Raw genomic sequence first — 72,089 nt, forward strand, 5'->3', positions numbered from 1 at the left:
GCGTATTGCAGCCGGCTGTAGCAACACAAACATAGCCGGTGTTTCTTTGTATGGAACAGAGCGGTCAAGCAAACATGGTTCTCTACCACATGTCAACCGGCAGGTTTTGGTGAGAAAATTGTGGTAATAAGTCGGCTCTTACCATGAACATGAGCGGAGCTTGTGTCGTTCCTCTTGCAGCTGTCAAAGAGGCAGCTGCGACTTTCTTGGCTCCTCCATAGCTTCCCTCAGAGACACTGGCGGTCAACACACCCCTCCGACTTTCAGGTATGACTATATAATCTCACTAAAACACTAGTAACAGAATAAGCAGATAAGGGATTTTCCAGAATTATCCTAGTAAATGTGTCTAATATCTGAATTGCTCCCACTGCCCTCGTTTTTTTTTTTTAACTCTAGTCCTTCACTCTCACTATCCTCATGCACAAATCTTTCATCCTCGCTCAAATTAATGGGGAAATTGTTGCTTTCTCAGTCCGAATCACTTTAGCTGCTGGTGGCCATGATTGTAAACAATGTGAGGATGTGAGGAGCTCTACAACCCGTGACGTCACGCGCACATTGTCTGCTACTTCCGGCAAAGGCACGGCTTTTTTATTAGCGACAAAAAGTTGCAAACTTTTATCGTCAATGTTCTCTACTAAATCCTTTCAGCAAAAATACGGCAATATCGCGAAATGATCAAGTATGACACATAGAATGGACCTTCTATCCCGGTTTAAATAAGAAAATATCATTTCAGTAGGCTTTTAAATATATGGAACAATCATAAAAACACAAAAAGAAAAATAATGACCAAAAGTATTTGGCCCACCTGCCTCGAGTCACATATGAACTTGAAGTGCCGTCCCGTTCCTAACCCGGAGGGCTCAATATGATGCCGGTTCACCTTTTGCAGCTACTACAGCTTTTAACTCTTCCGGGAAGGCTGTCCACAAGGTCGCAGAGTGTGTGTTTATAGGGATTTTCCACCCTTCTGTCAGGTTCAAACACTGATGACTTCTATTAAACAAGACAAGAAGCAAAGAATTAAACAGAGAGAGAATTCAATTTGGCTCTTTTTGAGGAGAGACGCTTGGACACTGTACCCTTGCACAGTGTCTCAGCACGCTCCGGCGAAAGATTGCACGCCACCTCTTTTATTTGGACTTTCCCCTGATTACACGGCAACAGGTGTTTCTAAGGGACATGGGTCATAAACAGTCATCGCCTTTGGTTACAGAACAGTTCAAAAGAAAAGGTTGTAAAACAGTTCAAAGAATTGGTGCCTGGAGGGGAGTCTGGTTGTGCTTTCCCTTCGCTTTTGTAGTTCTTGGGTCAAGACAATATATTTCTGATGATTGCAATACATGAAAGAAACAGAACAGAACTTCCTTGACCCTAGGAAGAATAGTCTCCACTACGGTGTAGACTAATGGGGATCCTTAAAAAAATTAAACTAAACTCATCTAAACACCTTCATGTTGCTTCCCCTCCTACACAGTGGAGTTTTACAAGCTTTCTTCTTGGATGGTTTAAGACAGCTTTTGTCTTCTCGACGGGATCTCATTTCAACACAAAGTATTGTGATAACTTAGATACAATTATTCTAACAATTCTTCCAAAAGCACATTGGTGAGGTCACACACTGATGTTGGTGGAAAAGGCCTGGCTCTCAGTTTTTGTTCAAATTCATCCGCAAGGGTGTTCTATCGGGTTCAGGTCAGGACTCTGTGCAGGCCAGTCAAGTTGATCCACACCAGACTCTGTCATCCATGTCTTTACGGACCTTGCTGTGTGCACAGTCATGTTGGAAGAGGAAGGGGCCCGCTCTAAACTGTTCCCACAAGGTTGGGGGGATGGAATTGTCCAAAATGTTTTGGTATCCTGGAGCATGCAAAGTTTCTTTAAATATACAAGTAGAATAATAATTCAATTGATTTGTTTATTTACTGTTAATATCACTTCTGTTGAAAATGTAATAATCTCTTATTCTTCTGTTGTTTGATACTTTCCGTTAGTTTTGGATGATACCGCACATTTAGGTATCGATCCGATACCAAGTAGTTACAGGATCATACATTGGTCATATTCAAAGTCCTCATGTATCCAGGGACGTTTTTCCTGAGTTTATGAACAATAAAAAAAGGACCAGAGATTTTTTGGAGATAATAAAAAATATCAATCTAACCATTCTAGTATCGACTCTTTACGGTTTTTGTCATTGGTATTGGTACCGTCGATGTCTGTAAACAGGCTAATTGGGAACAGGTGAGGGCCATGATTGGGTATAAAAGCAGCTTCCATTAAATGGTCAGTTATTCACAAACAAGGACGGGCGAGGATCACCACGTTGTCAACAAATGCGTGAGCAAATAGTCCAACAGTTTAAGAACATTTCTCAACCAGCTATTGCAAGGAATTTAGGGGTTTCACCATCTATGGTCCGTAATATCATGAAAAAGGTTCAGACAATCTGGAGAAATCACTGCACGTATGCGATGATATCACAGACCTTCTATCCCTCAAGCAATACTGCATCGAAAAAAGGACATCAATGTGTAAAGGATATCACCACATGGGCTCAGAAGCATTTCAGAAAAACACTGTCAGTAACTACAGTCGGTCGCTACATCTGTGAGTGCATGTTAAAACTCTACTGTGCAAAGGGAAAGCCATTCATCAACAACACCCAGAAACGCCGCCGGCTTTGCTGGGCCCCGCGCTCATCTAAGATAGACATTTCTAATAGTTTTTTGGGAAACTATGGATGTCGTGTCCTCCGGAACAAAGAGGAAGAGAATCATCCGGATTGTTCTAAGAGCAAAGTGTAAAAGCCAGCATGTGTGATGGTATGGGGGTGTATTACTGCCCAAGGCATGGTTAACCTACGCATCTGTGAAGGCACCATTAATGCTGAAAGGTACATACAGGTTTTGGAGCAACATATGTTGCCATGCAAGCAACGTTATCCTGGACGCCACTGCTTATTTCAGCAAGACAATGCCAAGCCATGTGTTACAACAGCGTGGCTTTACAGTAAAAGAGTGCGGGTACTAGACTGGCCTGCCTGTAGTCCAGACCTGTCTGCCATTGAAAATATGTGATGCATTATGAAGCCTAAAATACCACAACGGAGACCCCGGACTGTTGAACAACTTAAGCTGTACATCAAGCAAGAACGGGAAAGAATTCCACCTGAAAAGCTTCAAAAATGGGTCTCCTCAGTTCCCAAAAATTTGGGAACTGAGGAGTGTTGTTAAAAGGAAATGCCATGTAACAGTGGTGGAAATGCCCCTGTGACAACTTTTTTGCGATGTTTTGCTGCCATTAAATTATAAGGTAATGATTATTTGCAAAACAATTTTGGAGCATTAGCTTGTCTTTGCAGTCAATTCAATTGAATATAAATTTAAAAGGATTTGCAAATCATTGTATTCTGTTTTTATTTGCCATTTACACAACGTGACAACTTCACTGATTTTGGGTTTTGTACCTTTGACTTTGTATCAGTGAAGTCTTTTTTTACGTTGGGCCTTCACATGACAGGAGTGTGGTGCTCTGGCTCCCTCTAGCGTGGAAAAAGTTAAACAACAATGAATGAAGATCACAGACGGAATCAGCAATATTGGTAAAACCTTTTTTTAATTATTAATTTATATTAAATGTAGACTTTTTTAGGCAGAATAAACTATACATATAAGGTTCTAATCCCAATTTAAACAGTATTTGACTTTTGGTGAGAATGGCAGCACTTCCTTAATGTCAAACTGTCATGTCACTTGTCGCCATCTTTGCCCGCCTTGTGGTCGCTCTTGTCTCGCGGTACACGCCCCATGTTGTAAAACTCCATGTTGGGCCGCATGTCAGTGAGGTGGGCGAGCCGGTTCGACATGGCGAAGAAGGCGGCGATGGCGGCGATGTCCCAGGCGTCCTCATGGTCGAAGCCCGCGTCCTCCAAGGGCTTAAAGTGCTGCTCGGTGATGGTGTCGGCGCGGCACACGGCCAGGGCGAAGTCCAGCATGGCGCGCTCTCTTGGTCCCAGGGCCGCGTTCTCGTAGTTGATGGCCACCTGGGTGAGGGTGATCCAGGCTTAGCTCATCGTGGAAAAATTGTTATCTCTAGAAATAAGCGTGTCACGCGACAACTGCTGAAAGGTATCAAACTGAACAGACAAGTTTTACGTTCGAATTCCAAGAGAGGATTAAGTTGTGGGAGAGTCAGACAGGAAGTAGACACCTTAGCACAATGCTCACATTCCAGCAACCCCTTTTATTGTAATTATCTTCCTAACAATGCTGAAGTAGAACTGAAATGCTGACAGAATGTAGTATGAATGTTGGAATGGCTTCAATGTTGAAGAGTTTGTATTTCCAGGAAAAACGGAATTTGGTTTGGAACTTTGTAAAGTGTTAGTTTGAATGCCTTGGATGAGTTGAAGGTGGAATGGTTTGAATCGGTTGAAAAATGTGGAAGTTTGAAAAATGGCCAATTAATTTTAAATGCGGAAAATAAAAAAATAATAAAAAAGGAATTATGGAAAATACGGGAATTTTTTGAATTGTTGAAGTAGGGCACAGAATTCCTGAATGGTTTGAATAAGATGAACATTCTGGGAATTGTGGAACTTTTAAGAATTTCTCATTGATTTCAATGGGAATTTCCAAAAAAATGGGGCATTTTGGGAAAAGCGGGAATTTTTTGGAAAATGATAAAAAAAAAAAAAAACCTTCAGGGTTTCCCTCACATTCATCCATTTGTGGCGGCCCGCCACGAAAGAATTACGGCCGCCACAAATAAAAAAAATAGAAAATATATTTTTTTTAATTTTTTTTTAGGCTTTTGACTCGCTCAACCGCTCATAAAAGCAATGGGACTCTGTCTGTGAATGGAACTTGTAGTTACATATTATATAAATGTGTAAATATTATAATAATATGTGCATAAAGTTTTGTAATTATATTCCAACTGCGCATTCTTCTTGGTCATCGCCGCCACCGCCGCTGCCCCTAACCACCCCCGCTGCCCCTAACCACCCCCGCTGCCCGACCACACCAGCACAAATAGATGCCTGACCTGTGGGAAACACAGCACTTATATGTCTGAATGAGTTGAAGTGGTTGGTTTTGACATTTTTTTGTATCGGTCAATAAATGTTGAAGTCGTAACACGTTGAATTGAGAAATGGTATTATGGAATTCCTGGAACTTCAGGAAAACAAGGAATCTTTCCAGTTGAAAAACAATTTTGTTTTTTGTCCTGATTAAAAGGAATGTTTTGATGGTGGAACGGTTGAAGTTGGGTTGAAAAATGTGGGAGGAGTAGTCGCTACAAAAAAGGGTGGAAATACGTCTTTGGAAAACCAGGAATTCTGGAAAATCCTGGATTGTTTTTTAACTTGGAAATAGGGTAGTTTGAATTTCCAGGATGGTGGAATGGTTTGAATTGATTGAAAAATGTGGGAAATGTGGAAGTTTGAAAAATGGCCAATTCATTTTGAATGGGGACAATGAAAAAACACATTTTTATTTGAAAGGAATAATGGGAAATCCGGGAATTTTTTTTAGAATTGTTGAACTAGAGCACAGAATTTCTGAATGGTTTGAATAAGATGAACATTGTGGGGATTATGGAACTTTTAAGAATTTCTCATTGATTTCAATGGAAATTTCCCAAAAAATGGGGCATTTTGGGAAAAGCGGGAATTTTTTGGAAAATGGTAAAAAAAACACTTAAATGTCTGAATGAGTTGAAGTGGTTGGTTTTGACATTTTTCGTAGCGGTCAATAAATGTTGAAGTCATAACACGTTGAATTGAGAAATGGTATTACGGAATTCCTGGAACTTCGGGAAAACCGGGAATCTTTCCAGTTGAAAAACAATTTTGTTTTTTGTCCTGATTAAGAGGAATGTTTTGATGGTGGAACGGTTGAAGTTGGGTTGAAAAATGTGGGAGGAGTAGTCGCCACAAAAAAGGGTGGAAATACGTCTTTGGAAAACCAGGATTTCTGGAAAATCCTGGATTGTTTTTTAACTTGGAAATAGGATAGTTTGAATTTCCAGGATGGTGGAATGGTTTAAATTGATTGAAAAATGTGGGAATTGTGGAAGTTTGAAAAATGGCCAAATCATTTTGAATGGGGAAAATGAAAAACATTTTTTTTTTTTTTTTTTTTTTAAAAAGGATTAATGAAAAATCCTGGAATTTTTTTTAGAATTGTTGAAGTAGAGCACAGAATTCCTGAATGGTTTGAATAAGATGAAAAATGTGGAACTTTGAAGAATTTCCCATTAATTTCAATGGGAATTTAAAAAAATTTGGTCAATTTTGGGAAAAGTGGGAATTTTTTTGAAAATGGTAAAAAACTTGAATGGTCTGAATGAGTTGAAATGGTTGGTGTAAGATGTTAAGTAAGTAGTAACATGTTGGATTGAGAAATGGTATTACGGAATTCCTGGAATTTCGGGAAACACGGGAATTCTTCCAGTTCAAAAAACAACTTTGTTATTTTGTCCTGATTAAGAGGAACGATTTGACGATGGAACGGTTGAAGTGGGTTGAAAAACGTGGGAGGGGTAGTTGCCAGAAAAATGGGTGGAAATACGGCTTTGGAAAACCAGGAATTCTGGAAAATCCTGGATTGATTTTTAACTTGGAAATAGGGTAGTTTGAATTTCCAGAATGGTGGAATGTGTTGAAAGCTGAATGGTTTGAATCGATTGAAAAATGTGGGAATTGTGGAAGTTGGAAAAATTGCCAATTCATTTTGAATGGTAAAAAATGAAAAAAATAAAATAAAAATAAAAATAAAATAATTATGGGAAATCCGGGAATTTTTTGGGGAATTGTTGAAGTAGAGCACTAAATTCCTGAATGGTTTGAATAAGTTGAAATGTGTGAATTGTGGAACTTTGAATAATTTCCCATTGATTTCAATGACAATTTCCCAAAAATTGAGGAATTTCGGGAAAAGCTGGAATTTTTTTGAAAATGGTAAAAAACTTGAATGGTCTGAATGAGTTGAAATGGTTGGTGTTGGAATTTTTCCAATCGGTCGAGAAATGTTGAAGTAGTAACATGTTGAATTGAGAAATGGTATTTTATGGAACTTCGGGAAGACCGTGAATTTTTCCAGTTCAAAAAACAACTTTGTTTTTTTGTCCTGATTGAGAAAATGATTTGACGGTGGAAGATTTTAAGTGGGTTGAAAAATGTGGGCGAAGTAGTCGCCAGAAAAAAAGGTGGAAATACGGCTTTGGAAACCAGGAATTCTGGATAATCCTGGAATTTTTTTCGATCTTGTAAAAAGGGTAGTTTGAATTTCCAGGATGGTGGAACGTGTTGAAGGTAGAATGGTTTGAGTAAGTTGAAAAATGTGGAAATGGTGAAAGTTTGAAAAATGGCCAATTCATTTTGAATAGAGAAAAATGTCCCGGAAAACCTCTAATTCTGGGAAATCTGGGAATTTGTCAAGGGAAAGCCCGCGATACCCGAATAGGCTGAAAAGTTTGAAGTAGAAACGGTTTGAATCGGATGAAAAATGTGGAAGGAAGAGGGCGAAAAAATCTGGAGAAGAAGAAGAAGAAATGTGAATATGTGTGAATTCTTCAAAGCATTCCCACAATTATTAGCTTCATAAGCACTTTTCTCGACACACAGAGCACTTTGCAGTGAGAACTGACAACCCATCAACGAGGATGGCAGAAGCTGGATTCATACCAGGGACCCTCGACTGTCTGGACGGCCGCTCTACCGCCATTCTGAGGAGATAATACCGTAGACACAGAACCTGACGTCATCCTGTGATTTGTAACGACTAATAAGTCTACTAAAAGGGCTAAAACAATAGTATCTATATTTTTTAAGTAGGGTTGTACAGTTTACCGGTACTAGTTTAGTATCGCGGTACTAAAGAATCAAAAAGTTACCAACGGGCATGACGGCGCGTCTTTAATTCGTGACATTGCCGGTTTTGCGAGCAGAGGAGCATGTTCGGCAGCGCGCGCACACACACCCACACACACACACACAGAGTACTTACAAGCAGACACGGTGTGTAGACAGAAAAAGGAGAACGGACGTATTTTGGTCTAAAAACTAAAGATTATGGCAAAGTTATAACACTGAAACGCCCTCAGGAAGAGGTGCTTTAAACATGTCTAGCTAGTGTGGAGAATGCATATATTTTTAAGAGTTCTTTCTTTATTCATAGTCATGTTTAAAGCAGCTAATATTTTCCCATGTGCACTCTTTTTGCTTGTATCTTATGTCCGCAAGTAAACTCTGTGCTTTACCTTGAAGGGTTGGAATGTGGGAGTAGAGCATACTCCCTTTTTACCTTATCAGTATTAGAACAAAAAGGCTGTATTTGTATTCAATAGGTTGTCTCTCTCAGACCGCTTCTAGATGCCGCTATTAACGGACTGTGGGACTGGTCTCCTAAAGCTTTAGTGAAACTTGACAATATTCCTTCTCTGTCTTGGTGGTCCTTCTTACTCATGCATACTGCATACATGTCATCTAAAAGAATTTGGGATTGACCAGTGACTTGTATTCCCTGAGAGGAAGACTGGCAACTAACATCCATCCGCAGTCGTTAGTGTTTTAGCTACTTCTAAATCACTAATCCTCGCCTCCATGGCAACAAATAGTGAGTTTCTTACAAGTATCACTGGATGACGAGGCATAGCTAAACATGCTTCACTACACACCATAGCTCACCGGCATCAAAATGTAAAAAAACGCCATGGGTGGATCTACACCTGACATCCACTGTAATGATACCAACTACAATAGCGTATCTAGTTGATACTACCTTTTTTTTTTTTTTTTTTTTTTTTTTAAACGATACACATCCCTAGTTCCGATTTGAGAACCACTGCTGTAGATCTGCAGATGAACACACAACTGGATCTAACTAAGCAAGACACGGAACGAAAGCCAAGTTCATGTTACCTGGTCTGAAAGTGTGGGGTTCTTGGAGTAGATGCGGTGCAATGCACTGTGGGAAACCACGCAGTAAAGACACTTGTTGTGCACGCTGGTCGCCACCACAATCAGCTCGCGATCGGCCTTCGTTAATCTGCCTGCAAACAGGTGTTGAGTTCAGGTTGCGCGGTAAATTCCTAATCCATAGCAGGAAAATATACTCAATGATTTCGTACAAACCCCAAAACCAGTGAAGTGTGTAAATGGTAAATAAAAACAGAATACAATAATTTGCAAATCATTTTCAACTTATATTCAATTGAATGGACTGCAAAGACAAGATATTTAATGTTCGCACTAAAAAACGTGATTATTTTTTGCAAATACAAACCCCGTTGTATGAGTTGGGAAATTGTGTTGGATGTAAATATAAACGAAATACAATGATTTGCAAATCCTTTTCAACCCATATTCAATTGAATGCACTACAAAGACAATATATTTTATGTTCCAACCAAACTTTTTTCTTTATTGCAAATAATAATTAACGTAGAATTTCATGGCTGCAACACATGCCAAAGTAGTTGGGAAAGGGCATGTTCACCACTGTGTTACATCACATTTTCTTTTAACAACAGTCAATAAACTTTTGGGAACTGAGGAAACTAATTGTTGAAGCTTTGAAAGTGGAATTATTTCCCATTCTTGTTTTATGTAGAGCTTTAGTCGTTCAAAGGTCCGGGGTCTCCGCTGTCGTATTTTACGCTTTATAATGCGCCACACATTTGAGGGGAGACATGTCTAGACTGCAGGCGGGCCAGGAAAGTACTCGCACTCTTTTATTACGAAGCCACGCTGTTGTAAGACGTGCTGAATGTGGCTTGGCATTGCCTTGCTGAAATAAGCAGGGGCGTCCATGAAAAAGACGGCGCTTAGATGGCAGCATATGTTGTTCCAAAACCTGTATGTACCTTTCAGCATTACCGGTGCCTTCACAGATGTGTAAGTTAGCCATGCCTTGGGCACTAATGTACCCCCATACCATCACAGATGCTGGCTTTTGAAATTTTCGTCGATAACAGTCTGGATGGTTCGCTTCGCCTTTGGTCCGGATGACAAAACGTTGAATATTTCCAAAAACAATTTGAAATGTGGACTCGTCAGACCACAGAACCCTTTTCCACTTTGCATCAGTCCATCTTAGATGATCTCGGGCCCAGAGTAGCCGGTAGCGTTTCTGGATATTGTTGAAAATTGGCTTTCGCTTTGCCCATGTGGTGATATCCTTTAGAGATTGATGTCGTTTTTGGATACAGTGTCATCTGAGGGATCGAAGGTCACGGTAATTCAATGTTGGTTCCCGGCCATGCCACTTACGTGGAGGGATTTCTCCAGATTCTCTGAAACTTTTGATGATATTATGGACCGTAGATGTTGAAATCCCTAAATTTCTTGCAATTGCACTTTGTGAAACGTTGTTCTTAAACTGTTTGACTATTTGCTCACACAGTTCTGGACAAAAGGGATGTACCTCGCCCCATCCTTTCTTGTGAAAGACTGAGCATTTTTTGACAAGCTGTTTTTATACCCAATCATGGCACCCACCTCTTCCCAATTAGCATGCACACATGTGGGATATGTTCCAGATAAGTGTTTGATGAGCATTCCTCAACTTTATCAGTATTTATTGCCACCTTTCCCAACTTCTTTGTCATGTGTTGCTGGCATCAAATTCTAAAGTTAATGATTATTTGCAAAAAAATACTTTTTTTTTATCAGTTTGAACATCAAATATGTTGTCTTTGTAGCATATTCAACTGAATATGGGTTGAAAATGATTTGCAAATCATTGTATTCTGTTTATATTTACATCTAACAAAATTTCCCAACTCATATGGAAACGGGGTTTGTATAAAAAAAAAGGTCAGTAAATGATTCTATATAATTTGTAAACGCTCTGAAGTGGGAAAGGGGTAGGATTAAATAATGTTTACTTCTTCCTACTCCTTTTCGGCAGAGGTGGGTAGAGTAGCCAGAAATTGTGTTCAAGTAAGAGTACAGTTACTTTAGAGATTTATTACTCAAGTAAAAGTAAGGAGTAGTCACCCAAATATTTACTTGAGTAAAAGTAAAAAGTATGTTGTGAAAAAACTACTCAAGTACTGAGTAACTGATGAGTAACCGGATTACGGCAACAAATAATGCACAAAAACATAAAAATAGCAATGAGCAAATCCAGAGCCAGGAATATCTCTTAAGCAACTAAAACAATAATATATATTAAATAACAGTACATTAAATTAAAATAAAAAAATGGCACATTGAGCCACAATAGCTTAACAGCACCATAGCCTCAGTAGGCATTCATTGATTTGATTGATTGATTGATTAAAACATGTATTAGTAGATTGCACAGTACAGTACATATTCGGTACAATTGACCACTAAATGGTAACACCCCAATAAGTTTTTCAACGTTTAGCAATTACTTAATAAATGACCAAGTCGAGGTGATCTACCTCATATATACATATACACACATACATACATACATACATACATACACACACACATATATATATATATATATATATATATATATATATATATATATATATATATATATATATATATATATATATATACATACATACATACATACATACATACATACATACATACATACATACATACATACATACATACATACATACATACATACATACATACATACATACATACATACATACATACATACATACATACATACATACATACATACATACATACATACATACATACATACATACATACATACATACATACATACATACATACATACATACATACATATATGGGGACGGCGTGGCGCAGTGGGGAGAGAGGCCGTGCGCAACCCGAGCGTCCCTGGTTCAATTCCCACCTAGTACCAATCTCGTCACGTCCGTTGTGTCCTGAGCAAGACACTTCACCCTTGCTCCTGATGGGTGCTGGTTGGCGACTTGCATGGCAGCTCCCTCCATCAGTGTGTGAATGTGTGTGTGAATGGGTAAATGTGGAAGTAGTGTCAAAGCGCTTTGAGTACCTTGAAGGTAGAAAAGCGCTATACAAGTACAACCCATTTATTTATATATATATATATATATATATATATACATACACATTTATATATACAGTATATAATTTATATTTATTTATTTTGCCGTTTTTGTTCACATGTTGAAGGTGTTTTAATGAATATACATGCATGTTTAACATATAGATTCCTATCTTTCATGAAGACAAGAATATAAGTTGGTGTATTACCTGATTCTGATGACTTGCATTGATTGGAATCAGACGCCCACGTTTTCAAATGGAGAAGAAAAAAAGTTCCTCTTTTCTGTCCAATACCACATGAAAGTCGTTGGTTTTTGGCATCTTATCTGTCCAGCTTCCATATTCGTTTTTATAGACTTTACAAGAAATACATTGGCGGCAAACTCCGTGGCTTGCTAGCTTGTTTGCGGTGGCTTTCGGAGACTCTTATTGTGTTAGAGCGGGCGCGATGGAGTGGCACTTTTATTGTGAAGACAGGAACTGTGCGATCAGTCTTTAGGCTTTTGACGGGAAGTACGGTTGAAATGAAAAGTGTATTTTTTCCTTTACACTTTTGATTGATTGAAACTTGTATTAGTAGATTGCACAGTACAGTACATAATCCGTACAATTGACCACTAAATGGTAACACCCGAATAAGTTTTTTAACTTGTTTAAGTCGGGTCATGTGACCGCCTGGCTCTGTGTGATTGGTCCAACGTCACCAGTGACTGCATGTGATTGGTGAAACGCAGGCATGTGTAGATTCTACTTTGAAGCTCTGTCATTAACCAAAACAAACATTAATAGATCGATAAAAAAAAGTAACGAGTAGCGAGCTTGATGTAGATAAATGGAACGGAGTAAAAGTAGCGTTTCTTCTCTATAAATATACTTAAATAAAAGTAAAAGTATGTTGCATAAAAACTACTCGTAGAAGTACAATTTATCCCAAAAGTTACTCAAGTAAATGTAACGGAGTAAATGTAGCGCGTTACTACCCACCTCTGCTTTTCGGACATGATGTAAAGTGAAATGATACCAAAGTGTGTGGTGTATTATACTGTAAGTGTGTTCATGTTTGAAATAAACTAAAGAAAGAAATAACTAATGCTGCTGTATTTATTGTGCACGCTCAAATGGAGATGAAACACACACCTGTCTCCTTGTTCATGAGTTCATTGTAGTAGGAGAAGAAGGCTCTAAACTCAGCAGGTCTATGAGACAGGACTTTGAAGACATTGGGTAGGAAACCTCCCTGTAAACACATATGTTTAGAGCATTCAAAAAAAATAAAAACACGCTTGTTTTGTTGCTACCTTGGACTCCACTTCCTCCATTAGCTCCACTATGTCATAAGGCAGTTCTTTCTTGTAAGGCACCGGATAGCGGCTGATGGTCTCCGGGGGCTCACTGGAGAAAGGTCGGACCCTGGCCGTCCCCTCGGCCGGGAGCAGGCGACCCCAACGCGGGGACGTCTGCACGGGGAACAAACGTTAAGGAACGGACACGTAAACGCACCACGACTTGTTGGGGACAACTCACAAGGTGACTGGACGCCAAAAACAACCTCCGAACATAGACGCTCGCCATTAGAATTGATTTTGTATCAGAATGAGGAAGTTAGCTATTTGTTTTAAATCACTCAGAACATGAAGTTTTTATTGTCATTATCCAATCACCGTGTCGTGTTGTGGGTACCGCCTGTGGAGACGTAGCACGATCGGTCCACGCATGCGTGAAGACGACGTAATTTCCCGTCAACTTGTTTTACGGTAACTCTCTTTTCGAGAAATTGGGCCGCCATCTTGAAGCGGTGATGAGGAGCCTAAACTTGACAGTTGACAGGTAGAAAACAAAGATGGTGTTCAGCATTTTCCTGTTCAAACGAGCAGGACTGTTGACAATAAGAATCGTGGAATTACTTTTCACAAGTAAGATTTGACATTTTTCAATGATGTGGCCCCTATGGCTTCATCTTCAGTTCTCTCTGGATCGGTTCGCAGCCGAGTGTGAAGCGACCGGGATGAGAATCAGCACCTCCGAGTCCGAGTCTGTGGTTCTCGCCCGGAAAAGGGTGGAGTGCCATCTCCAGGTTGGGGAGGAGACCATGCCCCAAGTGGAGGAGTTCAAGTACCTCAGAGTCTTGTTCACGAGTGAAGGAAGAGTGGATCGTGAGATCGACAGGCGGATCGGTGCTGCGTCTTCAGTAATGCGGACGCTGTATCGATTCGTTGTGGTGAAGAAGGAGCTGAGCCGGAAGGCAGAGCTCTCAATTTACCGGTCGATCTACGTTCCTATCCTCACCTATGGTCATGAGCTTTGGGTTATGACAAGATCACGGCCGAATTGAGTTTCGTCCGCCGGGTGGCGGGTTTCTCCCTTAGAGATAGGGTGAGAAGCTCTGCCATTCGGGAGGACCTCAAAGTAAAGCCGCTGCTCCTCCACATGGAGAGGAGCCAGATGAGGTGGTTCAGGCATCTGGTCAGGATGCCACCCGAACGTCTCCCTAGGGAGGTGTTTAGGGCACGTCCGACCGGTAGGAGGCCACGGGGAAGACCCAGGACACGTTGGGAAGAGTATGTCTCCTGGCTGGCCTGGGAACGCCTCGGGATTCCCCAGGAGGAGCTGGACGAAGTGGCTGGGGAGAGGAGAGTCTGGGCTTATCCCAACCTCGGATAAGCGGAAGAAGACGGATGGATGGATGGATTTAACATTGACGTACAATTGTTTGTATTTTGTGAAAATAATATTACCACAGAGTTGAAAAGGAGCGTCCATCCATCCATCCATTCATTACCCACCGCTTGTCCCTTTTGGGGTGGCAGAGGGTGCTGGAGCCTATCACAGCTGCACATGGGCATAAGGCAGGGTACACCCTGGGCAAGATCTTCAATATTTGTATGTGAAAATCACAAAAAAATCTGCAATTCTGGATGTTGTTGATAAATGGCTTTCGCTTTGCATAGTAAATCATTAACTTGCACTTACAGAACTGTATTTAGTGACAGTGGTTTTCTGAAGTGTTCCTGAGCCCATGTGGTGATATCCTTTAGAGATTGATGTCGGTTTCTGACACAGTTCCGTCTGAGGGATCGAAGGTCACGGTCATTCAATGTTGGTTTCCGGCCATGCTGCTTACTCGGAGCGATTTCTCCAGATTCTCTGAACCTTTTGATGATATTATGGACCGTAGATCTTGAAATCCCTATATTTCTTGTATTTGCACTTTGAGGATGCTGGAGCCTATCTCAGCTGCACATGGGCGTAAGGCTGGGTAGACCCTAAACAAGATCTTCAATATTTGTATGTGAAAATCACAAATAAATCTTCTGGGGGAGGATGACACCACTACAGGGGTTTAGTTTACAAACTTTCAGCCCCACCTGAAACAAAATTCACCGCTGATTATCATGCATTCTCATTTTAGGCAAAGTACAAGACAATACTTTCTTAACAGTATAATTGTAAACAGGAATAAGTCTTCAATTAACAATATTCAAATACAAACATTGTTGGGTAAGACAGAATTTGGTTTTATTCTGAATCCAGTGAAACAGATTGGTGGTATTAGCTAATATAAAGACTTTCAGGTGTTTATATATGTCCATCTTGAAGTATTTAGCAGACGCTTTTATCCAAAGCGACAGACATAAAAAATACATATAAAATAATCACTGTAACATTTTCATTTAAAGGCCTACTAAATGAGATTTTCTTATTTAAACGGGGATAGCAGGTCCATTATATGTGTCATACATGATCATTTTGCGATATTGCCATATTTTTGCTGAAAGGATTTAGTGGAGAGCATCGATGATAAAGTTAGCAACTTTTGGTCGCTGATAAAAAAGCCTTGCCTTTACCGAAAGTAGCAGACGATGTGCGCGTGACGTCACGGGTTGTAGAGCTCCTCACATCCTCACATTGTTTACAATCACAGCAACCAGCAGATAGAGCGATTCGGACCGAGAAAGCGACAATTTCCCCATTAATATGAGCGAGGATGAAAGATTTGTAGATGAGGATAGTGAGAGTGAAGGACTAGAAAAAAAAAGGCGAGGGCTGTGAGAGCGATTCAGATGTTATTAGACACATTTACTATGATAATTCTGGAAAATCCCTTATCTGCTTATTGTACCTGAAAGTCGGAGGGGTGTGGCCACCGGTATGGTGACCGCCAGTGTCTCCGTTGGGAGGAGGTAATAGTCCACAGCTGCAGGAGGACGCAAGCTCCGCTCATAACTACGGTAAGAGCAGACTTATCACCACAATTTTTTCACCGAAACCTGCCGGTTGACATGTGGTCGGGAACCTTGTTCGCTTGACTGCTCTGTTCCACAGTAAAGCATCACCTTCGGGAATTTTAAACAAGGAAACACCGGCTGTGTTTGTGTTACTAAAGGCAGCAGCAATACACCGCTTCCTAGCTCCATCTTTCTACTTTGACTTCTCCATTATTAATTGAAAAAAATTGCAAAAGATTCAGCAACACAGATGTCCAGAATACTGTGTAATTATGCGATTAAAGCAGACTACTTATAGGTTGGATCGGGCTGGAAAAAAATGTCCGCTACTTTTGGTGACGTCAAACGCACGCATCATCATACTGCAACGTTTTCAACAGGATACTTCGCGGGAAATTTAAAATTGCAATTTAGTAAACTAAAAATGCCGTATTTGCATGTGTTGCAATGTTAATATTTCATCATTGATATATAAACTATCAGACTGTGTGGTCGGTAGTAGTGGGTTTCAGTAGGCCTTTAAGTAAAATGTCGTAACGCCGGTTCGGCATCGTGGTACCGGGTTCGATTCCCTCGAGGATGCGTCAAACGAAGAACACAACAAAGGTAGGATCTAACAAATTTATTAACAAAAAGTGAGCTCTGAACAAAAACACTGGAGCTAATAAAAAGGAAAACAAAAGACGCTAGCATGAAAGCTAGGAAATATAAGGAACTAAGACTTGGCACGATGGGACAAAAAGTAAAAACAAAGATGATTAGCATGTGAGCAAAAGATGACAATAAGGTGGCTTAACTAATGAGCTAGCGAGAAAAACATACCTGACGTTACTTGTTGCATGTGAGCAAATTAGAGTCCCAGGCAGAAGAATGAAAAGAGGAAGGCTTATAAAGGGAAGGTGATTAATAGAAAAGGTGTGCAGGAACCGGGAGTAACAGCTGAAACTAATAAGTAACCATGGTGATGGACTAAACGGGAAATAAACGCAACAAACGGAGAATGAGAAAAAAGATGGAAAAATAAACAATAATATGTGAAGATCCGAGTCACGGATCGCAACAAATGTAATACAAAATATCAATACAAAGTGTCAAGACTCTCATCTCATAGGTCCCTAATGTATTCATGCATTGTTTATGTAGGATATACACATGTATATATAACCTAATCAGATTGTTTCTTCAACTTAAAAATAGTTGACTGTTTTGTTCTCCCTTCTCTGGGATTTTATTCCCAGTTTTGATCTTGGACGTCTGGTCACTTATAGCATATAAAAATATTCTATTACTGTTAAGCAAACTATGAATAATAAAACATGCCAAAACATGTGTCCTTTATCATAGCTACACGTATGACGAAAGAAATGTGTGAAAATCAGTGGTATTTAGTGAGGTAAGATGAATTAAATTTGCGGACAGTTCATTGCTCCTCCCAAATGAGTTGCACTAAGTGGAGAGGATCACCACTCCAAAATGGCGGCCCCGCGTCTCGTCAGCGCCAGTAAGCGGTAGCGCTCCATGCTGCGTCTACTTATAAGATGTCTATGTGGTTTAATTTCTCTTCGGGCTTATAGAAGAGATCAAATTTGGTATTTTTGTAAATGACCGTAACATAGAAATGTTTGTCAACATTATTATGCTGCAGGCAAAAACAATTCTACATAAATGTCAATTTGTGAAAGTAAGAAAGGACTATTTCAACACTTTGTTTTAAAGATGTGCTATTTGGAGTTAAACAGTATGAAAAAAAAAATTGCAAAGGAATTGTACCTTTGCAACCTCATTATATTATTGGTTGAGTTTTATATACATAAATGTAAGTTTCTGAACAACAACAACAAAAAACTACGTAATTTCCTGTCAACTTGTTTTACGGCAGGTCGTTCGGAATACGGCATCATTTTTCTGACCTATGTGGCTCACTTTAATTTCTCTCCGCGACTATAAAAGAGATCAAATTTGGTATTTTTGTAAACGAGTGTAACATAGAAATGTTTGTCAACATTATTATGCTCCAGGCAAAAAAAATTCTACATAAATGTCGATTTATGACAGAAGGCCTACATTTTCTAATTGACTTAATGGGTTACAATTATCAATCAAATCTTGGGGAATGATAATAGTACAAAAGTCCTTAAATTGAGATCATTCTTAAAAAACATTTAAAGTGATTTAAGTAGCCATTTTTGTCTTTTTTTTCCATATTGTTTTTGTATTTTTTTCTCTATCTGTATTTGCTTTTGTTTTCTTTCCTTGATGTTGAAAGTTCTTTGACTTTTGTGTGAATTATTAAATGTATGTTTTTTGTTCAATTAAAAAAAAAAACATTTAAAGTGTTTTAGGTATCCCTTTTTGTCATTTTTTCATATTTCTATTGTATTATTTCTCTATCTGTATTTGCTTTTGTTTTCTTTTCTTTATGTTGAAAGTGCTTTGACTTTTGTGTGAATTATAAATGTATGTTTGTTGTTCAATAAACAAAACATTTTAAAGTGATTTAGGTAGCCCTTTTTGTCTCTTTAATTTTTTTCATATTTTGTGTATTATTACTCTATCTGTATTTGCTTTTGTTTTCTTTCCTTGATGTTAAAGGTGATTTGACTTTTTTGTGAATTATAAATGTATGTTTGTTGTCCAATAATAAAATAAAAACATTTAAAGTGATTTAGGTAGCCGTTTTTGTCCTTTTTTTCATATTTTTTAGTATTACTTCTCAATCTGTATTTGCTTTTGTTTTCTTTCCTTGAAGTTGAAAGTGCTTTGAGTTTTGTGTGAATTATAAAAGAATGCTTGTTGTTCAATAAAAAAAACATTTAATAGTGATTTAGGGAGCCTTTTTTGTCTTTTTTTTTTTCATATTTTTTAATATTATCACTCTACCTGTAGTTACTTTTGTTTTCTTTCGTTGATGTTGAAAGTGCTTTGACTTTTGTGTGAATTATAAATGTGTGTTTGTTGTCCAATAATTAAAAAAAACATTTAAAGTGATTTAGGTAGCCTTTTTGTCTTTTTTTTTTCATATTTTTTAGTATTATTACTCTATCTGTATTTGCTTTACTTTTCTTTCCTTGATGTTAAAAGTGATTTGACTTTTGTGTGAATTATAAATGTATGTTATTTGTCCAATAAAAAAAATAAAAAAATTAAGTGATTTAGGTAGCCGTTCTGGTCTTTTTTTTAAAATATATTTTTTAGTGTTACTTTTCAATCTGTATTCGCTTTGGTTTTCTTTCCTTGATGTTGAAAGTGCTTTGAGTTTTGTGTGAGTCATAAATGTATGTTTGTTGTTCAATAAACAAAAACATTTTAAAGTGATTTAGGTAGTCCTTTTTGTCTTTTTTATTTTTTTCATATTTTTTAAGTATTGTTACCCTATCTGTATTCGCTTTTGTTTTCTTTCCAAGATGGTGAAAGTGCTTTGACTTTTGTGTGAATTATAAATGTATGTTTGTTGTTCAATTAACAAAAACATTTTAAAGTGATTTAGGTCGCACTTTTTGTCTTTTTTATTTATTTATTTTTCGTATTTTTTTTAGTATTATTACTTTATTTGTATTTGATTTTGTTTTCTTTCTTTGACCTTGAAAGTGATTTGACTTTTGTTTGAATTATAAATGTATGTTTGTTTTTCAATTAAAAAAAAACATTCAAAGTGATTTAAGTAGCCCTTTTTGTCTTTTTTTTCAAATGTTTTTGTATTATTTTTCTATCTGTATTTGCTTTTGTTTTCTTTCCCTGATGTTGAAAGTGCTTTGACTTTTATGTGTGAATTATAAATGTATGTTTGTTGTTCAATAAAAATAAACATTTAAAGTGATTTAGGTAACCCTTTTGTCTTTTTTTTCATATTTTTTAGTATTATTACTCTATCTGTATTTGCTTTTGTTTTCTTTCCTTGATGTTGAATATTCTTTGGCTTTTTTGTGTATTATAAATGTATGTTTGTTGTTCATCCACCCATCCATTTCCTACCGCTTGTCCCTTTTGGGGTTGCGGGGGGTGCTGGAGCCTATCTCAGCTGCATTCAGGTGGAAGGCGGCGTACACCCTGGACAAGTCGCATCCAAATCACAGGGCCAACACAGATCCATCCATTTTCTACCACTTATTCCCTTTCGGGTCGCGGGGGGCGCTGGAGCCTATCTCAGCTGCATTCAGGCGGAAGGCGGTGTACACCCTGGAAAGTTGCCCCCAAATCACAGGGCCAACACAGATAGACAAACAAAATTCACACCCACATTCACACACTAGGGCCAATTTAGTGTTGCCAAAATATTAAATGTACTTGCTAAATTAAACCTCTGAGGTGTGTTTAATGAATACTTAGGCCTACTACGCTACCATGCTTTAATGTCGGTCACTTGGGAAGCCAAGCTTTTCCTAAGGTGGTACTTGGTTTCTATATCATCTTCAGGTCTTTCGGTCGATATAATTATTCTTTTATTGTTGTTTTGTGTTATGCCTCTTTGCCAGAACCCTATTTTTATGGCAAAAACACAAAATAGGCCTTTTTTTTTTAATAATTTCAAAGTGAAACATTTGATATTAACTAGGTCAAAATTCATAACAATATTTGTTTTTAATTCATTATTATTTTTGAGCAATAACAGTTTAAAACAAATCCCTCTAAAATTATCTTATCCATATATATATATATATATATATATATATACATATATATATATATAGAGCTCATAAGGTTGCCCTTTTTGTCTTTTTTTGTATTATTACTCAATCTGTATTTGCTTTTGTTTTCTTTCCTTGATGCTAAAAGTGCTTTGACTTTTTTTGTGTGAATTATAAATGGATGATTGTTGTTTGATAAAAAAAAACAAAAAAACAAGGCATACCTCACTTGCTCCATTTTATGATACATAACATGACATTTTCTTGGGGGTTTTACTTTTATTTCCGAATGTTTATTGCCTAAAACAGTGGTTCTCAACCTTTTTTCAGTGATGTACCCCCTGTGAACATTTTTTTAATTTAAGTACCCCCTAATCAGAGCAAAGCATTTTTGGTTGGAAAAAAATATATAAAGAAGTAAAATACAGCACTATGTCATCAGTTTCTCATTTAATTAAATTTTATAATAGTGCAAAATATTGCTCATTTGTAGTGGTCTTTCTTGAACTATTTGGAAAAAAAAGATATAAAAATAACTAAAAACTTGTTAAAAAATAAAAAAGTGATTCAATTATAAAGATTTCTACAGATAGAAGTAATCATCAACTTAAAGTGCCATCTTTGGGGATGGTAATAGAGATTCATCTGGATTCATGAACTTAATTCTAAACATTTCTTCACAAAATAAGAAATATTTAACATCAATATTAATGGAACATGTCCACAAAAAATCTAGCTGTCAACACTGAATATTGCATTGTTGTATTTTTTTCACAGTTTATGAACTTACATTCACATTTTCTTAAAATTTTATTCAATGAATATATTTATAAAGGATTTTTTAATTGTTGCTATTTTTAGAATATTTTTTAAAAATCTCACGTACCCCTTGGCATACCTTCCAAGTACCCCCAGGGGTACGCTCACCCCCATTTGATAACCACTGCCCTAAAAGACAAGTCCCAATGTGGCACATTGCACAATTGCCTGTTTTCAGGCGGAAAAAGGTCTTATTCAACATTTTGTCTTAAAGACGTGCTATTTGGATTTACACAGTATGAGAAAAAAATGTAAAATTAAATTTACCTTTGCAACGTCATTATACTATTGGCTAAGTTTCCATCCATCCATCCGTCCATTTTCTACCGCTTGTCCCGTTTTAAGTTCTATAGTCATAAAATGTAAGATTCTCAAAAAAAACAACAACAAAAAAATGTCGCAGTTTATTCCAAAATGATTGTGCGTCTGTCTCCTATGTAATTGCCCTCTGGAATAATGTTGTAAATGACATCTGTTGGGTCAAAAAGTGGTCCCTTCCTAACAGGTATTTACTTAACAACAAAGTCAAAGAGATATCTTTTAAAATCATTCATTGCCCTGTAAAGACTGTGATGGTTGGATACAAGAAGGACGTTGATACCTGCACCTTTTGTAACATGCATCCAGAGACTGTTAACCACTTGTTTTGGACTTGTGAAAACACTCGATCACTATGACAGGGCATCTGTTGCTTCATCCTGGACAATATTCATGACAAATTTGTGCTTTGCTTTAAAGATGTGATTTTTGGTTTTACACTGAATGAACAAAAATTTGAAAAGGAATTCTACCTTTGCAACCTCATTATTCTATTGGCTAAGTTTTATATTCATAAATGTAATTTTCTCAATACCAGATCTGTATGTTGTACCTTTAAAAAAGATTTTGAACTTTACTTTAAAACGCTCTCTACCTCTAAAAACCAAAAAGTTGTCAAAACGATGATGATGTGTTCTTTTTTTTTTGTAAATATATTTTATTACATTTTACAGTTAAAATGACATTAAACAGTCATACTTTGCTCACGCAAACCCTTCATACAGGCACACACCCACTCATACACACTCACATACACACTTGACTCAAGGTTTACAGTATAGACCTTATTAGAAAAGATACCCAATTATTGTATCTATATATACACATAACTATATATATATATATATATATATACATATATATATATATATATATATATATATATATATATATACATATATATATATATATACATATATATCCTGCTGCAGCTAATGATCAGCAGGGTATCTAGACCATAGCAAAATGGATGAATATTCCTTGGCATCAAGGATACTCGGGAAGTGATAACAAAATCACCTTCCGAGGGCCTGTCCACCGTACACACTTAGTAAGGAAAATAATAAGTAAAAATTACAGGGCTTCATCAATACAAAACAATAATCACACACACACAAAAAAGCAAGTAAACCATGACAAAACCATATCAAAAGTGACACAAAAAAAAAACAATTGTAGTGTAGAATCAATACAAAAAATAATAACAATAAAAAAAAAGGAATACAACTAAAAAAAAGATGGTGCTGATGCTGTGTTCTAAATTTAAGTTATTGAATGAATCTGAATGAGCCTATGGCTTTGCACCTGGTTTATTATATAAATATTTTTTTACATTCTATTTTTGTTACTTTGAATTTAAAAACCCCTGGCGCTGTTTTGTACTGTTTTTATAATGTTTTGTAATGTTTTATACTGTTGTTGAACTATTTTTATTATTGTTTATCTTCTGTTTATTAATGTTTAAATTGATAAATAAACATAAACAAAAGTACGTCATTTCCTGTCAACTTGTTTTACGGGAATCCCTCTTTGCGACAGGTCGTTTGGAATACGGCATCATTTTTCCGACCTTTGTGGCCTGGTGTAATTCCTCTCCGCGCCACTAGATGCCGTTTCAGTCTTTAACAAAATGACCTAACCGCAAATATATCACATTTGTCGCTCAAATTTAATCCCTTCTTGTTTTCGAACTGCTCCGGCGAGACATTCAACTCGGTGGTGTCCTCCAGTCACTTAATTTTGAACTGTAATGCGTGCTGTATGAACGTTGCCAACAGCTAAAAAAAAAAAAAAAAAGACGGTCATTAAAAAAAACCGGAAGTCCCGCCTTAACGTCCATGTTTCTTTCTTTTTTAAAGATAGGTTTAGCTTTGCTGCATTCTTTCACTTTGAGGTCATTTATTTCTGTAAAATACTTTCACTGAGTACAGATTGAACACACAAAGCAAGGGAATGTTTTATCACGTAAGTTGTTTATTTTCATAGTGCTTTACCAATTGGATTTTTTTGCTCGTGTTTCATTGGTGGCCATCATTACCTACAATTTGTAGAAATGTCGTGGATTGTGGTAAAAAAAATGTACTCGAGTAACCCCAAATTTAACATCTTTGACTCACATGTGTCTTTTATGATCACAGATATCATTGGAACATGAAACGTTACTTCACCCGAGGTATTTTGGCCCCAACCTTCTTAACACTGTCAAACAGAAGCTGTTTACTGAGGTGGAGGGGACTTGCACCGGAAAGTGAGTAAAATTGACATCAGGGGCCAACTGGGGGCCCTGTGTGGATTGTGGGCATAAAAAAATGTCAACATAGCCAGATATGCCAGCATTTAGACTTAGACTTGGGCAGGGCGGTATATATGGTAGAGCAGGGGTCACCAACGCGGTGCCCGCGGGCACCAGGTCGCCCGTAAGGATCAGATGAGTCGCCCGCTGGCCTGTTCTAAAAATACCGTATTTCCTTGAATTGCCGCCGGGGCGCTAATTAATTTTAAAACCTCTTCTCACTCCTGCGCTTACCAAATGCATGCGGTAAAAGTAAGCATGAGCTAATTATTTTAAAGGGGAACATTATCACAATTTCAGAAGGGTTAACACCAATAAAAATCAGTTCCCAGTGGCTTATTTTATTTTTAGAAGTTTTTTTCAAAATTTTACCCATCATGGAATATCCCTAAAAAAGGCTTTAAAGTGCCTGATTTTTGCTATCTGTAAATCCACCGTCCATTTTCCTGTGACGTCATTTAGTGATGCCAACATGGCGGATAGCACAGCAAGATATAGCGACATTAGCTCGGATTCAGACTCGGATTTCAGCGGCTTAAGCGATTCAACAGATTACGCATGTATTGAAACACGACAAGTTGAGTTTATATCAAAATGTTCTATTTTGGTTTCACCTGACCACATGACATTCTCCCAATCCTCTGCTGTATCATCCATGTATCCATTTTGGTATAAACTTAACTCGTCGTGTTTGGAGGAAGAAGAATACTGAGTTGCATCCCAAGAACACCATACCTACTGTGAAGCAAGGGGGTGGAAACATCATGCTTTGGGGCTGTTTTTCTCTTAAGGGGACAGGATGATTGATCTGTGTTAAGGAAAAAATGAATGGGCCATGTATCGTGAGATTTTGAGCCAAAACCTCCTTCCATCAGTGAGAGCTTTGAATGGTTGACCAAATACTTATTTTCCACCATAATTTACAAATAAATTCTTAAAAATTCCTACAATGTGAATTCCTGATTTTTTTTCACATTCTGTCTCTCATAGTTGAAGTGTACCTATGATGAAAATTACAGACCTCTGTCATCATTTTAAGAGGGAGAACTTGCACAATCGGTGGCTGACTAAATACTTTTTTGCCCCACTGTATATGCATAGGGAGCGGTGGGCAGCAGCGGTGCCCACGCCCGGGAATCATTTTTGATGATTTAACCTCCAATTCCAACCCTTCATGCTGAGTGCCAAGCATGGAGGTAATGGGTCCCATTTTTATAGTCTTTCGTATGACTCACAACCTACCGATCTCAGGGCGGGCACTCTACAGTAACCACAAGGTCATCCTCGTCACGGGTGAGACGAGGATGGTTTGTTGTGATCCCAATATGTAGACAACAATGGGAGACAGTGAGTAGGTAAAAATGTATTTAATGCTTCAACCAAAAATGAACGAAAGGGAAAGGAAAAGGCGATAGCCATGCAAAACGAAAGTAGAAGTGAACCGGCCAAAAAGGAAACAGAAACAGAATGCTGCATGACAGTAAAGACTTACTGCGTCCACAAAGTACATCCGTACATGACATGACAATCAACAATGTCCACACAAAGAAGGATAGCAACAACTTAACGCAAAGCAGGTGCAGGGAATAGCGTTCAAAGGAAGACATGAAGCTGCTACAGGAAAACACCAACAAAACAGGAAAGGCCACCAAAATAACAGCGCAAGACGAGAACTAAAGCACAGGAAAACACCGACCAACTCAAAATAAGGCATGACGACCTGGTGGAGTATAATTTTTTAACGTTTCCTGCTGGTGGTGTGCCTCCATGTTTTTAAAAATGAAAAAAATGAACCTTGCCTCGAAAAACACTGATGTAGACTACAAGGAAGTATTTTAAGTGTAGAAAAAAATAATCATAATTCGACTATTTTAAACAAACATGTTTTTGTCTCCTTTTTGTCACATGTCTAAAGCCTGCACTGGAGCCAATTTGTGTTGTGATAATGATAACTAACATCACTTAGCATAAAAAAAACAGATTTACATCTGCAAAGCCAGGAATGTTGCAGTATAAGTGTTGCATTACTTAAAAATATGTGTGCAGTATCGAGTGAGTGTGTGCCAGTGGGTGGGACATTGTGAGTGCCACGGCTACATTTGCAGACACGACAAAAAGGCCCTTTTTTTGTCTATGCTTCTCTTGCAGATACGGTTTTGTCATCGCAGTCACCACCATCGACAACATCGGGGCAGGTGTGATCCAGCCGGGCAGAGGCTTTGTTTTGTATCCAGTCAAATACAAGGCAATTGTGTTCCGGCCATTTAAAGGGGAAGTGGTTGATGCGGTCGTGACTCAGGTCAACAAGGTAAGGTCCTGAATAAGGGTGCACATTTTGAACTGATTTTGTCACAGTTTGTTGACTTTTGTTTTTGCTTAGCAACACCAAATATAAATATAATAAGAACATGTTCAGAATACATACGTCACATTGCCCTGAAAATAATCCAGGCTTAAATATAGTTTCGATTAAAGGGGAACTACACTCTTTTGGAATTTTCACAATCCTTATGTGAGATAAGCAAACACATGTTTTAAATTGCTATGCATTCTAACTCGTAAATAAACTCTAGCAAAATTACTTTATCCTCTTCGTCCCTGACGGGACATAAGGCTTCGACGATCTGCCTCCATCTGGACCTGTCTTGAGCAACATGCTGTGCCTCGCCCCAGGTTAGGTTCATCCCCTTCAGCTCACCTGTCACCGTCCGCCGCCACGTGTTCTTGGGCCAGCCTTGCTTCCTTTTCCCAGGTGGAGTGCAATGTAGTGTGGCCTAGGGGATGCGGTCTTGGTCCATCCTGAGAACATGCCCAAGCCATTGGTATCGGCGGCATTTGATCTCTAGAACCACACTGTTGCACTTGGTCTTCTTGTATAGATGTGCATTGGATATTTTCTCGGGCCAGAAGATTTGACAGAGTTTTCTGATTTTAGTGTCATTCATCAAGAAAGATAACAATAATGAAATGCTGTTATCCGATTACAGAAATGATTAAAAAAAAAAACTTAATGATGAACTTGCAAATGAAAAGTTGCCGGAATCTACACTTTATCCCAGAGCTGGGCAAATGTTTTGACTCAAGGCCATATTGAGAGGAAAAAATTTGTCTGGGGGGCCAAGGTGTATGTGTGTATAATTTACATTTGCATATTTAGCTTTGGGCTTCACGGTGGCAGAGGGGTTAGTGCCTCTGCCTCACAATACGAAGGTCCTGCAGTCCTGGGTTCAAGCCCATGCTCTATGTGGAGTTTGCATGTTCTCCCCGTGAATGCTTGGGTTCCCTCCGGGTACTCCAGCTTCCTCCCACTTCCAAAGACATGCACCTGGGGATAGGTTGATTGGCAACACTAAATTGGCCCTAGCGTGTGAATGTGAGTGTGAATGTTGTCTGTCTATCTGTGTTGGTCCTGCGATGAGGTGGCGACTTGCCCAGGGTTTAGGCCGCCTTCCGCCCGATTGTAGCTGAGATAGGCGCCAGCGCCCCCCGCAACCCCAAAAGGAAATAACTGGTAGAAAATGGATGGATGGATATTTAGCTTTAAAAATCTGTAATACCGTATGTGTGTTTGGGTACCTTATTTTCTGGAACACTAATACCAAAAGTCACTATGTCCAATAGAATTGTAAACACATTATGCTTGACCACCTAAAAAAAAACAGAATGGAATTTTACAGCTTTTTACTGAATGAGACACCCAAAGTGTACATGAAAATAAAGAAAGTGGCATTTACAATATTAACTATGAACAATAAAATACTGAATATCAACAACATATGAACATATTTTACTTCTCAGACCAAGCAAAACACAACACAAATGTAACAAACAGCAAAATATGAATGCAAAGTGTCTAAATAGCGGAGTGGGACTCTGACACAGTAATCAACTGTTTGGAAACGTAGCTATGAGACAGGGACTATTTTGTATTGATTGGCAATTACAAAGCTGTACAAACAAAAATGACGTGGAGTACCCCAAGGGTCCATTTTGGGCCCGCTACTCTTTAAATATACCTATGTTCCCACTGGCAGAGCTCATGGAAATAATAATTTGTAACACGCACATTTACATAACCATATCTCCTAGAGACAATAGTCAAATTTGAGTGCGAGCCAGATGTGTTTGTCAAATTGAACGATTGGATAAGTCAAAACTTTCTTCCGTAGAATTAAGGAAAAACTGAAATATTTTTTGGAGCCAAAGAAGAACAATCTGAAGTCCACACTCAGCTTCCATCAGTAATGTTATAAAGCACGAACCAAGCTAAAACCTAGGTAATGTTGTAATATTGTACATGATAATTGTTATATATTGTATATATGATATTGACAAAATATATTATTATATATTTGTATATATAATATTCTGTACATATAATATTTAAATAGTACGTACATATGTTAACGTACATATGTTATATTTTACATCGCTATATTTAGTCTTTTTATACCTGTATTGTCCTTTCCATCCTTACACTTTCCATCATTGTAACTGAGCTACTGTGTGGAACAATTTCCTTTGTGGATCGTTAAAGTTCCTCTAAGTCTAAGTCTAGGTATACGGACTCTAACCTGAATTTCAACATCCACATTAAGGATTTTTTTTGTTGTTAAATCATCTTATTATCATTTAAAAACACATTTGTTTATTTTTGTACACTGGACATTTGTAAGGCTGTCCTTACTCGTACGGCTGGGCGATATGGCAATCATTTACGTTATGGAAGTAGTTTGACATGTACTTCGGTATCAGGGAGGTGTAGCGGATTTTATAGACTAGGCTCAGTGCAAGTTGTTTTACTCTGTCCTCCACCCTGAGCCAGCCCACTTTGGAGAAGTGGGTAGGAGTGAGGTGTGATCTGGGGTGGATGTGTAGAAGTAACCTGACTACCTTGTTCTGGGATGTTTGGAGTCTAGATTTGAGGGTTTTGGAGGTGCTGGGGAACCAGGAGGTGCAAGCGTAATCGGAAAAGGGTTGAACGAGGGTTCCCGTTAGAATCTTCAAGGTGCTTTTGTTGACTAGAGAGGAGATTCTGTAGAGAAATGTCGTCCGTTGGTTGACCTTTCTGATTACCTTGGTTGCCATTTTATCACAGGAAAGATTAGCCTGTAGAATGGAACCTAGGTAGGTGACCTCACTGACGTAAGATATTTTATGTAATTCCATTTGAATTTTCTTGTGCACGAAACGTGCCCCACAAATAAACTTGACTTGTCTTTCTTGTATGTTGCAGGTTGGTTTGTTCACAGAAATTGGACCCATGTCTTGTTTCATCTCCCGTCACGTGAGTCCACTTTCAACCAGAACCCTAGACACTGTCTGGTCTGCATGCTCTAAACTCCCCCCGATCCACTCTAAACAAATATGTTTTCCTTACAGTCCATCCCCTCAGAAATGGAGTTTGATCCCAACTCTAACCCGCCATGTTATAAGACAGTGGATGAGGTGAGGATAAACGTTTACACGACAACTCCCTGGTAAAAATAAGAAAGTTGGCCTGCATTGAACACGTTTTGAACATGCCTGACTTCGACAGACGGCCATTTTTAGTACAGACGGTAGAAAATGGATGAAGGAAACCATAACACTTTCAAACCTTCCTTCCAATTTTTGATGCAAAGAAGAAACTGCATGAACCAAACCTAAATTTTTAAAGGGCCATACTGGACCGAAAAAAATAAAAAACAAATCTGTCTGCAGCCGCAAAAAATTAAAAGCCTTGTGTGAGCCTTATAAGGAAGGCAAGACATGTTGAGGCGGTACGCCTCCTCTGCCGGCTGGTATCACAGTAATGTGCGAATCAATACTAGAATATCAATAGCGCCGAAACCAGATACTTATGCTATAATATCGATTCTCAAATCAATATAACGATACCTTTTGTACCTCAGTTATTTGAGATAATGTACAAAACAAGTGAAGTTGGCACGTTGTGTAAATGTTAAATAAAAACAGAATACAATGCTTTGCAAATCCTTTTCAGCTTATATTCAATTGAATAGACTGCAAAGACAATATACTTAATGTTCGAACTGAGAAGCAACATTTTTTTTTGCAAATAATCATTAACTTAGAATTTAATGGCAGCCACACGTTGCAAAAAAGTTGGCACAGGAGCATTTTTACCAATGTGTTACATGGCCTTTCCTTTGAACAACATTCAGTAAAGGTTTGGGAACTGAGGAGACACATTTTTGAAGCTTTTCAGGTGAAATTATTTCCCATTCTTGCTTGATATAGAGCTTAAGTTGTTCAATAGTCCGGGGTCTCGGTTATGGTATTTTAGGCTTCATAATGCACCACACATTGTCAGTGTGAGACAGGTCTGGACTACAGGCAGGCCAGTCTACTTCTAAGCCACGCTGTTGTAACACGTGCAGAATGTAGCTTGGCATTGTCTTGCTGAAATACGCTGGGGCTTCTATGAAAATGATGTTGCTTGGATTGCAACATATGTTGCTCCAAAACCTGTATGTACCTTTCAGCATTAATGGTGCCTTCACAGATGTGTAAGTTACCCATGCCTTGGGCACTAATACACCCCCATACCATCACAGATGCTGGCTTTTTAACTTTGCGCCTAGGACAATCTGGATGGTTCTTTTCCACGACGTCCGCAATTTCCAAAAACAATTTGGAAATTGGACTGTCTTATTGTGACGGTCCACTCCCTATACGATCAGTGCCAGAGCTTGGTCCGCATTGCCGGCAGTAAGTCGAACACATTTCCAGTGAGGGTTGGACTCCGCCAAGGCTGTCCTTGTTCATAAATTTTATGGACAGAATTTCTAGGCGCAGTCAAGGCGTTGAGGGGTTCCGGTTTGGTGACCGCAGGATTAGGTCTCTGCTTTTTGCAGATGATGTGGTCCTGATGGCTTCATCTGACCGGGATCTTCAGCTCTCACTGGATCGGTTTGCGGCCGAGTGTGAAGCGACCGGAATGAGAATCAGCACCTCCAAGTCCGAGTCCATGGTTCTCGCCCGGAAAAGGGTGGAATGCCATCTCCGGGTTGGGGAGGAGACCCTGCCCCAAGTGGAGGAGTTCAAATACCTAGGAGTCTTGTTCACGAGTGAGGGAAGAGTGGATTGTGAGATCGACAGGCGGATCGGTGCTGCGTCTTCAGTAATGCGGACGTTGTACCAATCCGTTGTGGTGAAGAAGGAGCTGAGCCGGAAGGCAAAGCTCTCAATTTACCGGTCGATCTGCGTTCCCATCCTCACCTATGGTCATGAACTTTGTGTAATGACCGAAAGGATAAGATCACGGGTACAAGCGGCCGAAATGAGTTTCCTCCGCCGGGTGAGAAGCTCTGTCATCCGGGAGGAACTCAAAGTAAAGCCGCTGCTCCTTCACATCGAGAGGAGCCAGATGAGGTGGTTCGGGCATCTGGTCAGGATGCCACCTGAACACCTTCCTAGGGAGGTTTTTAGGGCACGTCCAACCGGTAGGAGGCCACGGGGAAGACCCAGAACACGTTGGGAAGACTATGGCCTGGGAACGCCTCGGGATCCCCCGGGAAGAGCTAGACGAAGTGGCTGGGGAAAGGGAAGTCTGGGTTTCCCGGCTTAGGCTGTTGCCCCCGCGACCCGACCTCGGATAAGCGGAAGAAGATGGATGGAATTTGAAATGTGGACTTGTCCGACCACAGAACACTTTTCCACTTTGCATAGTCCATCTTAGATGAACTCGGGCCCAACGAAGCCAGCAGCGTTTCTGGATGTTGTTGATAAATTGCTTTTGCTTGTAGTACAGTTTTAACTTGCACTTACAAATGTAGCGACAGTGGTTTTCTGAATTGTTCCTGAGCCCATGGGGTGAAATCCTTTACACACTGATGTCGGTTTTTGATGCAGTACCGCCTGAGGGATCGAAGGTCACGGGCATTGCCACTTAAGTGCAGTGATTTCTCCAGATTCTCTGGACCTTCTGATGATATTACAGACCATAGATGGTGAAATCCCTAAATTCCTTGCAATAGTTGGTTGAGAAATGTTGTTCTTAAACTGTTGGACAATTTGCTCACACATTTGTTCACAAAGTGGTGACCCTCGTCCCGTCCTTGTTTGTAAATGACTGAGCATTTCATGGAGGCTGCTTTCATACCCAATCATGGCACCCACCTGTTCCCAATTAGCCTGTTCACCTGTGGGATGTTCCAAATAATTGTTTGTTTGATGAGCATTCCTCAACTTCCTCAGTCTTTTTTGCCACCTGTGCTAGCTTTTTTGAAACATCAAATCAAATTGAAAATGAGCTAATATTTGCAAAAAATAACAAAGCTTACCAGTTAATTATCTTCTCGCAGTGTATTCAATTGAAATATAGGTTGACAAATCATTGTATTCTGTTTTTATTTACCATTTACACAACGTGCCAAATTCACTGGTTTTGGGTTTTGTATATCACCAGCAGCAACACAACTTAAAGTGACTAAATAACCAAATCTTGTCTAAATGAAACATGATTGGTGGAAACTACTTTTTCCTCCCCCAGGTAAGTACGTAATGCGCTAGCAAGAAAACAACCGACAATTAAAACTAGTCACTCAGTATTATATGAAAAAAAAACAAGTGTATGTATACTTTTATTGTAGGCTATTTGGAGACACTGTAAATAGAGCTGAATATCTGAATTTTTTGACCTAATGTGTCTCACTGCAACCTGGCACAAACCGGCCCTTCTGGCTATAAATACCTGGAGAAGGCCCGCAGCTTGGGGCAAGTTGGTGGCATAGCCGTTCTCCACAAGGACCACCTGGAACTGTCCCCTGTCCCCTGCCACCGCTGTCCACTTTCTAATGCTTTGAATTCAACTGTAAACCCCCACTTTTCCATGACTCTGCTCGTCATTTACCGACCACCCAAACAAAATGCAACTTTCATCTCCGAAGTTTCTGACCTCCTTCACCACCCTTTGCTCAACATCCACAATAGTCATAACTGGGTGACATAAACATCCATGTGGACAACCCATCCTGCCATTTTGCATCTGACTTCCTACAACTACTGGACTCTCTGGACCTCACACAGCATGTGGATTCCCCCACACACAGCAAGGGACACATGCTTGACCTGGTCATCACAGACTCCATTCCCATCAACAATCTGGTCACCTACTCACTGGGCGTGTCTGACCACAAGGTCATCTCCAAGGAGCTACCGTTCCCTACCTGTCATACCAAGCCCAAACGCCAACTCCATCCATCCACCCATCCATTTTCTACCGCTTGTCGCTTTTAGGGATTGTGGGGGGTGCTGGAGCCTATCTCAGCTGCATTCGGGCAGAAGGCGAGAACATGCAAACTCCATACAGAAAGATCCCGAGCCCGGGATTGAACTCAGGACTACTCAGGACCTTTGTAGTGTGAGGCACATGCACTAACCCCTGTACCACCGTGCAAACGCCAAATCAATTTCCGTAATTTTAAAAACATGAACCCAGCCACATTCACCTCTGACCTTGACCTCCTCTCTACTGCAATCCCTCCATCCTTGAGCAATGCAGACGACCACTACAACACCAATATGAAAAACCTCCTTGACCCCCACGCCCTCTTAAAACCCGTACAGTCACCTTCTAACACTCAGCACCCTGGTTCACACCCGAGCTGAGGAAAATGAAGACGGCCGGGCGGGCTCTGTAGCGGTAGAAAATTTCCACTGGGCTAACTGTCCCCAGACAGGCCTTTAGGGAACATCAAAAGGCCTACGCAAGATCCCTCGGGGAGGCACAGTCACAGTTTTACTCCAACATAATCAACAAAAACCCTGCCAACTCTAATACACTCTTCTCCACCGTCAACCACTTTCTGCAACCACAAACCTCCAAACACCATACCACAACAGCTGATCAATGCAACACCTACCTTGAGTTCTTCAGAACTAAGGAAGACAACATGCGCTCCCTCCTTTCTGGCCCCATCACTCAAATTGTCCCAACCATCGTCCCACTGCCCCCTCTCCTCTTTCACCAGCACTACACAGCAAGAGATTGAGGACATTGTCAGAGGAATGAAGCCCTCTACCTGTGCCCTGGACCCTCTTCCCACCACCCTAGTCAGACCGGCCACATTCCATCAGCTCTTAGGACTGCCATCGTCACTCCTCTTCTTAAAAAGCCCTCCCTCGACCCAGACACCCTCTCCAACTGCAGGCCCTTTTCAAACCTCCCATTCCTCTAAAATACTGGAGAAAGTAGTCACCCCACAGCTTCAAAATCAACAACATCAGCGAAAAATTTCAATCTGGTTTCCGTTCTATCCATAGTACAGAAACCGCCCTCGTCAGGGTCACTAACGACCCCCTAATGGCGGCAAATGCCGGCTCCCCATCTCCCTTACAGCCGCATTTGACACTGTCGACCACAACATCCTAATCAGTCGCTTTCAATCCACCATCGGTCTCAACAATACAGCACTACAGTGGTGCAAATCCTACACCTCCAGTCGGTCAGAATATGTCTCCCTGGGAGGTTCACATTCGCGCACCCTGCCTGTCACCTGCGGTGTACCTCAGGGATCTGTCCTCGGCCCCACCCTGTTCAGCTTTTACCTGCTACTCCTTGGCCGTATCATCAGCAGACATGGAATATCCTTCCATTTCTATACTGATGATACGCACCTCTACCTGCAAACAATTCAAACCTCACCCTCATCACCAACGCCCCTCTCCATTCTCTCCACCTGCCTGGAGGAGATAAAGATGCATGAATGAGCATCATCTTCCTGCAGCTCAATAGCTCAAAAACAGTGGTCATAAAAATAGGCACCCCACACCAGATAAACACATGCCCCATAACCAGCATCGCCTTCTCTGCACAGGACCTGCCACTCTCCCCAGTTGTCACAAACCTGGGAAAATGGACCCCTACCTGCACTTTGAAGCCCACATCGAACATCTGTGCAAAACCCCTTTCTTTCACCTCCGCAACATCTCAAGACTCCGCCCCTCACTCAACTCAGCCGACACTGAAAGACTCCGCCACGCCTTCATCTCCTCCAGGCTTGATTACTGCAACGCACTTCTCGTCAGGGTCCCCCAAAAAGAACATCAAAAAGCTCCAGTACATCCAAAACAGCGCAGCGAGGATCCTGACCAGAGTGCACAAGCGTGATCATATCACACCCATGCACAAATCACTCCACTGGCTCCCTATTGCATCTCAGACCCAATTCAAGATTAACCTGCTAACACACCACTGCATCTACGGCAACGCCCCCTCCTAACTCCAGGACCTAGTTTCCCCTCAACCTCCTACCCGCAACCTCCGCTCCTCAAACACTAACCTCTTCCAACCCATCAGGACAAACTTAGACTCAATGGCCTGGCGGGCTTTCTGCTTGACCGCACCCAAACTCTGGAACGCTCTCCCCAACCATGTTAGAGCACCTCAGTCGGTCGACAGTTTTAAGAAGGGACTAAAACCCATCTTTTTAGCACAGCTTTTACCTTAATCCTCTGCGTTCTTGTTTTTAAATACATTGCTTGCCTATCTGTTTATCTAGTGTTTATCTAGTGCAGGGGTAGGGAACCTATAGCTCTAGAGCCAGATGTGGCTCTTTTGATGACTGCGTCTGGCCCTCGGATAAATCTGAGCTGACATTGCTTAACACAATAAGCAATGAAAAATTCCACTTGTAATCACAGTGTTAAAAATAATGTTCAAAATATAAAACATTCTCATGCATTTTTAATCCATCCATCCGTTTTCTACCGCACCTGTTTAAGAAGTTGCGTTAATGGTAGGAAGTTATTTATTTACTATTGGTTAGTGTGGGGCTTGCCCTCCTGGGGGTTCTTCAGACCACCAAGCACCGACATGAGAGTCTATTTCAGGGTTACAATATTGTTTTATTTTTCAATAAGTCTCTCAGTTGCTTTCCAGCAATTGTCTTTTTGTCTTTCGTCCTCGCTTGTGCTTTGGCTCCAGCTCCAACCCCGTCTCTCCTCCTGGCTGTTGCTTATAACCGAGCAGCAGGTGATTAGATAACAAGGCCCAGATGGGCCATCTACGCACCTGTCACTGATTTCAAGGCTGATCCTGGCAACTCCCCACTTTGCTGCAGGCCACGCCCCCCTCCACAGTTAGCTTTAGAATAACAATGTTATTACAAAGAATAAGAGACCTATTGTAGTCGAGAAATGTGGCTCTTACTTAAAAATGCAGGCGTTTAGTTGTGTTCAGTGTTAAAAAAAATATTATATGGCTCTTACAGAAATACATTTTAAAATATTTGGCTTGTTGGCTCTCTCAGCCAAAAGGGTTCCCGACCCCTGATCTAATGTGTGTCATGTTTTTATTTCTATCTCAATGTTTTCTAGTGTTTATCTAGTGTGTGTCATGTTTTTATTTCTATTTTAATGATTTATTATATATCCTAGCATTCTATTTTATGTATTTATTTATTTCTTATACTTTGCAGCACTTTGAGATTTTAACAAATGTAAAGTGTGTTACAAATTTAATTCATTATTATTATTAATTTGCATAAGAGAACATTCAGTGCAGAAAAACGCTGTCAATAGTTTTTCCATCAGAATTTTTTTTTTTTTTTTTTGTGTTGGAAGATAATTCCCTGACAGCAGCAAAACTTGAAATACGCTCATTTTTAAATTTCACCAGGGAAGTATCGATATCAGATTGGTATTAGATTGTCACTGAAGGCATCAAAACTATGAATGAACACAAGTGGAGTTATGTACTTAACAAAAAAAAAAAGGTGAAATAACTGAAAACATGTTTTATATCTTACTTTCTTCAAAATAGCCACCCTTTGCTCTGATTTCCTTTTCGGACACTTTTGGCATTCTCTCGATGAGTTTCAAGAGGTAGTCACCTAAAATGGTTTTCACTTCACAGCTGGGCTTGAAGCTCATGGAGAGAATGCCAAGAGTCAAAAGTAAAAAGCCGTCATCAGAGCAAAGGGTGGCTTTTTTGAAGAAACTAGAAGATAAAACATGTTTTCAGTTATTTCACCTTTTTTTGTTACTTACAGTACATACTCGGTGGCCTAGTGGTTAGAGTGTCTGCCCTGAGATGGGTAGGTTGTGAGTTCAAACCCCGGCCGAGTCATACCAAAGACTATAAAAATGGGACCCACTACTTCCCTGCTTGGCACTCAGCATCAGGGGTTGGAATTGGGGGTTAAATCACCAAAAATGATTCCCGGGCATGGCACCGCTGCTGCCACTGCTCCCCTCATCTCCCAGGGCGTGAACAAGGGGATGGGTCAAATGCAGAGGAAAAATTTCACCACACCTAGTGTGTGTGTGACAATCATTGGAACTTTAACTTCAACTCCACAAGTTTTGATGCCTTCAGTGACAATCTACAATGTCATGAAAATGAAGGAAACGCTTTGAATGAGAAGGTGTGTGCAAACTTTTGGCATGTACTGTATATTCCCAAACTTTTTCCATGTCATAATTTTTTTTTTTTTTTAAACCTCCAAAGAGCCATTAGGCGGCGCTAAAGAGCCATGGTTTGCTGATCCGCTGGTTAAAGTGTTGTGTAAATGGTCCCTAAGTAAACTATCTTTCCCCCATGCTTTTTTAAAGGAAGTTGCCTTAATAAACAATGTTTTGTTTTCAAGGATATCGTAATCCAGCAAGATGATGAGATCAGGCTTAAGATTGTGGGAACGAGAGTGGACAAGAATGATATTGTACGTATTTTTGTCAGGTTGCAATGCTATTATGTGTTGGCATTCTTCATTTGTGTTTAATTTGCAAGTGATGTACAGTGTCAGTTTAGATGTACACTGTCCGTCAATGGAAAGTCAAATGGGACAAAAGGAAATTATCTTTAAATCTTGAATTACTTTAATGTGTTATTAATTAAAATTGTAATTAAGTAAAAGGAAATAATGTATAAATAATTTAATGTAGAAGGATACTTTTTTAACAATTTAATTAATTCACAATTACAATATATATTTCACAATTTGATGTTAACTATTTCATGAGTCAACCTGTGTGGAAGCACTTCAGGAATGTCTTTTATCTGTCAAATTCAGCCGTCTTAGTCCAGAGGCAGATCCTAATATTTGTTTGTTTGGAGGAATGCTGGTCGATATCTAGGTCAGAAACCGCATAGCTGGCCTCAATAAATTCCTCCACTTTAACTGCTCCATGCCCTGGATCAGCAAGTCCTGCTTCCGCGTATTGTGCAAGGTCTAAAACATCTACAACCAACTCACAAAAAAGTAGGAGAATATCCTCCTTAGTCGCCATGTTTTGAAATACTTCCAGGATTCAGACCATAGCAACCATTAAACTAGGATTTATTCCCGCCTACTGACTTTGGTGAGTTTGACAGAATAACTACTGTAAGTCCATGAAGCGCTTCCTCCACAGACACATGAATAAATGATAAATAATTAGTTAAGCCATGGATAATCAATTCCATCAGAGAATTCATAATTGCTCTCTGCAATATTTAATTTAAGTGTGAAATAATTAAATATTAACAAAATAAATATAGGAGTAATATTTACTTTATCTTAAATTAATTGACATATTTAATAACATATTTATGCATTAAAATCCATCCATCCATCCATTTTCTACCGCTTATTCCCTTTCGGGGTCGCGGGGAGCGCTGGCGCCTATCTCAGCTACAATTGGGCGGAAGGCGGGGTACACCCTGGACAAGTCGCCACCTCATCGCAGGGCCAACACAGATAGACAGACAACATTCACACTCACATTCACACACTAGGGCCAATTTAGTGTTGCCAATCAACCTATCCCCAGGTGCATGTCTTTAAAATCCAATTTTAATTAATTAATGACATATTTATGTAATTATTTTAAGATGTATCTATTTTATTCTGTCCCATTTGACCTTCCATGTCAGTCTAACAAACCAGTTGAAAATCAACTTTCATTACTTTTTTTTTTCCTTCAGTTTGCTATTGGCTCTCTCATGGATGACTATTTAGGTGAGTGTTACTCTATTTTGCATTACACAATTGTGTAAGAAAATGTATAACACAAATACAGTGTTTCCCACAGAACTGAACCTAAAATTTGGGGGGGTTGGATGAGGTCATTGCCTAAATAACAAGATGGGAGTTTTTGGATATTAGTTGTTAAAAGAAAAACAAATCTACAATTTAATTGGTCTGATTAAAAAGTCTTTAATGTCAATTTGACGTGGGTAAAATACGTCAGGCCACACTAGAAATCTTTTGTTACATTTTTCCACTCGTTGTTGTACTCATACAATCAATTGCATTAAAATGATTCAATGTATAACTAAAAGCCTTCACTACATAGACATCAATAAATAGTAAGGCTGTCAAACAAATAAAATATTTAATCACATTTCTTTTCATGGATTAATCGCAGATATTTTTCATTATTAATAAAGGTACCCTAGACAGATAATTTAAGTTTTTAATACCATGACCTTTGACACTATTTCCACATCCACCCATTCACACACTGATGGCGGGAGCTGCCATGCAAAGCCCTAACCACCACCCATCAGGAGAAAAGGTGAAGTGTCTTGCTCAAGGACACGACGGCCGTGACGAAATTGGTAGAAGGTGGGGATTGAACCAGGAACCATCAGGTTGCTGGCACGGACACTCTCCCAACCCGCCACACCGTCCCCATATCCAATTAGCGGGACGTGATGCCAGTAAAATCTGTTTTGATGCAAGTAAAAAAGAGAACGTGAATTTAAAATCATTTTAGGGTCTAATTGGGGACCGATTTCCCTTTGGGACAGAGGACCCTATTGAATTTGTAAGGTTTTATTATTATTATTTATTATTATTGTTATTATTATTATTATACCGCCACCTCTTTGAGCTGTAATTTGACCCCCTTAACACGCTTCAAAACTCACCAAATTTGACACATACAACAGGACTGGCAAAAATCCAAATTTGACACATACAACAGGACTGGCAAAAATTGCGATCTAATCAAAAAAACCAAACCCCAAAACTCAAAATTGCGCTCTAGCGCCCCCTAGGACAAAAACACAGACAAAACTGTCTCTGACTTCCAGTATGAATGTTGTAGAAAAATGAAACAAAAACCTCTATGTAGGTCTCAGTTAGACCTATATTTCATACAATGACACCCTCCGGCTAAAATCAACAGGAAGTTAGCAATTCCCCCTTCAATACAAAAGTTGGCTAAAAAATGTCCCTTTTTTTCAAACATTATCTCTTCTGAGGCATTCACAATGCATTAGAGTCTCAAAATGGCGGCACCAAGGCGTCCTTATAAAATGCCCAAGCCACTTTACAACTGTTATTACTATGAGACTGGTGTATAACTTATGTGTATACAACTTTTTCTCTGTGTAATAATCCATCCATCCAGCAGCCCAAGCGGTCCTGTCTATCGCTGCTTGCAGCTTTAATTTCTTAATTGTACCTCTAAATAATAATTGAGAGTCAATAATGATATTAATGACACATTACCAAAAATTCTGCATTTTAACAAAGAAAAATTTAATTTTTGTTAAGTACATAACCTACCTACAGTACCTACTCAGTGGCCTAGTGGTTAGAGTGTCCGTCCTGAGATGGGTAGGTCGTGAGTTCAAACCCCGGCCGAGTCATACCAAAGACTATAAAAATGGGACCCTTTACCTCCCTGCTTGGCACTCAGCATCAAGCGTTGGAATTGGGGATTGAAACACCAAAAATGATTCCCGGGCGCAGCCACCGCTGCTGCCCACTGCTCCCCTCACCTCTCAGGGGGTGATCATGGTTGATGGGTCAAATGCAGAGAATAATTTCGCCACACCTAATGTGTGTGTGTGTGACAATCATTGGTACTTTAACTTCAACCTCTGTGTTGATTGTACGGTCCTGTTTTTGTGAATGAATAATGATGATTACGTGTTTTTGTTTTTTTCTAGGCCTCGTGAGCTGATCAGCCATGAAGTATACAAATGATAGTTTGGTTTTTTTGATCAAAAACCCCTCTATTTTTTTAAATTACAGTTTGTAAACTCTTAAAGTGTGTTTCATCTAACAAAACTGACTTTTTAGGGGGTTTTGTGTAAGGAACTATCTTCCTTTTACACCTTACTTTATTATAGTTTTCATCTACATGTGAACTTGGTATTCTTCAATTTTTTTTGTATGTCACGATCATAATAAAATGTTTTTTGTTTTTTTAAATCTGTGGTTCTTATTTGGCTCTATATTAGTATCGCCACAATGCAAACAAGGACGTCCTCACCAACGTATTAAAGACTTAATCAAGAGGAACTTTAATTATTTTTCCTTCGACATTGACAACTGGAAGATCTAACTGGCGTGCAGCAATTAACAATGGCTGCAGAGTCTCTCAAGAGGCATTCTTGGAAGAGAGTAGGGTTGTCTCCATACCAATATTTTGGTACAGGTACCAAAGTGTATTTCGATACTTTTCTTAATAAAGGGGACTGCAAAAAAAATGCCATTATTGACTTTATTTTAACAAGAAAAATCTTAGGTTACATGAAACATATGTTCATTATTGCAATTTAGTCCTTAAATAAAATAGTGAACATACTAGACAACTTGTCTTTTAGTAGTAAGTAAACAAACAAAGGCTCCTAAGTAGTCTGCTGATGTATGCAGTAACATATTGTGTCATTTATACACCTATTACTTTGTCAACATTACAAAGGACAAGTGGTAGAATATTAACTATTAATCTACTTGTTCATATACTGTTAATATCTGCTTATTTTCTGTTTCAACATGTTCTATCTACACTTCTGTTAAAATGTAATAATCACCTATTCTTCTGTTGTTTGATACTTTAAATAAGTTTTGGATGATACCACACATTTCGGTATCGATCCGATATAGTCACTCATGAAACGGTCAGAGAAGCACAAAGCTGCGGCAACGCAGCACCGGTCACAGCCCAGGATTACGGGCTACATTATTAAATGGAGACCTGAGGTTGTAATTTATGTCGAGACAAAGATGGCTCTGCTGATAGCTGCCAGCAACATCCCGTTCTCATTCGCGGATGTTTTCCACAAATCCGTGAAGGATACGTTACCGGATTCAGAGATCGCTCACCAGTACGCAAATGGCAGAACAAAGGCTACTCAAATAGTGAAAGGTGAGTGTATAGGGCTGCCACCCGTCCCTTATGATACGGACGGGATCCGCCGGGAGGAGCTGGACAAAGTGGCTGGGGAAAGGGAAGGCCAGGCTTTCCTGCTTAGGCTGCTGCCCCCGCGACCCGACCTCGGATAAGCGGAAGAAGATGGATGGTATCAAATGTGATGAATATTTAATGGACGACAATAGAAACAAGTCTTTTGGCTTTTTTAACCATTTATTTGCCTTTTTGGAGCATTACATGGATTAAATTATTTACGATGTCAATAAACTTCTCAATCAATCAATTAAAAGCAATTTAAGGGCTTCCGTACTCTTGATCATTCTCCAACATTTGATTGATAAATTTAAATAAACTATTAGAAAATGTAGACCTTACTTTCATAATTGTTTTTAAAGGCCTACTGAAATGAGATGTTTTTATTTAAACGGGGATAGCAGGTCCGTTCTGTGTCATACTTAAACATTTTGCGATATTTCGATATTTTTGCTGAAAGGATTTAGTAGAGAACATCGACGATAAAGTTCGCAGTTTTTGATGCTGATAAAAAAGCCGTGCCTGTACCGGAAGTAGCAGATGATGTGCGTGTGACGTCACGGGTTGTAGAGCTCCTCACATCTGAACATTGTTTACAATCATGGCCACCAGCAGCGAGAGCGATTCGGACCGAGAAAGCGACGATTTCCCCATTAATTTGAGCGAGGATGAAAAATGTGTGGATGAGGAAAGTGAAAGTGAAGGACTATAAAAAAAAAAGACGCGGGCAGTGGGAGCGATTTCAGATGTTATTAGACACATTTACTAGGATAATTCTGGAAAATCCCTTATCTGCTTATTGTGTTACTAGTGTTTTAGTGAGATTATATGGTCGTACCGTAACGTCGGAGGGGTGTGGCCACGGGTGTGGTGACCACCAGTGTCTCTGAAGGAAGCCACGTTTCTCGACGTGTGCGAAACGAAGGCAGCCGTTGGGGCCGAGCTGAGATTTGTTTTTTTCCCCTACTCCACGGTGGAAGCATCCCACGTTCGGGGGCAGCCCGTTGGAGGAGGCAAAAAAGTCCGCAGCTGCCTCTTTGACAGGTGCACAAGGAATGACGCAAGGTCTCCGCTCATGTCTACGGTAAGAGCCGACTTATCACCACAATTTTCTCACCGAAACCTGCCTGTTGACATGTGGTAGGGAACATGTTCCATAGTAAAGCTTCACGTCATCTTTCGGGAATGGAAACAAGGAAACACCAGCTGTGTTTGTGTTGCTAAAGGCAGCCGCAATACACCCCTTCCCACCTACATATTTCTTCTTTGACGTCTCCATTAGTAATTGAACAAATTGCAAAAGATTCAGCAACACAGATGTTCATAATACTGTGTAGTTATGCGATTAAAGCAGACGACTTATAGCTGGGATCGGGGCTGGAACAAAATGTCCGCTAAACGTCAGGATACTTTGCGCAAAATTTCAAATTGCAATTTAGTAAACTAAAAAGGCCGTATTGGCATGTGTTGCAATGTTAATATTTCATCATTGATATATAAACTATCAGACTGCGTGGTCGGTTGTAGTGGGTTTCAGTAGGCCTTTAACATTATACTTTTAACAGGTTTTTGGTTGCTACAGGTAGATAGCATTTTTAAGTAAAGTTGTATTATTATTATTCTGTATTATATGTGTTTTATGTTGCATGAGTGCACCGATAAAAATATCCTAGTTTGTGAGACCGTAATCAAAAAATGGCAATAAAAAACTATTCTGATTACAACTCTTTTTTGTAAAAGGTGCAAAAAAGGGTTTCGTATTGAAAACCTTACATTTATGAATTTAAAACTTATGCAGGTTCCAAAGGTAAAAATTCCTTTCTTCGAAGAAAACCCTCTCGTGTACGCGCACGTCACGTGGGTAAATACGTCATCGGCGCGCGCCGTCGTTCTTTCTTTCTCTCGTCCTGAAGATGGCGGCAGGGGTGAGTAAGATGGAGAGTTTTTTTGTATTTCAGCCTCACCATCCATCCTAAATCTTTGTCATCGTGGCCGTCACATGGCGGAATTGGACGAAGGTTGTACGTTGGGGCTCTCCCGCTGCAGTATCGGGCTGTATTTGCCACGTAATTCACCTGGGGGTAGTTGTAACAATCGTTAGCCCGCTGCTACACTGACGTTGCATTGGAACAGAAAGACGCCCATCTTGTGCCACGGTAGCGGTTCTAAATCAACCAAACATATCGACAGTCTCTCCTTTTCAAAATGACGGTGTTTATTTTTTAATTAAGCAACGTTTGCGCTTGTTTGTAGTTGATTAAAATGTTACATTTTTGGGTTTAAGGTGCCAGCTGGCACAAATGATGCAATGATGGTGAAACGTGAGTCCTATCTTTTTTTTTTAAAGGTTATATTAAAACAAATTTTCAAGATATATTAAAATCTTGTATTCTCCACCCTCCATTGCAAAATTAACAGATGCCTTGTTAGGTCTGGGCGAAATGGCCTTTCTTTAATATAAATAAATATCTCGATATTTTTAGGCCATATCGCGATACACGATATATCTCTTGATATGTTGCCTTAGCCTTGAATGAAAACTTGATGCATATACCGTTCTTCCTTGAATTGCCGCCGGGGCGCTAATTAATTTAAAGCCTCTTCTCGTTCCTGCGCTTACCAAAGGCAGGCGGTAAAAGTAAGCATGCGCTAAATATTTTCTCTCTCTCCGGCACTTACCAAAGGCATGCAGTTAAAATTTGAGTGTGATGTAAGCTTGGACCTTAAATCCTACTGAATAGCTCTTAATCTTCTTCCCTTTAAGTGATTTCAAATTACTGGTATTAAAATCAGCCTCCTCCATTTTGAAAATGACGGGAAGTGTCACTCGTGACGTCACAAGTTAGACCAGGCGGTAATACTAAGCATGCGCTAATTACTTTGCGAAGCGAGTGTGACCAGGCAGTAATTCAAGGCAGGCGCATACTAAATGCCCTGCGGCAAATCAAGGAAATGCAGTATGATTCTGTCTCTACATCAAAACATTCTTCTTCATACTGCGTCAATATATGCTACTTTTAAAGGCTTACTGAAATGAGATTTTCTTATTTAAACGGGGATAGCAGGTCCATTTTATATGTCATACTGGATCATTTTGCGATGTTGCAATATTTTTGCTGAAAGGATTTAGTAGAGAACCTCGACGATAACTTTTGGTGCAGATTAAAAAAACCTTGCCTGTACCGGAAGTAGCAGACGATATGCGCGTGACGTCACGGGTTGTGGAGCTCCTCACGTCTGAACATTGTTTACAATCATGGCCACTGGTGTTGTGTCGTTAGCAAACGTTAGTCCGAACGAACAAATCTTTTGAGTGGACGTACTGAACCGAATCACTTCATGAACTGATTCGTTCCTTTCTCAGTTCAGTTGAGCTCCGCGGGTATGAGTGGAACTGGCCCATTCTGTGACTCACTGAACCCTCGACGTTGGCGAACGACGCAGCCAGCTACTTATCATGGGGGGGTTGGGCTGAGCGAACGATTCGTTCACCTCGGATTAACGACATGAATCACTCAGTGAAAGACAACGCTCTCGCTCTCTGCTCGTGGATGAGGAAAGTGAGAGTGAAGGACTAAAATAATAAAAGGACTATACAGTGGGACCGATTCAGATGTTATTAGACAAATTTACTAGGATAATCCTGGAAAATCCCTATGTGCTTATTGTGTTAATAGTGTTTTAGTGAGATTATATGGTCGTACCTGTACAACCTGGAGGTTGGCCCCGCACTTTTCTTCAGCACCAGTCGACGGGTGGTGGCGATGCCCATCTTTGCCCTTCGCAAAGGACCCTCTTCGAAACACGATCTTTCGAAATGATCGCTGCATAATACACTGTACTTTGTATGTGTGGTCCAATCCAACCATGTTTGCTTGACCGCTCTGTTCCATAGTAAAGCTTCGCTGTGTTTGTGTTGCTAAAGGCGGTCACAATACACCGCTTCCCACCTACAGGTTTCTTCTTTGACGTCTCCATTATTCATTAAACAAATTGCAAAAGATTCAGCAACACAGATGTACAGAATACTGTGAAATGTGATGAAAAGAGACGAATTATAGCTGTGAACGGTGCTGGAACAAAATGTCCTCTACAATGCGTGACGTGACGTCATGCGTCATCAAACCGCGACGTTTTAGCATTAAACCTCCGCGCGAAATCTAAAATTGCAATTTAGTAAACTAAACCGGCAGTATTGGCATGTGTTGCAATGTTAAGATTTCATCATTGATATATAAACTATCAGACTGTGGTTGGTAGTAGTGGGTTTCAGTAGGCCTTTAAACTTTTATGCAGAGAGGGAAATCACAACTAAGTCAATTTAGCAAAACTGTATTAAACTGTTAAGCAGTGGCACAAACATTCATGTCATTTCTAAAACAAAGTGCAAGATTGTCATACATTTTAAAACAAGCTATAAGCGTACTTTTGTGAACGTTGTCACCAAGATGACATCAAAACAACACTAAATTGGAGCTTTTCTCAGCTACATTCGGGCGGAAGGCGGGGTGAGAGTGTGAATGTTATGTCTCTGTGTTGGCCCTGAAATGAGGTGGCGACTTGTCATAGAGTCGTCTTAAAAAAAATTTCTAAATGTAAAAGATTTTTGGCTCTTTGGTCAAAATGTTCCATAGATGATGTTTTACAGATCGTCTTCAAGTAGCTTTCTGACAGTCGCTTCAGGTTGTGCCATTTTGTGTCCCTTGAAAAATCGTCTGACCGCAACCCTCTAATAACTAAAGTTCTTTGGGTTAATAATGTAAACTCGCTCCACCGGTATGTTTTAGCGCTTTCATGGCGAGTTTACTCATCGATAAAAGTAAGCTTTACACTACTTAAAATTAAAAATGGCACTTAAACCATTACGATCAAGACATTTTGATAGATTTTTGAGCACCGTGTGTAATGTTCTATATTTTTAATGGAATGTTGGTGTTTGAGACTTATCTCTTATGTTTGCCATCTACTGGTCACACTTTTAATCATACACCCTGTTCCAAAGAAAATAGTGCAGCGTTTTAGTTGGTACTGCAGGGAAATCTGGGTATTTGTTCTGTTGTGTTGCGGTACATATATTCTCTCCAAATGTTTGTCATTGTTATTTAGTGTGGTTTCACAATACGGCGCATATTTATGACAGTGTTGGAGTTGTTTATACGGCCACCCTTAGTGTGACGTGTATGGCTTTTGAGTAAGAATGCCCTTCAATCATTTGTACATTGTGTTTTGGAAATCAATATAATCATTAAAATTGGCAATGATCATCAAGAAAACAGATTTTCTTGACATCTTCAATTTAATATTAATTTCATACTTTTCAATGCTTTAAAAGTATTGAGGTTAGTAAGCTAAACCTTATAGTCCGGGAAATTCGGTAAACAAAACACCGCTGGAAAGCGATAATCTGTTGTAAAAAACGTCTCCCCAGGTGTGGAGTTACGGAATTTTTCGTTCTTTCTGATTTTAATTTGTAAAAAGACACAAAAAATGTGTTAACGCCAACTGATTGTGGTAGAATATGGACTTCCTTGTGCATAAAGACAAAATGGTAAAGCTGGTTGCTAAACACAAGTTTTAATAAGCTTGGATTTTGACTATCTGACCATATCATTCTACACGTCTCCTGCTTTACAGACTCTGTACACCTACCCGGAGAACTGGCGAGCCTTCAAGGCTCAGATTGCTGCCCAGTACAGTGGCGCTAGTCTCAAAGTAGCCAGTAGTGCCCCTGCCTTTACCTTCGGGCAGACAAACCGTACCCCGGCCTTCCTCAACAACTTTCCACTGGGCAAGGTTGGTGCATGCCCTCAAACATTGTTGCTTATAAACTGCAAACCAATTTAACTGACTAACATGCCGTACTTTTGTGTAATTGTTTGAATAGGTACCTGCCTACCAAGGAGATGACGGTTTCTGTCTGTTCGAGAGCAATGCCATTGCTCACTACTGTGAGTATAGGTCCTTGATTGTTGATGTAGAGCAGTGCTTCTCAATTACACCCTCCCCAAGGAAGAAAAAACATTGTGTGCCCCGCCCCGACTATAAATAGTACCATTTGTCTATAAAATTGTCCTAAGTACACTGCTGCATAACATTGTGTCCTTGAACTTAAAATAGAACCAGAAAAGTAAGAACTGTAGCTCAACTTACAATAAATATCAGCATTGTATTTAGCAGGTATGAGATTTTTCCATGTCTAGTCGGAAATCCATGTTTTTTATCTCTGTAAAAATGTTTTAAAAAAAATAACATAAAACTTTTTTCCAATTGACAATGTGTTGCAATCTTGATCCATCTCTTTGCCATACCTGCGAGCAACTATGGCTATCTTGTAATGAGTACGGTTTTTGTTGATCCAGTGGTAAAAACTACGGTTTTCCATAAAGATAAGCAAGATAAGCTACCACGTCTGCTCGCTCTGCCTTTGATTTATAGATGATTAAATGGCCGCTTAACTTTTTGAAAGTCTTTTTTGCGGGAGTAGTTGTCCCCTGTCTATGGGCAAGGCAGTGTCTGTCGTGACACAAAGTCTTAATCTGATGGGGGTAGAAAAAACATGAGTCCACATTCATCCCAGTCATCTTTTGTTCAGTAAGTAAAGGCTGGTTCATGCTGTGGTCACATTTGAAATCAAACTAAGATGCACAATTGAGAATATATCAAAGTTTTTAAAAACATTTACCGTATTTTTCAGAGTATAAGTCTCTCCGGAGTATAAGTCACACCGGCCGAAAATGCATAATAAAGAAGGAAAAAAACATAAGTCGCACTGGAGTGTAAGTTGCATTTCTGGGGAAAATTTATTTGATAAAACCCAACACCAGGAATAGACATTTGAAAGGCAATTTAAAACAAATTAAGAATAGTGAACAACAGGCTGAATAAGTGTAAGTTATAAGACTCATAATTAACCAACTGAGAAGGTGCCTGGTATGTTAACATAACATATTATGGAAAGAGTCATTCAAATAACTATTAACATATAGAACATGCTATACATTTACCAAACAATCTGTCACTCCCAATCGATAAATCCCAGGAAATCTTATATGTCTCGTCTCTTACGTGAATGAGCTAAATATTATTTGATGTTTTATGATAATGTGTCAATTTCACACATAAGTCGCTCCTGGGTACAAGTCACATCCCTGGCCAAACTGAAAAAAGTGTGACTTATTGTCCGAAAAATAGGGTAATTCAAAAAAATGTACTTAAAAATTGGAAGCTACTCCACCGGCAGGTAACAAACTATACAGGAAACATCGATGATTGGTTGGTCCATGTATAAGAACATTGAAATATATTGTGACATCGTGCACAAAAGTGCACTTTGTTTTCAACTATTATAGTGGCGTTCTGTACAAAAAGTGCACTTTAACTTAGTGTTTTGATATGTCATCTTAGTGACATCATGCACAAAAGCGCACTCATAGCTTGTTTTAAAATGTCTTTCTGTTTTGGAAATGACACGAATGTTTGTGCCACTGCTTAATAACCGTTTAATAAATGCAGTTTTGCTAAATTGAGTTAATGGTGATTTCCCTCTGCTTAAAATGAGCCTATATTAATGCAGTTTGAACAAAAAAGTTTAATGTAGACACAGAATCATCATACTGCTGTGATTATATGCATCAAGTGTTCATTCTAGGTTAAGGCAAAATATCGGGATATATATGGTGTATCGTGACATGGCCTAAAAATATTGAGATATTAATAAAAGGCCATATCGCCCAGCCCTAGCGTACACAAATCTCCTCACGCTACATTTGTGCACTTAGTATTATAAACAACTGGCAAGATAGTCCATAATAGCATCCTTTTGCTTTATCTGTTTTCCCATCAATCAACAGAGATTTATGAATAAACTCGACATTCAAAACTGTTTTTCAGGCATGCCTAGTAGAGGTGGGGGAAATAATACATTTTCCGATGCATCATATTTCGGACATTGATGAGTTATAAAATCAATAAGTAAACGTTAATCATTTATCATATTATTTGTAAATAAAGTAATGCAGAGTTGTAAAATTTGTCCGACTGCACCCAGCCACCTCATCGAGAGATCCGACCAGCTCCTAATTACAAATGCACTGTTGTCATAAGTTGCAAGTGATAAACGCTTATTTAATTAAACAAAAAATGTTAAACTCCAATGTACATAAAAGTTTAGATGCATCAATCTTTTTTAATGGAATCGTGGCTCTTGAAGCATTATGGTGATTGAATCGTGAGATGCCCAAAGATTCCCACCTCTAATGTCTCATACCTTTGTCCCTCTCTAATGCAGTGAGCAATGATGTCCTGCGTGGTGCCACTCCCCAGGCTGTAGCTCAGGTGCTGCAGTGGGTGAGCTTTGCGGACTCTGAAATTGTGCCTCCAGCCAGCACATGGGTGTTCCCCACTCTTGGGATCATGCAATTCAACAAGCAGGTGTGTAGCCAAATAAAGCAGTACAACTGAATATAATGTGGTTTATTTATTTTATGCCTCCTGCCTGCCTACCACCCTTTTGTTTGAATGTCCTGCGTAGTCATTCTTTTGTCCGGGTGTATCCAGGCCACAGAGCAGGCAAAGGAGGATGTGAAAAAGGTGCTTGGAGTTCTCAACCAGCACCTGAACACTCGCACCTTCCTGGTGGGCGAGAGGGTCAGCCTTGCTGACATCTCCGTGGCCTGCTCCATGCTCTGGCTCTTCAAGCAGGTTAACCATAAAGTCTTAAATTTGCTTTCCTACAACCTGAATATACAGTACAGGACAACATTTTGGACACACCTTATTCAATGCAATTTCTTTATTTTCATGACTATTTACATTGTAGATTGTCACTGAAGGCATCAAAACTATGAACACATGTGGAGTTATGTACTTAACAAAAAAAGGTGAAATAACTGAAAACATGTTTTATATTCTAGTGTCTTTAAAACTGCCACCCTTTGCTCTGATTACTGCTTTGCACCCTCTTTGCATTCTCTCAATGAGCTTAAGCACACCTGTGAAGTGAAAAACATTTCAGGCGACTACCTATTAAAGCTCATTGAGAGAATGCCAAGTGTGCAAAGCAGTAATCAGAGCAAAGGGTGGTTATTTTGAAGGAACTACAATATAAAACATGTTTTCAGTTATTTCACCATATTTTAAGTACATAACTCAATGTGTTGATGCCTTCAGTGACAATCTACAATAAAGAAAATGCCTTTAATGAGATGTCCAAACTTTTGGCCTGTACTGTATGTATACTGACCTAATATTTTGGAGCCCATAATCTTACAGCCCCTTTTCCCCTTTAAAGGTCCTTGACCCATCTTTCCGTCTACCTTACACCAACGTTACCCGTTGGTTTGTCACCTGTGTCAACCAGCCTCAGTTCAAGTCTGTCCTCGGGGAGGTCAAGCTGTGTGAAAAAATGGCCCAGTTTGATGGTAAGTCGCAAGATAAGCTACCACGTCTGCTCGCGCTGCCTTTGATTTATAGATGATTAAATGGCCGCTTAACTTTTTGAAAGTCTTTTTTGCGGGAGTAGTTGTCCCCTGTCTATGGGCAAGGCAGTGTCTGTCGTGACACAAAGTCTTAATCTGATGGGGGTAGAAAAAACATGAGTCCACATTCATCCCAGTCATCTTTTGTTCAGTAAGTAAAGGCTGGTTCATGCTGTGGTCACATTTGAAATCAAACTAAGATGCACAATTGAGAATATATCAAAGTTTTTAAAAACATTTACCGTATTTTTCAGAGTATAAGTCTCTCCGGAGTATAAGTCACACCGGCCGAAAATGCATAATAAAGAAGGAAAAAAACATAAGTCGCACTGGAGTGTAAGTTGCATTTCTGGGGAAAATTTATTTGATAAAACCCAACACCAGGAATAGACATTTGAAAGGCAATTTAAAACAAATTAAGAATAGTGAACAACAGGCTGAATAAGTGTAAGTTATAAGACTCATAATTAACCAACTGAGAAGGTGCCTGGTATGTTAACATAACATATTATGGAAAGAGTCATTCAAATAACTATTAACATATAGAACATGCTATACATTTACCAAACAATCTGTCACTCCCAATCGATAAATCCCAGGAAATCTTATGTCTCGTCTCTTACGTGAATGAGCTAAATATTATTTGATGTTTTATGGTAATGTGTCAATTTCACACATAAGTCGCTCCTGGGTACAAGTCACATCCCTGGCCAAACTGAAAAAAGTGTGACATATTGTCCGAAAAATAGGGTAATTCAAAAGCCCCGTGGCAACCTAATGACGATGCCTAAATGCGTTGAACATTAAATCCCACCCTCTTATGGCTCTCGGCACCTAATGACTAAAAGCTCTATTCGAACAAGGATTTTCATAGTCGAATCAGATTCTTTAGATTTTTTCCATAGTCCTTTATCCGTCCGATCTATGTTAATGTAAAATATAGACACTTTAAAGAAATGTTCTGTTCAAACCACTAATAGTAGCATAATCTGGTGGGTGCTGTTCCTGTCGTATTTATTGGTTTACAACAGAGCAGGCTGCAAATGAACTCTTTAAGTAGATTATCTCTGGAGGTGTGACTGATGCGACCTGTTCAATGTAAGCAACCATTGAAATCAGTAAATGTCTTCCTTTTTTTGGGTCTTTGGGGATGACATACTTAGCTGTGGTTTAGAATGTTTTTTGTGGCACTCTGATCACCAAGAAACTGAATTGCTAAAGTCAGATTTATTGTATCTTGGAAATAAAAATACTTTAACTGTTTATGTAGCAAAGAAGTTTGCTGAGATGCAGCCCAAAAAAGAAGCACCCCCCAAGAAAGAGAAGGCAGCAAAGCCTCAGGAGAAGAAAGAGAAGAAAAAGGAAGAGAAGAAGCCTGAACCAGAGGAGGAGATGGATGAATGTGATGCTGCTTTGGCTGCAGAGCCCAAAGCCAAGGACCCCTTTGCAGAGCTACCAAAGAGGTAGAGAAAACAAACACTATTTATTAAAGACTCATGGTGGTTTATTGTAATCTTATTATTAATCCGATTATTGTAAAGGGTTACTTAAGAGTTAATTGTTTGAATAGCAATTATGTATTTGTAATAGTTCTCATAGGGGAAATATTTGTCCCCTGTCAATGGGCAAGGCGGTGTCTGGTTGTGACAGTCTTAATTTGATGAGGGAAGAAAAAATCACGAGTCCACGTTCATCCCAGCCATCTTTGTTTCAGTGAGTTAAAGGCTGGTTCATGCTGTGCTCAAATTTGAAATCAAGACTTAATGCAGAGTTTGAGTTTATTTTGGAACACGCGAGCATACACATAATACATCACAATTTCCAGTTTATCTTTTCAACATGTTCGAAAAGGAGTAGGAAGAAGCAGCGCTTATAAAATTCTACCTTTTTTTTTTTTTTTTACATAACAGTTGCTAAAACTTTTAACTTCCTGTTCTCAATGCATTCACAATATACTCCATAAGTATCACAATAAAAATAGATGAATAAGTAATTGGTGAAGTTATATTCCATACAATGAGATAAGTGAGGTTATTTTGAGACTGAAAGAATGGATGGATGAATAAATTCGCAATGTTTATCATGATTTTTCTTCTTTGTAAACACTTTAAGTTTGAAGAGTTTGTTGAAGTGGATCATATTAATTCGTTTGATTGCTTTGCTTAATCCATTCCATAATTTAATTCCACAAACAGATATACTGAAGGTCTTAAGTGTTGTACGTGCGTACAAAGGTTTTAAATTAAATTTTTCTCTAAGATTACATTTCTCCTCTTTAGTTGAGAAGAATTGTTGTATATTCATGAGTAGCTGGTTATAGTTTGCTTTGTGTATAATTTTAGCTCTTTGCAAATTCACTGTCGTGGAATTTCAGTATCTTTGATTCAATAAATAAAGGGTTTGTATGTTCTCTATATCCAACATTATGTATTCTAACTGATCTTTTTTGTAACACTGTTAGCGAATGAAGTGTACTTTTGTAATTATTTTCCCATATTTCTACACAGTAACTCAGATATGGTAACACTAGTGAGCAGTAGAGAACGAGTAAATGCTGATTCACCAAATGAACGAGACTTCTGATGTCTCTAACCTGCCTTATTTCTTACGTTGCAGCACGTTTGTAATGGACGACTTCAAGAAAAAGTACTCAAACGAGGACACCGTGAAAGTCGCACTGCCTCATTTCTGGGAGCACTTTGACCCCGAGGGTTTCTCTATCTGGTATGCAGAGTACAAATACCCAGGCGAGCTGACCGAAGTCTTCAAAAGCTGCAACCTTATCAGTGGTAAATTGACCTAATCTGACATACCATGAATAGACATTTGCACGTTTGATCGGTGTGGCTTCTGCTTTTGTCCATTGACGGGAATTTAAGATAAGTTTCTTATTCAGCGTCATTCAGTTGTATTGATACGTATTAGTTCAATCGTCTTTATTAAATTGTAGATGCAACATAAATGTAGGAAGTCCCATATCATTTGGCAAGGCTGTGTCTTTTTGTGGCACAAAGTCTTAATCAAAATGGGGTAGAGAACATTTTAGCCACATTCATCCCAGTCCTCTGATTAGTGAGTCCAAAGCTGGTTCATGCTGTGGTCACAATGTAGACTGACTTAATTGTACTTGGGGCACTTTTAACAAGCCGATTTATACTGGGCCTATGTCTGAAATGATTGTGAAAACAATTTCTTTACATATAGTCCTTTTATTGTCCCCAGGTATGTTCCAGCGCCTTGACAAACTTCGAAAGAATGCCTTCGCTAGTGTGCTGTTGTTTGGTGGCAGCAATGACAGTGCCATCTCCGGACTGTGGGTCTTCAGAGGCCAACAACTGGCTTTCCCTGTAAGTGCTCTTGTTGAGAAGTAAGAATCCACTGCTTTGTCAGAATGTTGTAATGTTTTGTTTCTGTAAAACTTGAGCAGCATCAACTGTACAGATTTTAAGCGCCACTGCCAATGTCACATGTGCATTTTAGGTTAACAAAAAATCAAACATAGGCTTGCGTAATTAGTTGAAACTTTGCCAAGCCACAGAACAGACCATCGGCATAGTCAGTTGAATCCTTGACATCTGCTGGCACATTTTGTCTGCTTAAAGGTAAGCCGTGCACTTTTATCTGTAAAGGAATGCTAGTGTGCATTGATATCGGCCACGCACTTGTTAGCTGACAGCTAATTTACTGCTACTGAATATAGCATCAAATAGGCTTTATGCTTTTTAAGGATTGTAAAGGTGTAAAGCTGTTAAGCTTTACTCAAAGTGTTGCTTTTAAGTGGTAGTGGAAGTGTTATGTTGACAGACCTGGCAATATTTAATGGTGCTCCATGGCAAAAGGTTAGTTATTTTATTTCCTTACATTCACAATAACAGTAAATTACCTATGCACTTATTGTTGCAATCCCCTGTCTATGGGCAAGGCAGTGTCTCGTCATGGCACATGATCTTAATCTGATGGGGGAAGAGAAAGTAAGTCCACTTTCATCCCAGCCGTCTCGGTTCAGTGAGTTAAAGGCTGGTTCATGCCGTGGTCACATTCAATCAAAATATACATTTTATATGTTTCGAACTGAGCATACAAAGCTGTTTATTGGTAAATGTTGACTTGTTTTGCACATTGCTATGGTAAGTATACAGTCAGACAAGCCAGCGGCAGTGTTGCGATCTCTCATCTGACACTAGCGCAAAACAAACTTGAGGGACGATAGAAGATATTCAAAAGAGTTTATTGTTTTTCTTTCCACTCCTCAGCTGAGTGCAGACTGGCAAATCGACTATGAGTCATATGACTGGCGCAAACTGGATCCAAACAGCGAGGAGTGCAAGACCATGGTGAGAGAATACTTCACGTGGGAGGGGGAATTCAAGCATGTGGGCAAAAGCGTCAACCAGGGCAAGATCTTCAAGTGAGTGGACACTGGGACAGTCTGGAACCAAAGCACTTTAGGCTTCTGCTCTCAACACTTCCACCCTACAAACTTTGAGCTGCCAGGTGCAAACACAATTGCAACTGAAGGTGTTTTGGATTTGTCTATGACCCAAAACTTTTGTTGTGACTTGCAAAATAAAGTGTTTTTCACAATGCCCATGGTTGAGTTTGAGTTGTGTGGTTTGACCCCGTAGCTTGTATTGAATTTTACCCAGTTTTATTTCTTTCATGCTATCAATTTTTGCAAGGTACTGTTTTGACTGAAATGTAAAGGTTTTCTTCCTTTCCTCTATTTTAAAATGTGAATTGGAAGTACAACCACAGGAGTTAGTCCCTTGCCATTAAGACGGTGAGGTCTTTTTTCGCCTTGAGTTGCTCGCCACATCCAGGTACTGACATTACTGCGTTGTGCCTTACTTTCCTGCAGGAATGCACTTGTATGCGCAATTGAGGGAATTTAAACCGCTGTAGACACCTGGCTCATAATCTACTTGATAGCTTGATAATGTCTTTGAGGACATAATGTCTTCTGAGGACAAATTACAGCAAAGTTTCGCTGTCGTGCTCAGCAGTCATACTGTAAACTGAATTTAAACGATAACATTTATTGCTCAGTCACACACGTGGTCAAAATCTTAATGTTCATTTTACACTAATCCTCCAAGGTTCTAATGGATTGTTCTAAGACGTTTCATCTCTCACCCGAGGCTTCACCAGTTCGTGCTTATAGTCTTAGATATGTCACATTTCTTCTGATCTTCGATCTGACCAATATGAAGTATCAGATCATGCTCTTACACTTAAATTAATCTAGTTCTATTCAGATCTTCGTTTTGACCAATCTCAAGTCAATGAGCATGAACTGACAAAATCTACTTAGATGAAACAACCGACAATCAAATGCTCTGAAAACGAAATGATCTATTTGAATTAGAACATCCCATAGACCTAAGGTATCCAAATGTTCTCATTCTTCCAGGTCGTTGTAATCTCCGGGTGTTTAGTTGTTTGTAACTGGACTGCTTGATTTGTCCTGGAAGACGTTTCGCTGCTCATCCAAGTAGGCTTCATCAGTTCGTGCTCCTGGACTAGGTCAGTTGGTGCCAAAGCCCCAAATGTTATACTTCAAAAATCCTTGAAAAGTGTTCCTCGGCAAGGATGGTTTTGCCCTATCGTAATGAGAAAACCAATCGTTTTAATCCCAACGAGCAATCCTAACTGTCGAAGCCAAAGTAAGAATTCCCCTCGTTGGTATTGTGTGGCTTCCTCCCACTTCCAAAGACATGCACCTGGGGATAGGTTGATTGGCAACACTAAATTGGCCCTAGTGTGTGAATGCGAGTGTGAATGTTGTCTATCTGTGTTGGCCCTGCGATGAGGTGGCGACTTGTCCAGGGTGTACCTTGCCTTCCGCCCTATTGTAGCTGAGATAGGCGCGAGCGCCCCCCGCGACCCCAAAAGGGAATAAGCGGTAGAAAATGGATGGATGGATGGGTATTGTGTGGCAGAACAATCGCTGTGGAATGACTACTACCAGGCCAAAATAGTCTGAATCCCCACATAAACATTCCATACAGTGGTAAAAAAAAAAAAATGGCATTCTGGTCACCTTCTGTGGCCAGAATATTTCTAAGCCCTGTTAATTGTTGGAGGCTAATTTGCAGACAGTTCAGGGATGGTTTTTCAACCTTGACATAGATGGCTCCTCTCACTCTATCGTACCAAAGGAGTGCTGTTTCTCCCTTAGGTGTATGTAGACCACTGAGTCTTGGCCTGAACCAAGCGTTGGACTAGACCTGACCAATCGGAAGTTTGAGCATTAACCGTTGAAGCCTACTCAGATGAGCGACAAACCGTCTTTCGAGACAAACCAAGCAGTCCAGTTGAGAACGATTGAACGCACTGAGATGACATCGACAAAAGGGGTTTAAATTTCACAATGCAAGAAAATTCAAAGAATAGGGCAACATTTTAAGCACATATATTAAAACTGAGCTAAAGTTAAAGACTACAACCTACTAAAAAGGATGTTTGAGACCGTGAAATCATGGAAACACCTGCTCCAAACATAACTCAACAGTGGAGCTGCTTATTGTATAAGAAACCATCCGTTACTATCACTAATGACCAGAACATACATTTTAAGGACAAATCCAAACGATTTGCAGAAATAGGTACAGTTGTGATCAAAATTATTCAACCCCCACACAATTTTGGTGTTTTAGCAAGATGGACATTTGTTCTGTATGTTGTTTATAGTCATATTAAATAAAGATGTGTCAAATAGACAAATGCAACTTAAATTGTAACACTGTATTTTACAAAATACCAAAAAAGGACATTTTTCGTAATATCTCATTGACAAAATGATTCAACCCCCTAGTTACATGCCTCTTTATTACCTAGTAGAACACCCTTTGGCAGTAATGACATCCTTCAAAGGTGATACATAACCGGACACAAGCTGCTTGCAACCATCTACAGGTATTTTAGCCCATTCCTCTTGGGCAAAGGCCTCCAGGTCATTCATATTCTTGGGCTTGCGTGCTGCAACTGACTTCAAGTCCCACCACTGCTTTTCTATAGGATTTAGGTCTGGGGACTGTGAAGGCCACTCCAGAGTCTTCCAGCCCTTCTTTTGCAACCACTTTGATTTTGATTTGGAGGTATGCTTGGGATCTATGTCCTGTTGGAAAGTCCGTCTCCCAAGCCTCACTTTCGTCACTGACTTCGTGACATTTGCAGCTAATATATCCTGCTAGGAAATAGAATTCATAATGCCTTGAACGCGCTGGAGATTCCCGGTACCTGAGGCAGAGAAACAGCCCCAGAGCATGATTGACCCCCCACCATGCTTAACAGTAGGCAAGGTGTTCTTCTCTTTGTAAGATTCATTATTTTCTCCTCCAGACATAACGTTGATTCATAGGCCCAAAGAGTTCCACTTTTGTCTCATCATTCCATCGAACAGTTTCCCAAAACCTTTGGGGTTTGTCCATATGATTTTTGGCATACTGGAGACTTTTCCTTGCGCCTGGTAGTCAGAAGTGGGGTGCGCCTGGGAGTTCTGGCATGGAGGCCTTCATCTCGTAGTACGCGCCTTATTGTCTGGGACGAAACCTGCGTTCCCCCTCTGTAATGTCCTGTTGTAGTTCCTCAGCTGTTACCCGGGGGTTTTTCACCACTGTATGCTTCAAATACCGGACAGCATCCTCTTTGTACCACGCCCAGGTAGTGTTTCCACTGTGCCTTTAGCTTAAAATTTGCGAATTATTCTCCCATCTGTGTCTCTTGGAATGTGTAATGGCTATTTTCTTATATCCATATCCTTTCTTATGAAGAGAAATTACCTCCTCTCTTGACTTCTTTGACAACTCCCTGGACTTCTCCATGTTGCAAATACACCATTGACCATCTACAAGAAGCTGAGCGTCAGTCTTTTTCAATCAGTTTAATTGTTGCTAGTTATGGTTCTAATCACATCTACAGGTGTTTTCAACACCTGATTGAAAAGACCTTAATCAAATTCTGTTCTTAAGAGTTATGGTCTTCAAGGGGTTGAATAATTTTGTCAATGAGATATTAAGAGAAATGACACTGGTATGTTACAAAATATAATGTTGTAATTCAAGTTGCATTTGTCTATATGACGCATCTTTATTTGATATGACTATAAACAAAATACAGAATAAATGTCCTACTTGCTAAAACACCAAAATTGTGTGGGGGTTGAATAATTTTGATCACAACTGTATGAAACTGGTGGGGTTCGGTACCTCCAATAAAGTCAAGAACCACTGTATTAGAGTAAACATCGCAACATTTTCTTGTTACATTTCACACGTTTGCTCTTTTATATCACTTTTAACGTTTTAAAACATTTTCAATCGTATTTTTAAAATGTGCCGTGGGGCCGTGGGAAAATGACCCTAGGGCCGCACTTACGACACCCCTGCCCTAAGGGGATAAGTGGTAGTAAATAAATGGGTATGCAGAACATTCCTGAGCTGAATTAAAAAGCATAGTTTACCACAGTTCAATATCCGAGACTACCTTCTCTGCACTTGTCCGTCCTGCAGAGGGCAGCCAGTGCTCACTCTTGTGCAGTCCCGAGGCTGCTTTTGGGAACCCGTTATACCCAAAACGAGTCTTGTGGTCGTTTGGTGGTTTGCATAAAACCTTGGGAATGTTGTTTATATTCAACCATCGGTGCTTGTGTCTGCTTTAGTACAAAACATACTCTAGACTTCTCTACCAGAATTATTTTAAAAGGCAACTTAATAGCTGTTAACAACCTTGTACTGTAACTTTTATCTGATGACAGGCTCAAACCTGCTCCAACATTTTGCACCACACCCAATGGAGGTGCAGTTTTTCAGACTAGTGTGCAAGTTGATTTCAGACTTATTTTTCCTGTACAAATAATGACTCATGTCCGGATCAAAGCTCAAGACGGGCCCTCGTGCGTATTTGGCTTACTGATTTCCACACACTTCATCCTTTTCATTATTACTTCACACTTTGTAGTTCTGGGGTTGTTTGACCAATGGGTGGCATCTGATTGGGCCACTCCCCTCCCCAACACACACCAAGCCAAATAAGATGCATGAGAAGACATCCCGCAATGACTCCTCGTGTGTCATTTCTCCCCAGTGCAAAACTGGCTCTCGCGGAGGCCATTTTAGTTTTGCTGTGGGCTCTCATGGAAATGCAGAAAATGGAAATGTTCCCACAACAGGCCTCGAACGAATGACTCACCCCATCCTGTAGATCGTGGCGTTACGAGTCGAGCACATAACTTCTGCGGCGGCAACAATGTCGCTGGTCAAGGGAGTGTTGTTAGAGGGAAATATGAAGTCAACACTTTTATGGTTTCCTACATATCAACTCATTTGAGAGTTAAGCCACTAGAACAATCTGTTGACTTTGAGCCAAAAGCAACATTTTTTTACTTCCATCATTTCACTGCTGGTTACAGTTTTTTTTTCTTCTTCTCTTTGCACATTTTGTCCAAACGAGTGACTGATGGGTGGGTGTGTTTTTTCCCTTCCTTTCTAACACGAGGCGCACAAAATCTACTTGTAAGGCCTCAGCAATCTGTTCCTTATGTTGTTGACTTCAGGCATGGTCTGATAGTACTTTTTCACGTTTGTAAAATCATGCAAATCGACTTCTGTTTGTCTTTTCCAACACGAAACCCGAACATATTGAACTACTCAGTATGTATGGTTCCATTTCTGGTGTCATAATTGACTAATTGGAGTGTTTTCAGCATATAATAAGTACATTGCCGTTAATGTGTGGCATTAATGCTGATAGCATTTTGACAACTGCAAAACCCAAACCCAGTAAAGTTGTCACGTTGTGTAAATGGTAAATAAAAACAGAATACAATGATTTGCAAATCTTTTTCAACTTATATTCACTTGAATAGACTGCAAAGACAAGTTACATAACGTTCAAACTGGTAGACTTTTATCTTTTGCAAATATTAGCTTATTTGGAATTTGATGCCTGCAACATGTTTCAAAAAAGCTGGCAAAAAAACAGAGATAGTTGAGGAATGCTCATCAAATGCTTATTTGGAACATCCCACAGGTGAGCAGGCTAATTGGGGTCAAGTGGGTGCCATGATTGGGTATAAAAGCAGCTTCCATGAAATGCTCAGTCATTCAAAAACGAGGACGGGGCGAGGGTCACCACTTTGTGAACAAATGCGTGAGCAAATTGCCGAACAGTTTAAGAACAACATTTGTCAACTAGCTATTGCAAGGAATTTAAGGATTTAATCATCTACGGTTCGTAATATAATCAAAAGGTTCAGAGAATCTGGAGAAATCACTGCACGTAAGCGATGATATTACGGACCATGGATCCCTCAGGTGGTACTGCATCAGAAAGCAACATCAGAGTGTAAAGGATGTCACCACATGGGCTCAGGAACACTTCAGAAAACCACTGTCAGTAACTACAGTTGGTCGCTACATCTGTAAGTGCAAATTAAAACTCTTACTATGCAAAGCAAAAGGTATTTATCAACAACATCCAGAAATGCCGCTGGCTTTGCTGGGCTCAAGCTCATCTAAGATGGACTGATGCCAAGTGGAAAAGTGTTCTGTAGTCTGACGAGTCCACATTTCAAATAGTTTTTGGAAACTGGGTGTGAGTTTTCCTTGCCCTTTTGTGGGTTCTTCCGAGGATGTTGTAGTCGTAATGGTTTGTACAGTCCTTTGAGACATTTGTGATTTAGGGCTATATAAATAAACATTGATTAATTGATTGAAACTGTGAAAGTCGTGTCCTCGGGAACAAAGAGAAAAAGAACCATCTGTGATGGTATGGGGGTGCATTAGTGCCCAAGGCATGGGTAACTTACACATCTGTGAAGGCACCATTAATGCTGAAAGGTACATACAGGTTTTGGAGTAACATATGTTGCCATCCTTCATGGGACGCCCCTGCTTATTTCAGCAAGACAATACCAAGCCGTGTGTTACAGCGTGGCTTCATAGTAAAAGACTGTGGGTACTAGACTGGCCTGCCTGTAGTCCAGACCTGTCTCCCATTGAAAATGTGTGGTGCAATTTGGAGCCTAAAATTCCACAACGTAGACTCCGGACTGTTGAACAACTTAAGCTGTACATCAAGCAAGAATGGGAAATAATTCCACATGAAAAGCTTCAAAGCTTCAGTTCCCAAACGTTTAATGAGTGTTGTTAAAAGGAAAGGCCATGTAACACTGATAAAAATGCCCCTGTGACAACTTTTTTGCAATGTGTTGCTGCCATTAAATTCAAAGTTAATGATTATTTGCAAAAAAAAAAGTTGCTCAGAACATTAAAATATCTTGTCTTTGCAGTCCATTCAGATGAATATAAGTTGAAAAGGTTTTTCAAATATATGTATTCTGCTTTTATTTACAATTTACACAACATGCCAACTTCACTGATTTTTGGGTTTTGTAATTAACATTTGAGGTATTCAACATGTCTCCCAATCGTATTTAAAATATCAAATATACAGAAAAATGTGACCTTACTTCTGGCCTTTCCATGGCCTGCAGAGAATGTCAATGATGCAACTTTGACAATCATGAGACTTGTAGAATAATTTGATCGGGCTCAGTACATTTTATAAGGGCCACTAAGCAATTATGGAGGAAGTCAGAGGGCCCGTTGGTAATTTATGACAGCCTCGTTACACTTTTTTTTTGTTTTTGATTGAAGGCTAACTTTTATTTTTTAAAGTTGTAAGTCAAGGTGACAAGCAGATATTTAGTTATTCATATTTGATAACCCCAGAAAAATTCTCTTAAATATCATGTGGCGAGATTAGTTAATATATAGGTTTAGAACACAGGTGGCAAACACAGGTCCAGGGGCCAGATTTGGCCCACGACATCATTTTATCTGGCCAGCAAACACCTGGAAATATGTGTCAATAAAGTACTTCATATTTTCTCACGAAATGTAATAGATTTTATTTTGAAAGAAAAAAAACATATGTACTGCTTGAAATTGGATGCCTTTTAAAATTGAATAGTCATATTCCAACAAATATTACAGTATACTATCATGTTTTCCAAACATTTTTTGCCTAAATAAAAATAAATACTTTATATATTTGCTTGACTTGTGATTTTACAGCAAAATACCCATCAAAGGAATATAAATGACACCAAATTGTACGGCATCCTTGACATATTACTGTAAATTTAAAAAAAAAAAGGTACAATTCTCTTGGCTGAGCTGCCCTATTTTTTTTACTGTAAAATCTCGTTTTTAATGGTGTATTACTGCCAGGTATGTTTTGTATATTTGCCGTAAAATGTTAAAAAAAAAAAAAAAAAAAGCCCACTATATTACAGTAACATTTTGTAAATGTAAAGTTTTTACTGTAAAATTGCCAGTCTACTTAAAAAATATATATATATAATTATATAAACAAATATTACAGTATATTATCATAGTTTCCTAACATTTTTGTCTAAATAAAAATAAATACTGAAATATCTGTTTGACTTGTGATTTTACAGCAAACTACCCATCAAATGAATAAAAATGACACCGAATTGTACGGCATCCTTAACATATTACTGTAAATTGAAAAAAAAAAAAAGTTACAATTCTGTTGACTGAGCTGCCGTATTTTTTTACTGTAAATCTCGTTTTTAATGGTGTATTACTGCAAGGTATGTTTTGTATATTTACTGTAAAATGTAAAAAAACCCCACTATATTACAGTAACATTTTTAAATGTAAAGCTTTTACTTTAAAATTGCCTGTATACCTAAAAAAAATATATATAATTATATAAACAAATATTAAAGTATATTATCATAGTTTCCTAACATTTTTGTCAAAATAAACAAAAAACACTATATTACAGTAACATTTTGTAAATGTAAAGTTGTTACTGTAAAATTGCCAATCTACTTAAAAAATATATATAATTACATAAATATTACATTATATTATAGTTTCCTAACATTTTTGTCCAAATAAAAATAAATACCTAAATATCTGCTTGATTTGTGATTTTACGGCAATCTACCCATCAAATTAATAAAAATGACACCAAATTGTACGGCATCCTCGACATAATACTGTAAATTGGGAAAAAAAAGAAGTTACAATTCTGTTGACTGAGCTGCCCTATTTTTTATTGTAAAATCTCGTTTTTAATGGTGTATTACTGCCAGGTATGTTTTTTGTATTTACCGTAAAATGTTGTAAAAAAAACCCAACACTATATATATATATATATATATATATATATATATATATATATATATATATATATATATTTTGTAAATGTAAAGTTTTTACTGTAAAAATGCCTATATGTATGTATATATATATATATATATATATATATATATATATATGTAATTATATAAACAAATATTACAGTATATTATCATAGTTTCCAAACATTTTTTGCCTAAATAAAAATAAATACAATATATATTTGCTTGACTTGTGATTTTACAGCAAACTACCCATCAAATTAATAAAAATTATACCAAATTGTACGGCATCCTTGACATATTACTGTAAATTGAAAAAAAAAAAAAGTTACAATTCTGTTGACTGAGCTGTCATATTTTTACTGTAAAATCTCATTTTTAATGGTGTATTACTGCAAGGTATCTTTTGTATATTTACCGTAAAATGTTGTAAAAAACAGTAACATTTTGTAAATGTAAAGTTTTTACTGTAAAATTGCCAGTCTACTTAAAAAAAAAAAATATATATATATATATAATTGCAGTATATTATCATAGTTTCCTAACTTTTTGTCAAAGTAAAAATAAATACTTAAATATCTGCTTGACTTGTGATTTTACAGCAAACTACCCATCAAATTAATAAAAATAACTGTAAATGTTAGGCTTTTCTTTACAGCATACTACTGTAAATTGAAAAAAAAACTTTTGCGTTAATATTCTGTAGACTGATCTGCCATATTTTGACTGTAAAATCTTGTTTTTAGTGGTGTATTACCGGAAATGGAAAAACGATACATTTGTTTTTATGGCAGAAAAACTGGCAGCTAAGTTGCCAGAATAAAAAAGGGACTTGTACAGTTTTTCCATGAACAATATCATTTTGTAAAAATTAATATCAATTTAATAGTAACATTCTGGCAACTAAGCTGACAGATTTTTACATTAAAAAAAAAACGGTGGTACTGTTTTTATATTTACTCTCAAATGTAAGAAATAAAAAAAACACTATTTTACAGTAACATTTTGTAAATGTAAAGTTTCTACTGTAAAATCAACAGTCTACTTAAAAAAAGATATATAATTAATAAAGAAATCCAGAGTCAATCTCATACATTATTCACTGTTACAAGCGGCCCTCTGATGGCAGCCATACCTGCAATTTGGCCCCTCAATTAGAACCAGTTTGACACCCCTGATTTAAAAGATATGCAAATGTTTGCAGTAATTTTTTTTTTTATGTCAAAATTAAATGAAAGTTTTAGTCAAAAAGTGCAAATGTTGACGCACATTATTTCGAGCCTTTCATGGGCCTTGAGTTTGGCACTTGTGTGTTTTGCTAATGGCCCTGAGTGGAAATTCAAGGACATAACTAATGTGTACATATTAACTTATTTTTTTAGGAACATAAAGTATTGGCGGTAGAAGGAGTAAAACAAAGGATTTTTCTTAAAATTATTTTATTCATACAAAACTCAACACCAGAGAAGTTGTCACATGTTGTAAATGGTAAATAAAAACAGAATACAATGATTTGTAAATCCTTTTCAACTTATATTCAATTGAAAAGACTGCAAAGAAAAGATACTTAAAGTTTGACGTGGAAAACTAAATGTTTTGCAAATATTAACTCATTTGGAATTTGATCCCTGCAACATGTTTCAAAAAAGCTGGCACAAGTGGCAAAAAAGACTGAGAAAGTTGAGAAATGCTCATCAAACAGAAGTATGTAAAGGATATCACCACATGAGCTAAAGAACACTTCAGAAAACCACTGTCAGTAAATACAGGTGTCCGCTACATCTGTAATGCAAGTTAAAACTCTACTTTTCAAAGCCAAAGCCATGTATCAACAACACCCAGAAACGCTGATGTCTCGGCTGGGCTCGAGCTCATCGAAGATGGACTGAAGCAAAGTGGAAAAGTGTTGTGGCCCCATTTAAAAATGTTTTTGGAAACAGTGGACGTCGTGTCCTTCTGACCAAAGAGGAAAATAACCATCCGGATTGCACGAAGTTGAAAAGCCAGCATCTGTGATGGTACGGGGGTGTATTAGTCCCCAAGGCATGGGTAACTTACACATCTGTGAATGCACCATTAAGGCTGAAAGGTACATACAGGTTTTGGAGCAACATATGTTGCCATCCAAGCAACGTTATCATGGACGCCCCTGCTTATTTTAGCAAAACAATGCCAAGCCACGTGTTACAACAGCGTGGCAAAACCTGTATGTACCTTCCAGCATTAATGGTGCCTTCACAGATGTGTAAGTTACCCATGCCTTGTGCACTAATACACCCCCATACCATCACAGATGCTGACTTTTCAACTTTGCGCCTAGAACACTCCGGATGGTTCTTTTGCTCTTTAGTCCGGGGGACACGACGTCCACAGTTTCCAAAAAACAATTGGAAATGTGGACTCGTCAGACCAAAGAACACTTCTCCACTTTGCATCAGTCCATCTTAGATGAGCTCGGGCCCAGCGAAGCCAACGGCGTTTCTGGGTGTTGTTGATAAATGGCTTTCACTTTGCACGGTAGACTTTTAACTTGCACTTACAGATGCAGCGACCAACTGTAGTTAGTGACAGTGGTTTTCTGAAGTGTTCCTGAGCCTGTGTGGTGATATCCTTTACACACTGATGTTGCTTTTTGATGCAGTACCGTCTGAAGGATTGAAGGTCCGTAATATCATTGCTCACGTGCAGTGATTTCTCCAGATTCTCTGAACCTTTTGATAATACACACCTTACATGGTGAAAATCCCTCAATTCCTTGCAATAGCTGGTGACCCTCGCCCCATCCTTGTTTGTGAATGACTTAGCATTTCACAGAAGCTGCTCTTATACCCAATCATGGCACCCACCTGTTCTCAATTCCCCCGTCCACCTGTGGGATGTGCCAAATAAGTGTTTGATGAGCATTCTTCAACTTTTCTCAGTGTTTTTTGCCACTTGTGCCAGCTTCTTTGAAACGTGCTGCAGGCATCAAATTCCAAATGAGCTAATATTTGCAAAAAACAAAGTTTCCCAGTTTGAAGTGTTAAATATCTTGTTTTTGCAGTCCATTCAATTGAATATAAGTTGAAAATTATTTGCAAATCTTTGTATTCTGTTTTTATTTACCATTTACACAACCATGGACTTGGAGGTGCTGATTTCCACCCCACCCCTTTTTTGTTATCTAGATAAACTTTTACTTTGATAAGAAAAAAAAAATCTGTCAGGCTTTTCCCAGACAGTGTGGCCATGTTTTAGTTTTTCCTGTCTTTATTTCCTGTCAGCGCTCTTATTTTGTCTGTTTTCTGTTTTTTCTCCCTGAGCACCACACCTGGTGTCAATCAGCCCATATCCTATCTTTACCTGCTTTGTCCTCCATTCAGTGCTGGATTATTGTCGCTCCTACCGGTTGTTTGTCACCACTAGCTGTCCATGTCATGATTACTTATCGTTGTAGCTGTGCCTAATTCGGTTCACTCTGTTCATGCCATAGTTCCGTCTTGTCACAGTAAGTGTTTTTGTTTCATAGCCAAGTTTGTTGTGCGCCTTTTGTTAGTACCCTTTTGTTTGTTCTTGTTCTAGTATTTAAAGTAAATCATGTTTTCTTACGCAATGCCTGCCTCCTTCTCTGCATCTTGGGGTTTGTCACAAACTAAATGTGACAAAATCCTGACAATAGTGTGCAGCGTGTTCCGACTCGGGATGCGACGGCTATAATCAGACGAGGAATGTGCTTTTTTTTTCTTTTAAAAAACTGAAGCGGTGGCTGCTGCGAGCCTTAAATAGACCCGGCCTTCCCCCCATGGACCATGTCGGAGGTCTGCGCCGTGGTCTTTATGGCCCCGTGGAAGAAGTCAGTCGCCGTAGGAATGTCCCCCAAGAAGACAGAAACCTCACACGCTGACGGAAGCAACCCTCCCGAGTTTAAAGAAGCGCTTCATTCCGGGGGGGTCCCCGCTAAGCACACAAACACACTCGGGGCAGGGGAAAAAAAATAGATCCTTACTCAGCATTTCGAGGGCTGTGACGTGGAACCGCGGATGTGGTAGTGCTTGTGAGACCGTGTCGGACGGGTGCGTCCCGGGAGCCCCGCGGTGAGGGGTCAGGGGTGATCAGCCAAAAAGAGCATTGGGATACAAAACGGACTAACCTAGGCGGTTACGTAACAGTGAGCTGTGTTTATTCCCTGCCTTGTCTCGCATTGTGTGTGTGTGTGTGTGTGCGGAGGAAAGTGTCGGGCGGGGGGTGAGGCGGCCCCTGCTCCGGTGGATGTGAAACCCCGCGTTGGCCTCGAGATCATATTACTAGAATCCGAAGGTGGAGCAGGAGGGAAGCAGTGTGAGCGCGCTCCGCCATGGCCGCAAACTTGTCAGAAAACTGCCGTCATAAAGTGATATGTACTTATAAGTGCACTACATAATACAACACTGATGCATGGGGTTTTAGTGTACTAGATAATACTACACTGATGCATGAGGTTGTAGTGTAGTACACTGATACATGCTTTGTTTAAAGTGGTTTTACATAATTATACACTGATGCATGCTTTGTTCAAAAGGGCTTTTAGTGCACTACATAATACTACTCTGATGCATGGAGTTTTAGTGTACTACATAAGACTACACTGATGTGTGCTTTGTTCAAAGGGGTTTTAGTGTACTACATAATACTACATTGATGCATGGGGTTTTAGTGTACTACATAATACTACACTGAATAATACTACACTGATGTGTGCTTTGTTCAAAGAGGTTTTAGTGTACTACATAATACTACATTGATGCATGGGGTTTCAGTGTACTACATAAAACTACACTGATGTGTGCATTCTTCAAAGAGCTTTTAGTGCACTACATAATACTACTCTGATGCATGGAGTTTTAGTGCACTACATAATACTACTCTGATGCATTGAGTTTTAGTGTTCTACATAAGACTACACTGATGTGTGCTTTGTTCAAAGGGGTTTTAGTGTACTACATAATACTACATTGATGCATGGGGTTTTAGTGTACTACATAATACTACGTTGATGTGTGCTTTGTTCAAAGGGGTTTTAGTGTACTACATAATAGTACATTGATGTGTGCTTTGTTCAAAGGGGTTTTAGTGTACTACATAATACTACATTGATGCATGGGGTTTTAGTGTACTACAAAATACTACACTGAATAATACTACACTGATGTGTGCTTTGTTCAAAGAGGTTTTAGTGTACTACATAATACTACATTGATGCATGGGGTTTCAGTGTACTACATAAAACTACACTGATGTGTGCTTTCTTCAAAGAGCTTTTAGTGCACTACATAATACTACTCTGCTGCATGGCGTTTTAGTGCACTACATAATACTACTCTGATGCATTGAGTTTTAATGTTCTACATAATACTACACTGATGTGTGCTTTGTTCAAAGAGGTTTTAGTGTACTACATAATACTACATTGATGCATCGTGTTTTAGTGTACTACATAATACTACACTAATGCATGGGGTTTTAGTGTACTTCATAATACTACACTGAATTGTGCTTTGGTCAAAGGGGTTTTAGTGTACTACATAATACTACACTGATGTGTGCTTTGTTCAAATGGGTTTTAGTGTACTTAATGATACTACACTAATGTGTGCTTTGTTCAAAGAGGTTTTAGTGTACTACATAATACTACATCGATGCATGGGGTTTTAGTGTACTACATAATACTACACTGATGTGTGCTTTGTTCAAAGGGGTTTTAGTGTACTACATAATACTACACATGCATGGGGTTTTAGTGTACTACATAATACTACACTGATGAATCGTGTTTTAGTGTACTAATAATACTACACTGATGCATGCTTTGTTTAAAGGGGTTTTAGTGCACTACATGATTCTACACTGATGTGTGCTTTGTTCAAAGGGATTTTAGTGTACTATATATTACTACTCGGATGCATGGGGTTCTAGTGCACTACATAATACTACACTGATGCATCGTTTTTTAGTGTACTCCATAGTACTACACCGATGCTTGCTTTGTTCAAAGGGGTTTTAGTGTACTACATAATACTACTCTGATGCATGGGGTTTTAGTGTAATACATAATACTACACTGATGTGTGCTTTGTTCAAAGGGGTTTTAGTGTAATACATAATACTACATTGATGCATTGGATTTTAGTGTACTACATATTACTACACTGATGTGTGCTTTGTTCAAAGGGGTTTTAGTGTACTACATAATACTACACTGATGGATGGGGTTTTAGTGTACTACATAATACTACACTGATGTGTGCTTTGTTCAAAGGGGTTTTAGTGTAATACATAATACTACATTGACGTATGGGGTTTTAGTGTACTACATAATACTACACTGATGCATCCTGTGGTGAAGGGGTTTTAGTGTACTACATAATTCAACACTGATGCAGCTTTGTTCAAAGGGTTTTTAGTGCACTACATAATACTACACTGATGCATCGTGTTTTAGTGCACTACATAATACTACACTGATGCATCGTGTTTTAGTGTACTACATGATACTACACCGACGCATGCTTTGTTCAAAGGGCTGTTAGTTTACTACATAATACTACTCTGATGCATGAGGTTTTAGTGTACTACATAATACTACACTGATGTGTGCTTTGTTCAAAGGGGTTTTAGTGTACTACATAATACTACATTGATGCATGGGGTTTTAGTGTACTACTTGATACTACACTGATGTGTGCTTTGTTTGAAAGGGTTTTAGTGAACTACATAATACTACATTGATGTTACCTGTGGTAAAGGGGTTTTAGTGTACTACATAATTCTACACTAATGCAGCTTTGTTCAAAGGGTTTTTGTGTACTACATAATACTACTACACTGATATTTGGGGTTTTAGTGTACTACATAATACTACACTGATGCATGCTTTGTTCAAAGGGGTTTTAGTGCACTACATAATACTACACTTATGCTTGGTGTTTTAGTGCTTTACATAATATTACACTAATGCATGGGGTTTTAGTGTACTACATAATACTACACTGATGTGT

At 39.0% G+C, this 72,089-nt stretch overlaps 3 protein-coding genes across 3 annotated transcripts; 2 read left to right on the plus strand and 1 right to left on the minus strand.

The window, feature by feature from the left end:
* Window positions 1–3,605: 3,605 nt before the first annotated feature.
* Window positions 3,606–13,709, minus strand: si:ch211-175m2.5 (uncharacterized protein LOC568697 homolog). Its single transcript, XM_061900320.1, has 5 exons — window positions 13,532–13,709; window positions 13,306–13,464; window positions 13,145–13,244; window positions 8,936–9,066; window positions 3,606–4,051 (listed from the first exon to the last, which is right to left on the minus strand). The coding sequence occupies exons 1-5, from the start codon at window positions 13,577–13,579 to the stop codon at window positions 3,758–3,760; spliced, it is 732 nt and encodes a 243-aa protein (XP_061756304.1). The 5' UTR covers window positions 13,580–13,709; the 3' UTR covers window positions 3,606–3,757.
* A 10,090-nt stretch (window positions 13,710–23,799) lies between these two features.
* On the plus strand, window positions 23,800–41,441 carry polr2g (RNA polymerase II subunit G). Its single transcript, XM_061900321.1, has 8 exons — window positions 23,800–23,960; window positions 24,134–24,243; window positions 26,437–26,596; window positions 29,525–29,575; window positions 29,671–29,736; window positions 37,884–37,955; window positions 39,200–39,233; window positions 41,177–41,441. The coding sequence occupies exons 1-8, from the start codon at window positions 23,949–23,951 to the stop codon at window positions 41,188–41,190; spliced, it is 519 nt and encodes a 172-aa protein (XP_061756305.1). The 5' UTR covers window positions 23,800–23,948; the 3' UTR covers window positions 41,191–41,441.
* Window positions 41,442–44,237: 2,796 nt separating this feature from the next.
* Window positions 44,238–56,484, plus strand: eef1g (eukaryotic translation elongation factor 1 gamma). The gene is made up of 10 exons (XM_061900322.1): window positions 44,238–44,345; window positions 48,055–48,213; window positions 48,305–48,368; window positions 50,708–50,850; window positions 50,977–51,120; window positions 51,710–51,839; window positions 53,167–53,359; window positions 54,513–54,685; window positions 55,119–55,243; window positions 56,150–56,484. Exons 1-10 carry the CDS (start codon window positions 44,334–44,336, stop codon window positions 56,306–56,308), a joined length of 1,302 nt encoding a protein of 433 aa, XP_061756306.1. The 5' UTR covers window positions 44,238–44,333; the 3' UTR covers window positions 56,309–56,484.
* The last annotated feature ends 15,605 nt before the right edge of the window (window positions 56,485–72,089 follow it).

This window comes from Nerophis ophidion, linkage group LG05 (genome assembly GCF_033978795.1).
Source record: "Nerophis ophidion isolate RoL-2023_Sa linkage group LG05, RoL_Noph_v1.0, whole genome shotgun sequence".
Taxonomy (NCBI): Eukaryota; Metazoa; Chordata; class Actinopteri; order Syngnathiformes; family Syngnathidae; genus Nerophis; species Nerophis ophidion.

Bases quoted from the DNA above. Each gene is read 5' to 3' on its own strand.
- polr2g (XM_061900321.1), top strand. The intron at 24,244-26,436 runs GTGAGTAAAATT...CTTCTCTTGCAG, and splicing joins GAGGGGACTTGCACCGGAAA to ATACGGTTTTGTCATCGCAG. The intron at 26,597-29,524 runs GTAAGGTCCTGA...TGTATGTTGCAG, and splicing joins TCGTGACTCAGGTCAACAAG to GTTGGTTTGTTCACAGAAAT.
- si:ch211-175m2.5 (XM_061900320.1), bottom strand. From the start codon at position 13,579: ATGGCGAGCGTCTATGTTCGGAGGTTGTTTTTGGCGTCCAGTCACCTT. The intron at 13,465-13,531 runs GTGAGTTGTCCC...TTCCCCGTGCAG, and splicing joins TTTTGGCGTCCAGTCACCTT to ACGTCCCCGCGTTGGGGTCG. The intron at 4,052-8,935 runs GTAACATGAACT...ACCCTCACCCAG, and splicing joins ACCCCACACTTTCAGACCAG to GTGGCCATCAACTACGAGAA.
- eef1g (XM_061900322.1), top strand. The intron at 51,121-51,709 runs GTTAACCATAAA...TCCCCTTTAAAG, and splicing joins TGCTCTGGCTCTTCAAGCAG to GTCCTTGACCCATCTTTCCG. The intron at 51,840-53,166 runs GTAAGTCGCAAG...CTGTTTATGTAG, and splicing joins AAAAATGGCCCAGTTTGATG to CAAAGAAGTTTGCTGAGATG.